This window comes from Pagrus major, chromosome 14 (genome assembly GCF_040436345.1).
Source record: "Pagrus major chromosome 14, Pma_NU_1.0".
In the NCBI taxonomy this organism is placed as follows: Eukaryota; Metazoa; Chordata; class Actinopteri; order Spariformes; family Sparidae; genus Pagrus; species Pagrus major.
The window spans coordinates 844,470-916,558 of NC_133228.1; the positions used below are offsets into that span (position 1 = coordinate 844,470).

At 39.2% G+C, this 72,089-nt stretch overlaps 2 protein-coding genes, 1 long non-coding RNA gene and 2 pseudogenes across 4 annotated transcripts in view; 1 reads left to right on the forward strand and 4 right to left on the reverse strand.

Moving 5' to 3' along the window:
* LOC141008045 (uncharacterized) overlaps positions 1-133 on the reverse strand; it is a 5,812-nt gene extending 5,679 nt beyond the window's left edge. For both annotated transcript variants that reach the window (XM_073480232.1, XM_073480231.1), the window contains exon 1: positions 1-133. This exon is cut by the window's left edge and continues 93 nt beyond it. In XM_073480232.1, the coding sequence (XP_073336333.1) occupies positions 1-118 (118 nt within the window). In that variant the 5' untranslated portion in view covers positions 119-133.
* Positions 134-23,127: 22,994 nt separating this feature from the next.
* LOC141008125 (uncharacterized) lies at positions 23,128-25,050 on the reverse strand. Its single transcript, XM_073480355.1, has 4 exons — positions 24,961-25,050; positions 23,964-24,129; positions 23,729-23,790; positions 23,128-23,439 (listed from the first exon to the last, which is right to left on the reverse strand). The coding sequence occupies exons 1-4, from the start codon at positions 25,048-25,050 to the stop codon at positions 23,128-23,130; spliced, it is 630 nt and encodes a 209-aa protein (XP_073336456.1).
* A 6,045-nt stretch (positions 25,051-31,095) lies between these two features.
* On the forward strand, positions 31,096-33,048 carry LOC141008130 (uncharacterized). Its single transcript, XR_012180056.1, has 2 exons — positions 31,096-31,160; positions 32,843-33,048. It is a non-coding gene; the product is annotated as an uncharacterized lncRNA (long non-coding RNA).
* Positions 33,049-58,866: 25,818 nt separating this feature from the next.
* Positions 58,867-59,354, reverse strand: LOC141008668 (toll-like receptor 6; annotated as a pseudogene).
* Positions 59,355-59,360: 6 nt separating this feature from the next.
* LOC141008669 (toll-like receptor 6) lies at positions 59,361-60,289 on the reverse strand (annotated as a pseudogene).
* Positions 60,290-72,089: the final 11,800 nt, after the last annotated feature.

The window sequence follows — 72,089 nt, forward strand, 5'->3', positions numbered from 1 at the left end:
CCGGCCGTTTTACTACCTGAACGAGCTGCTGTCTGTACTGAGGTGTCACAATGTCAGTACTTTCGACGTGAATTGTGTTGTCCCTAAAATAAAACATCCCGAACTTGAACTGCGCCATTGTAACTCAACTGCGACAACGCTTCCCTCAGCATCTACATTCAAGCAGGTTGCATTCGGGGGTAACCAATCAGCGGCAGCACAGCGCCACGAGTACTTCAGGGTCAATTTGAAAAATGTCCACCACATGCAAATTTTCAATTTTGACATTGAAAACTGTCTGTCAGACGCAGACTCTACGTTCTTGCAAAAAAAAAAAAAAAAGTAATTAAATAAATAAAAAAAAGTCTGTGTACACCGCATGGATATTAGGTACACCCATAGGGTACACCCAGAGCGATGGGTACACCGTAATGTACGGCCCCTCTCGGCCACCGTAGTAATGTCAATGCACGCATGCGCACGTATCAGTAATGTTATGATGACGTTTTATCCAGGACACTTCGCGCGCCCTCTGCACCAAAGATGCTCTGCACTTTATTTTAAACATGGATGTATTTTACCGGGCTTAAACTGTAAAACCGCTCGCAGACGACATGGCATCTAAAAGACATTACAAAGAATATCTGCTGAGTGAGTCGAGCCAACCTTCAAAGGCAACCAAATACAGACGGCTAGCAAATGAGAAAGAGGTATTTGAGCTTTCACATTTATTTTATTATCAACAACAGCAGTGATTATAGAATAAGATTAATAATTCTTAATTTTGACAGCAAGGACCTTCTTGTTCATTGCAGAATACTTTAAACTGCAGAGGGAATTACAAGAAATACCTAAGTGCATCCTGTACAACTAACAATAGAGAGGTCTTGAAAGAGGTAGACCATTTTTTTTTTCGTTCGCAACAATATGAATTGCAGATAGTGTTACATGCAAGTTGACATTGCAACTGCACTCCCCAGATTCCACTTTCAAAGAACGGTGAACGAACATATTCTCTGGAGGAATATCCAGGAGACAATCCCACAACTAACAAACAGGTAAAAACAGTGATCATGTATTTTATGTTTATTTATTCATTTATATATCCTTTTTTTTTTTTTTTTTTCCTTTTTGGCCCTAAAGCTTTTTGTAATGTTTATCATAGCCTAAATGTTTACAGTATCATAGTTAAATAAATCTATGTGCTGTCTCATGATCAGAATGTTCCCAATGAGGGCCTTGTTGCAGAGGGACCAAGTGGTCTAGAATGTTTGAGAGGAAAGCATCTTCTCAGTCCAATAAGAGAGCACCTGCTTCAGGACAGACCAAACAGAGATTCATCAGAGGTATTAAAATACCAGCAAATGAAATTGTTGATATTAATTGCTGCGTTATACTATATGTATAGTTTCTGTGTAGCCTAATTATCATTTCAATTAAATTAAACATGATGAAAATAATGATTGTCCTAGCCCCGCAGTGTATTTCCTTAAAATGAGACACAAACATGTATTATTGTCATTACTTGACTTGAGAATTCCATGTATTATATCTTCATTATATGCAGCCTGCTGGAGAGGGAGTCTCGAGAAAGACCCACCCAGTGCTAGAATTGCCACCCTCCACCTACTCACACTGCACTTTTCAATTTTGTGGGGATCAACAAGATATGCAAATCGGACCAGAAGCACAGGTACATAGTTACAAGTTACTAGTTTCATTTTTATGCTAAAAACAACCCCTTTAATCAATACAGAAAATGTGAAAAGAGTAGTTTTTATTTTTTTAATCGACGTCTTAAAATAGTAATATAGGCTACCGATAATAAACATGTATTGAAAGTGAACACCAGCAAGGCCTCATTTGGTCACAGAATTATAACTACATAACTATTTCAAAGTATGATTGCATTATTCATTCATGTTTAATTTACATTGTAATTCAAGCAAATTAGTAGTTCCACATGAGGCTAACAAAGTTCCAAGCAAGTGGCTGACTTACATTGGCACTTGATGGCTGTGACATATACCATACAGTTCTTCAGTATGTGAAGCTGTAGTTACCATTTTCCTGGATATTATCCATCTGTTTGATCTTCACTGCACATATAATGCAAATGTGGCTTAACCTGCATAATGTGACTTAAATCTGATGTTTTATTCCACCAATACAACAATTTTGTTTTTTATTAAGCGTTATTATTATGCAGTTTTGGCTTAATGTTTGAACTCACTGTCTTGATAGAAACAGATGCCCTGTGTTGCATCCACCCGAGGATTAGTGCTTTTCAGTATTCTTGTTTCTGATTTGTTAATAGAGTTCATTTGTTTTCTAGGTTTGGGCAATGAGCTACACATTTTGTATATTTACTGAATATAGGCACTACATTCATCCTTTCCCCTGAAATCACATCAGTTTTATATGAAGCTAGTGTGATTCCATTTGCATAACTCTCTGCTAACAACCCCAGAAGGCAACATGGTAGATTCTCTAAATGTAAAAACTACCAGATGACTTGTAGTAGTTACCACTTATCTTTTGGAGCACTAGTATTGTTTTATATCAAAACTATTAAAAAAAACTATGAAAGAAATGAAAATGAAAATATTTATGCTTCCATTTATATTTTGCCAGGACATGTTAGAGAAGCAACCAGGATGCAATGTGCCTGCTACTCCACCTGATCAGCAAGAGACACCAAACCAACAGGTTATTAACATGTATTATTGTACAGTATGTTTTTTTTCTGTAAATCTGTAAGCAATCTCTTTTAATGCAGATGAATGTAATAGTTTTCTATCTTGTCTTTTTTTATGTCTTCACAGGCAGAGACATTTTTGTTGGATGGAGATGATCCAGCGTATCCTGGAGCTCCACTGACAAAGGGACAAAGTTTAATCTTACTGATGTCTTATGTACTAAGGCACAATGTGACAGGTGTGGCACTGGAACATCTACTGAAGATTGTCAATGAACATTTCCCTGGAATGGTACCAGTAACCACATACCTTTTTCACAAAGCTTATGGACAATATGGAAATTATGTACCCCATTTTTACTGTCCAGCATGTGAAAACTACTTAGGGGTAAATAATAACAGTGAACTACAGTGTGGTGCTTGTAATGCAGTAACTGATTCAGAGAGCCGTCTCAAAAGTGGGTGTTTCTTTCTAGTGCTTAGTTTGGCTTCACAAATCAAAACATTGCTTGAACGAAACCAAAGTTTAAAAAAAGACTGGCAATGTGCAGATGTCATTTCAGATATACAGTGTGGAGAAGAGTACCAGAAACTCAAAGAATCAGGTGAATTAGGTGAGGATGACATAACTTTAATTTGGAACTGTGATGGAATTCCAGTTTTCAGGAGTTCAAAATATCAAATCTGGCCCATTCAGTGCCAGGTTATAGAACTCGAACCTAAAGAACGCAAGGCAAATATCTGTCTTCCTTGTCTCTGGTTTGGCGAGAAGAAGCCAAACTTCTTAACATTTTTGAAGCCGTTTGTTAATGAACTGCAAATTTTAGAACAAAATGGCATTAAATGGACGGACTCAGCAAATGTACAACATGTCTCCAAAGTGTATGCTCTGATATGCAGTTCAGATTCAGTTGCTCGCCCACTTCTAAGAAACACCAAACAGTTTAATGGCTTTTATGGATGTGATTTTTGTTACCATGTTGGTGGTGGTCCTTACACAAACAAAGGCCCAAAACCAAATCTTAGAACTGAAGCTAAGCATTTTGATCACGCAATGGCTGCAACACCAGACAGTCCTGTAATGGGAGTAAAAGGGCCTTCACCATTAATGAAACTCACAAAGTTTCAAATGATAAATGGATTTGTTCCAGAGTATCAGCATTGTGTCTGCCTTGGTGTGACAAGACAATTAGCAAAACTGTGGTTTGACTCAAGAAATCATGACAAAGAGTGGTACTTAGGAGCAAAATCAGAAAGCATTGACAAAGAGCTCATTGCAATTCAACCTCCTGTTGAGATAACAAGAGTACCACGATCTGTGGCAGACAGAAAATATTGGAAAGCGTCAGAGTGGAGGTCATTCCTGTTATTCTATGCCCTGCCTTTACTGAATGGGGTCTTACTAAAGAAGTTCTGGAACCACCTTTTTCTGTTTGTGTTCGCAATGCACATTCTTTTGGGAGAAAAGGTGAAACGGTGTGATATTGAAGTAGCCGAAAGAGCTCTCAAGAAGTTCTCACTGCAGTTTGAGAAGTTATATGGTGCCGCAAATATGACATTTAATGTCCATCTTCTGACACACCTTGCGGCCAGTGTTAGGAACTGGGGCCCTTTGTGGGCCACATCAACTTTTTCCTTCGAATCATTTAATGGCACTTTGTTACAGTACTTCCATGGGACAACACATGTTCCAGAGCAAGTAGTTAAAAGATTTCTTTGCTGGAGGAGTCTAACACAAAAAGCCGAAAAGTACATGGTAGATGCTAATGAAGGAGTGAAATGCATTTTTTCACATCTCCTAAACAGCAATGTATCAAGTTCTAATTCATCTAGCCTGAATGAAAATGTGAGGGTTTTTGGTAATCCCTGTCATCACAAACTGTAGAAAAACTTGCTATCAAAGACTTGCTAAGTGTTACAGTCGAACACTGTGTTTGTTATCACCGTTTCATTGTAAAAGGCGTACTGTATCATTCCAGCAGTAACAGAAGTCTAAAAAAAAGGATCAACTCAACAGTGTAGTTACAGGATGGAAAATTATGTAGAATTCTTTGCATGTCAGTATTCAGAGCAGGCGATTTGTCATTGCACTGTATATTGGTAAAGGAGCTTGCGAAGACTGATGGACAGCTCTGCAAGGATAGTCAACTGAACATTGCTTCCACTTTTATGTCTGAGGTGTCAGAATCTAGGAATATTTATGCGGTGCCCACTGACCTGTTCCACAGGAAATGTGTTTTGATCCATTCAAGAGACAAACAATATGTTGTTCCTCTACCAAATAATGTAGAGAGAGATTAAATAGTTACTGGGGAAGTTTGAGAAAAAATGCTGAAACCACTACCAAATTGTAAGAAATAGGGATGGGTGTGCCTTAAAACTAGTGGACAATGTCCAAAAATGGCAACTTCAGAGTATTAAATCTGTAAAAATGATAAGGCACATGGGCAAGCACACATAAAGACTGTGCTGTTAGTTATACTATAACAGTTGTGGTATAACAAAATACAAACAAAATCGTAGGGGTGAATACTTTTGCAAGGCACTGTACCTGGCCTTAAAATGTTGAACTTTAACAGACTGTTTTCATGCAAAATCAAAGACTTTCACAAGATTCATTTTTCTGTCAAGCAGCAAAGCAAATTTCCTGTTATCTACACATCTTAATATGTTCATAAGTGTAATGTGTTTTCTGATTGCTGTCAAATGTAAGTGAAACAATCCAAGCTTTGGAATAAGTACTTTCCATGTGATGATAAGAAATACACAAGGTTGTACTGTTTTTTATTAGAAATACGTGGTGAATACTACATTACATAAAAGCACATGGTCAATTGAAAGGTGCTCTGTTGTTGATGTTCATGTTTATTCAAAATTCACCATTAAATTTGTAGAATGGATGGATTTTTAAATATTGCATAAAAACAACGGTGGTGTTGAAGTAATCCAAATACTTTGTAACACTAATTGCTAACATTTCAAAATTGAAATAGAAAAGTAAGGATATTTTTTCAATTAGAAAAGGTATTGTTACATAACAGCATTGTTGCATTTTAAAAGGTTGAAGAGAAAAGGTCAGCTGCAGAAATGAACTGTTATTGTACATTCTTTTAAACCGATCTTAGCGCACTAAAAGAAATGGCTACATACTGATGAATTTGTTCTGGTTTATAATAGTGTACTTATGAAGAATACACTAATTTACCACTGAAGTAGTATTCAATTATTAATATACTTATTTTAAGTGCACTTTAACACTGCTGTGCTAACAATGATATGAAAAAAGTGTTATAAAAGTGAACTTATTGAAAGGTTGCTAAAAGTGCTCTAATAGTGTACTTATGAAGAATACACTAATTTACCACTGAAGTAGTACTCAATTATTAATACACTTATTTTAAGTGCACTTTAACACTGCTGTGCTAACAATGATATGAAAAAAAGTGTTATAAAAGTGAACTTATTGAAAGGTTGCTAAAAGTGCACTTCATAAAAGTATATGCAAATACACTGACAATAAACTTATATTTAACACATTCGAAGTACATAATAAATAAATATACTAATCAAACACTTATAAATATTTTAGTGGTAGTATATTTTATATGAATATACTTAATATGAATTTAAGTATTAGTACTAAATAGTGTACTTTATCTAAGTAAACTGAAGTACTACTGAGGAAATAATATATTTTTAATTAATACATTTATAATATATTTTTGGTTTACTTTATTTTAACACATAAAATCAAAATGTGCTAAAAATGTACTTTCAGAAAATTAAGTACATTTTTAGTACATTAAAGTATATTACTTTTTTACCTGGGTTAGTGGATCAGCATCCTCCAGAGCTGGTTTATTAAAGGGGGTGTGGGAAAGCATTTCAGTGGAAATGCCAGGGGGTGGGATTGGATTTTTTCTTGTTTTGGTTATCACTGTTCTGGTTGTTCTTGCGTTTTTTCTTTTCCCCTCCAGTGTGTGTTATATTTTTGTGTATGGTTTTGGCAGAATCAGCAACATTTATAACCTCATCAGGATATCAGAAGATGTTATCGATGGCAAAAAGCTATGTCTGTGAATAATTTCGAGATTAAGATCACTAGTTGGAATGTTAGGGGGCTTAGAAAATTGACTAAATTGAAACAAGTTATAAATAGGTTGAAACATCTCAGGTCTAAAATTGTTTTCTTACAAGAAACCCATTTGATGGCCTCTGACATACCTTGTCTGGAAAAAAGATGGCCAGGCCAAGTGATTTATTTTTCTTATAATAATTATGCTCGTGGTGTTGCTATCCTCATACACAAGTCGGTTCCATTTCAAATTACTCAAACTATTCAAGATCCAACTGGTAGATATGTGATTGCACAAGGAAACATTATGTCACGTAAAGTTAACCTAATTAATATTTATGGTCCTAACGAGGACATGCCGTCTTTCTTTGAAAAATTACTGTTGACTGTGTCCACCTTAGAAGGTCTCTATATTTTTGGGGGGGACTTTAACTGTACGTTAGATCCAGTAATGGATCGACTTACTGGGACTGATACCTCGCACGTACAGACAAGGAAAAAGCTGACTGAATTCATAAAAGATTTAAGACTAGTCGATGTATGGAGGAAAAAAAATCCAAACAAAAAAGAATTTTCCTGTCACTCTTCTACTTATAAAACATATTCATTATTATTCAGTATTGATTATTTCCTAATATCTGTTGAACTGCTTATTAATGTCACAAATTGCTGGTATGACAGCATAGTGATTAGTGATCATGCAGCTGCCTCAATGGAAATATGCTTAGGCATATTTGCTCAACATTCTCAGAGATGGAGGTTCCAGGTACATTGGTTACAAGATCCATCCTTTCTTAAATTCATAGGAGCCTGCATAGATAACTATTTCCTACTAAACACGGATGAAACAACTGCCAGTGTAAGGTGGGAAGCATTCAAAGCATATATAAGGGGAGAAATGATTAAATATACAAGCTCAAAGACTAAACAGTACAAAAAGGAAATACAAACATTGGAAAGACAGATTAAAACACTAGAATTAGATCTTTATGAGAATAATGATGAGGACAAACAGCAACAATTAACAGTAATGAGAGCGGAATGTAATAAACTAACAACTGACAAAGTTGCTAAAAACCTCTTATGGACCAAGCAAGCATACTATGATCAGGGTGAAAAGCCAAGCAAATTACTGGCTTGGCGGGTTAAGAAAATGCAAGCTGAAAGAACAATTAACAGTATAAAGACAATGTCAGGTGATTTAACAACAGACCCAATTGAAATTAATGCTACCTTCAGAAACTTTTATGAACTATTATACAAATCAGAATATGCAGGAGCTACACAACAACAAGCATTTTTCGATCAGCTACAGTTCCAGAGCTTATCTGAAGATGAAAAGGAAGCACTGGACGGGGCATTAACAGTTGAGGATCTTTATGACGCAATGAGCAGTATGAACAGTGGGAAAGCACCTGGTCCCGACGGGATACCGATAGAATTTTATAAGAAGTTTAAACAGAAACTTGCGCAACCTTTTATTAGATATGTTTAACGAATCATATAAAACAGGAACTCTTCCACCATCGTTAAGATTAGCTATGATAACTGTGATATTAAAACCTGACAAATCGCCAACCAGTTGTTCATCTTTCAGGCCCATTAGTTTAATGGGATGCGATACAAAAATAGTATGCAAAGCTCTCTCTAAAAGATTAGAACAATATCTTCCTCAATTGGTCAGCAATGATCAGAATGGTTTTGTATTACAACGGCAAGGCTTCCATAACATCAGGAGAGTTTTAAATGTACTGTTTGAGAAAAATAATGCCAAAGACACTGCAATGTTGTCAGTTGATGCTAGCCAAGCATTCGATAGAATAGAATGGAAATACCTTTTTGATCTGCTGCCTAGATATGGTCTAGGAGAAACATTTCTCAAATGGATTAAATTACTGTACACAAACCCAACAGCAGAAATATTGACTAATAATATAATTTCTAAACCTTTCAGTTTACAACGCTCAACCAGGCAAGGTTGCCCTTTGTCTCCTCTGCTTTTCACTTTAGCAATAGAACCTCTCATGATCGCAGTAAGGGCACGTAGGAATATATCCGGCATCAGGATTTGGGACATAGAGCATCATATAGCATTATATGCTGATGATATAATTTTTTTCTTAACGAACCTGAGGAATAGTATTCCAAATTTGATTACTTTACTCGAAAACTTTGGCGAGTTTTCTGGATACAGAATAAACAAATCTAAGTCAGTATTGTTATTTCTAAATGAAGAAGAAAGACGCAATCCCAAAATAAATACACCATTTATGGCCACGCAAGCTGGATTTAAATATCTGGGTATTAAGATTGCCCCAAAACTTGGCGACATTGTCCCTGTAAACTATAACCCTCTGGTAGACGAAGTGACAGAAAAGTTGGACCGGTGGTCTAAATTGCCGATATCAATGATTGGTCGTATAAATCTTATTAAAATGTCTATTATACCCAAATTTATATATCTTTTCCAAGCACTCCCGCTTCCATTACCAAGTAACTTCTATAAAAAAATTGATAGTATATTTAGCCAGTTCATTTGGAACAATAGAAAGGGTAGACTCCGGCTCAAGTTATTATTTTTACCCTATGAAAGGGGAGGACCTAGGGTCCCAAACCTGAAATGGTATTATTGGGCTACCCAATTAAGTTCTGCAATGTACTATTTTTCTTCATCCACACCACCTGCTTGGGTAAATATTGAACAAAAATCAGTGTCAGATCTGCCCATAAAGCAGTATTTATATTCCTCAGATATCAAGACACTGAAAAAACAGACAAGAAACCCTTTTGTAAAAAATACAATATCAGTATGGTATGCAGCACATAACTTTGTTGATGAAACAATAACTTTGTCACAATCTACTCCTATCTGGGGCAACAGACAATTCAAACCTGGTACATTGGATGGGGGATTCAAATTATGGGCAGAGAAAGGAATTGGGACGGTTTCGGACCTTTATTTTGAAGGTACCCTTCTCAGATTTGATCAACTTTGTCATAAGTACGGAGTTCCTCAAAAACATTTTTTCAAATATTTGCAATTAAGAAATTTTATAGCATCAAAATATAAGACATTCATGGCCACACCCCCACTATCGATTATTGAGGAAACGGTGATTAATAATTTGAATGGTAAAAAACACATATCTAGATTCTATAACCTTTTAGCGGAGTACTCAACAGAATCAGCATCGGATAAATTAAATGCTTGGAGAACAGAATTCAATTAACACAAGATTAAAATTGATTCAGTATAAGTGGTTAATGAGGGTTTATATAACCCCTGTAAAACTTCACCATATCTCCCCTAACATCCCTGATGTTTGTGTTAAATGTCTGACTGAAAGGGGAATGGGAATGCGCTAAGATTTTGGTATTTTGGGAAAATGTAGTTAAATGTTTATCATGGATGGTTAAGTGTAACATTCCTTTGACGTCAACAATCTGTATACTTGTAATATACCCCAAGGACTCCATCAGAACAACGAAGCAATTGAAAATGATTGACTTTGGACTTCTCCATGCAAGGAGAGTGATTGCACTTTATTGGAAAAATGTAGAACCACCATCAACTGGCAATATGGAAGAAGGAGTTGATGACTTGTCTTGGACTGGAGAGATTGACATACATTGTTAAAGGTAAACAAGAGCAATGAAACGGATAACACTGACTGAATAACAGGTTATGAAATTGATGTCACAGTTGGACAACCATAGCCAACTGTGGTGTCAGAGTGGATCAAACAGTGCAGCTTTGATGTCTCAGTGGATCGAACAGTACAGCTTTGGTGTCACAGTGGAACAAACAATGCAGCTTTGATGTCACAGTTGAACAATCATAACCAACTGTGATGTCAGAATGGATCAAACAGTGCAGCTTTGAGGTCTCAGTTAATCGAACAGTACAGCTTTGATGTCACAGTGGAACGACATAACCAACTGTGATGTCACAGTGGATCGAACAGTGCAGCTTTGATGTCACAGTGGAACATTCATAAACAACTGTGATGTCACAGTGGATCAAACAGTGCAGCTTTGATGTCACAGTGGATCGAACAGTACAGCTTTGATGTTACAGTTTATCAAACAGTGCAGCTTTGATGTCACAGTGAAACCACAAAACCCAATGTGATGTCACACTGGAACAATCATAACCAACTGTGATGTCAGAGTGGATCAAACAGTGCAGCTTTGATATCACAGTGGAACAACATGACCAACTATGATGTCACAGTGGACCAAACAGTGAAGCTTTGATGTCATAGTTGAACAACATAACCAACTGTGATGTCACGGTGGATCAAACAGTGCAGCTTTGATGTCGCACTGGATCGAACAGTACAGCTTTGGTGTCACAGTGGAACAAACAATGCAGCTTTGATGTCACAGTTGAACAATCATAACCAACTGTGATGTCAGAATGGATCAAACAGTGCAGCTTTGAGGTCTCAGTTAATCGAACAGTACAGCTTTGATGTCACAGTTGAACAATCATAACCAACTGTGATGTCAGAATGGATCAAACAGTGCAGCTTTGAGGTCTCAGTTAATCGAACAGTACAGCTTTGATGTCACAGTGGAACGACATAACCAACTGTGATGTCACAGTGGATCGAACAGTGCAGCTTTGATGTCACAGTGGAACATTCATAAACAACTGTGATGTCACAGTGGATCAAACAGTGCAGCTTTGATGTCACAGTGGATCGAACAGTACAGCTTTGATGTTACAGTTTATCGAACAGTGCAGCTTTGATGTCACAGTGAAACCACAAAACCCAATGTGATGTCACACTGGAACAATCATAACCAACTGTGATGTCAGAGTGGATCAAACAGTGCAGCTTTGATATCACAGTGGAACAACATGACCAACTATGATGTCACAGTGGACCAAACAGTGAAGCTTTGATGTCATAGTTGAACAACATAACCAACTGTGATGTCACGGTGGATCAAACAGTGCAGCTTTGATGTCGCACTGGATCGAACAGTACAGCTTTGGTGTCACAGTGGAACAAACAATGCAGCTTTGATGTCACAGTTGAACAATCATAACCAACTGTGATGTCAGAATGGATCAAACAGTGCAGCTTTGAGGTCTCAGTTAATCGAACAGTACAGCTTTGATGTCACAGTTGAACAATCATAACCAACTGTGATGTCAGAATGGATCAAACAGTGCAGCTTTGAGGTCTCAGTTAATCGAACAGTACAGCTTTGATGTCACAGTGGAACGACATAACCAACTGTGATGTCACAGTGGATCGAACAGTGCAGCTTTGATGTCACAGTGGAACATTCATAAACAACTGTGATGTCACAGTGGATCAAACAGTGCAGCTTTGATGTCAAAGTGGATCGAACAGTACAGCTTTGATGTTACAGTTTATCGAACAGTGCAGCTTTGATGTCACAGTGAAACCACAAAACCCAATGTGATGTCACACTGGAACAATCATAACCAACTGTGATGTCAGACTGGATCAAACAGTGCAGCTTTGATATCACAGTGGAACAACATGACCAACTATGATGTCACAGTGGACCAAACAGTGAAGCTTTGATGTCATAGTTGAACAACATAACCAACTGTGATGTCACGGTGGAACAATCACAACCAACTGTGATGTTACAGTGGATCAAACAGTGCAGCTTTGATGTCGCACTGGATCAACCGATGTAGCTTTGATGTCACAATGGAACAATCATAACCAACTGTGATGTCACAGTGGAACAATCATGAGTATATCAAACAATGCAGCTTTGATGTCATAGTGGAACAATCATAACCAACTGTGATGTTACAGTGGAACAATTAGTGCAGCTTTGATGTCACAGGGGAACATTCATAAACAACTGTGATGTCACAGTGGATCAAACAGTGCAGCTTTGATGTCCCAGTGGAACAATCATAACCAACTGTGATGTCAGAGTGGATCAAACAGTACAGCTTTGATGTCTCAGTGGATCGAACAGTACAGCTTTGATGTCACAGTGGAACGGCATAACCAACTGTGATGTCACAGTGGATCGAACATAACCAACTGTGATGTCATTGTAGAACAATTATAACCAACTGTGATATCACAGTGGATCGAACAGTGCAGCTTTGATGTCACAGTGGATGAACCGTACAGCTTTGATGTCACAGTGGAACAATCAGTGCAGTTTTGATGTCACAGTGGAACATTCATAAACAACTGTGATGTCACAGTGGATCAAACAGTGCAGCTTTGATGTCCCAGTGGAACAATCATAACCAACTGTGATGGCACAGTAAACCAAACAGTGCAGCTTTGATGTCACAGTTTATCGAACAGTGCAGCTTTGATGTCACAGTGAAACCACAAAACCCAATGTGATGTCACACTGGAACAATCATAACCAACTGTGATGTCAGACTGGATCAAACAGTGCAGCTTTGATATCACAGTGGAACAACATGACCAACTATGATGTCACAGTGGACCAAACAGTGAAGCTTTGATGTCATAGTTGAACAACATAACCAACTGTGATGTCACGGTGGAACAATCACAACCAACTGTGATGTTACAGTGGATCAAACAGTGCAGCTTTGATGTCGCACTGGATCAACCGATGTAGCTTTGATGTCACAATGGAACAATCATAACCAACTGTGATGTCACAGTGGAACAATCATGAGTATATCAAACAATGCAGCTTTGATGTCATAGTGGAACAATCATAACCAACTGTGATGTTACAGTGGAACAATCAGTGCAGCTTTGATGTCACAGGGGAACATTCATAAACAACTGTGATGTCACAGTGGATCAAACAGTGCAGCTTTGATGTCCCAGTGGAACAATCATAACCAACTGTGATGTCAGAGTGGATCAAACAGTACAGCTTTGATGTCTCAGTGGATCGAACAGTACAGCTTTGATGTCACAGTGGAACGGCATAACCAACTGTGATGTCACAGTGGAACAATCATAACCAACTGTGATGTCATTGTAGAACAATTATAACCAACTGTGATATCACAGTGGATCGAACAGTGCAGCTTTGATGTCACAGTGGATGAACTGTACAGCTTTGATGTCACAGTGGAACAATCAGTGCAGTTTTGATGTCACAGTGGAACATTCATAAACAACTGTGATGTCACAGTGGATCAAACAGTGCAGCTTTGATGTCCCAGTGGAACAATCATAACCAACTGTGATGGCACAGTAAACCAAACAGTGCAGCTTTGATGTCACAGTTGAACAATCATAACCAACTGTGATGTCAGAGTGGATCAAACAGTACAGCTTTGATGTCTCAGTGGATCGAACAGTACAGCTTTGATGTCACAGTGGAACGGCATAACCAACTGTGATGTCACAGTGGATCGAACAGTGCAGCTTTGATGTCACAGTGGATGAACAGTACAGCTTTGATGTCACGGTGGATCTAACAGTACAGCTTTGATGTCACAGTGGAACAAACAATGCAGCTTTGATGTCACAGTGGAACAATCATAACCAACTGTGATGTCATTGTAGAACAATTATAACCAACTGTGATATCACAGTGGATCGAACACTGCAGCTTTGATGTCACACTGGATGAACCGTACAGCTTTGATGTCACAGTGGAACAATCAGTGCAGCTTTGATGTCACAGTGGAACATTCATAACCAACTGTGATGTCACAGTGGCTCAAACGGTGCAGCTTTGATGTCACAGTGGAACAATCATAACCAACTGTGATGTCATTGTAGAAGAATTATAACTAACTGTGATATCACAGTGGATCGAACAGTGCAGCTTTGATGTCACACTGGATGAACCATACAGCTTTGATGTCACAGTGGAACAATCAGTGCAGCATTGATGTCACAGTTGAACATCCATAACCAACTGTGGTGTCAGAGTGGATCAAACAGTGCAGCTTTGACGTCTCAGTGGATCGAACAGTACAGCTTTGATGTCACAGTGAAACGACATAAGCAACTGTGATGTCACAGTGGATCGAACAGTGCAGCTTTGATGTCACAGTGGATCGCACAGTGCAGCTTTGATGTCACAGTGGATCGAACAGTGCAGCTTTGATGTCACAGTGAAACCACAAAACCCAATGTGATGTCACACTGGAACAATCATAACCAACTGTGACGTCAGAGTGGATCAAACAGTGCAGCTTTGATATCACAGTGGAACAACATGACCAACTATGATGTCACAGTGGACCAAACAGTGCAGCTTTGATGTCACAGTTGAACATCCATAACCAACTGTGGTGTTAGAGTGGATCAAACAGTGCAGCTTTGGTGTCTCAGTGGATCGAACAGTACAGCTTTGATGTCACAGTGAAACGACATAAGCAACTGTGATGTCACAGTGGATCGCACAGTGCAGCTTTGATGTCACAGTGGATCGAACAGTACAGCTTTGATGTCACAGTTTATCGAACAGTGCAGCTTTGATGTCACAGTGAAACCACAAAACCCAATGTGATGTCACACTGGAACAATCATAACCAACTATGACGTCAGAGTGGACCAAACAGTGCAGCTTTGATGTCACAGTTGAACAACATAACCAACTGTGATGTCACGGTGGAACAATCACAACCAACTGTGATGTTACAGTGGATCAAACAGTGCAGCTTTGATGTCGCACTGGATCGAACAGTACAGCTTTGATGTCACAGTGGAACAATCATAACCAACTGTGATGTCAGAGTGGATCAAACAGTGCAGTTTTGAGGTCTCAGTTAATCGAACAGTACAGCTTTGATGTCACAGTGGAACGACATAACCAACTGTGATGTCACAGTGGATCGAACAGTGCAGCTTTGATGTCACAGTGGAACATTCATAAACAACTGTGATGTCACAGTGGATCAAACAATGCAGCTTTGATGTCACCGTGGAACAATCATAACCAACTGTGATGTCACAGTGAAAGAAACTCAACCAACTGTGGTGTCACAGTGGATCGAACAGTGCAGCTTTGATGTGACAGTGGATTGAACAGTGCAGCTTTGATGTCATAGTTGAACAATCATAACCAACTGTGATGTCATTGTGGAACAATTATAACCAACTGTGATGTCACAGTGGATCGAACAGTGCAGCTTTGATGTCATAGTGGATCGAACAGTACAGCTTTGATGTCACAGTGGAACTACATAACCAACTGTGATGTCACAGTGGATCAAACAATGCAGCTTTGATGTCACAGTGGAACAACATAACCAACTGTGATGTCACAGTGGGTCAAACAATGCAGCTCTGATGTCACAGTGGAACAATCCTAACCAACCGTGAGGTCACAGTGGAACAATCATGACCAACTGAGATGTTAGTGGATCGAACAGTGCAGCTTTGATGTCACAGTGGATCCAACAGTGCAGCTTTGATGTCACTGTGAAACCACAAAACCCAATGTGATGTCACAGTGGAACAATAATAAGCAACTGTGAGGTCACAGTGGAACAATCATAACCAACTGAGATGCTACAGTGTCTTGAACAGTGCAGTTTTGTAGAAATACACATCACACAGTAGAAATAAACATCAAACAGTCAAAATATGCAGTACAAATACACATCATACAGTAGAAATACACTGTAGAAATGCACATCACACAGTAGAAATACACATTGCACACTAGAAATACACAGCACATAGTAGAAACATACAGTAGAAGTACACAGCACACAGTAGAAAAACAGTAGAAATAGACATCACAGTAGAAATACACAGTAGAAGAACACAGCACACAGTAGAAAACACAGTAGAAATAGACATCACACAGTAGAAATGCACTAGAAATACACATCACACAGTAGAAATAGACTAGAAATACACAGTACATAGTAGAAATACAATGCAGAAATACACATCGCACAGTAGAAATACACAGCACATAGTAGAAATATACTGTAGAAATACACATCACAATAGAAATACACATTAGAAATCCACAGTGCAGTACACATACAGTTGAAATACAGAGCACACAGTAGAAATATGCATCACACAGTAGAAATACACTGTAGATATACACAGAAGCAATACCCATCACAGTAGAAATGAAGGGAAAAAAATTAGAAATACACAGAACACAGTAGAAATACACAGTAAAAATACACATCACACAGTAGAAATACACAGTAAAAATACACATCACACAGTAGAAATACACAGTAGAAATACACAGCGCACAGTAGAAATGCACAGTAGAAATACACAGCGCACAGTAGAAATGCACAGTAGAAATACACAGCGCACAGTAGAAATGCACAGTAGAAATACACAGCGCACAGTAGAAATACACAGCACACAGCAGAAATACACTGTAGACAGAGCACACAGTAGAAATACACAACGGCAATACACATCACACAATAGAAATACACAGCACAAAGTATAAATATTACACATTAGAAATACACACAGTAGAAATACACATCACAGCAGAAATAGACTGTAGAAATACAGAGCACACAGTAGAAATACACTGTAGAAATACAAAGTAGCAATACACATCACACAGTAGAAATACACAACACACATTAGAAATACAAAGTAGAAATACAAATCACACGGTAGAAACACTCCGTATAAATACAGAGCAAAAAGTAGAAATACACAGCGGAAATACACAGCAAACAGCGGAAATACACATCACACAGCAGAAATACACATCACAGTAGAAACACAGTAGAAATGCACAGTGCATAGTAGAAATACACTGCAGAAATACAGAGCACACAGTAGAAATACACTGTAGAAATACAGAGCACACAGTAGAAATACACATCACAGTAGAAATACACAGCACATAGTAGAAAATACACAATAGATGAACACAGCACATAGAAAAAAACACAGTAGAAACAAAGTAAAAATCACACAGAATTACACAGCACATAGTAGAAATACACAGATCACAGCACACAGTAGAAATACACATCACAGTAGACATACACCGTAGAAATACACTTCACAGTAGAAATACACAAAGTAGAAATGCACAGTAGAAATGGACAGCACACTGTAGAAATAGACTGTAGAAATAAAGAGCACACATTAGAAATACAGATCACACAGTAGAAATACAATGTAGAAATACACAACACATTTAAAAAAAAATACACAGAACACAGAAGTACACAGGACACAGTAGAAAAACACAGTAGAAATAAACACGACAGTAGAAATGCACAGTAGAAATGGACAGCACACTGTAGAAATAGACTGTAGAAATAAAGAGCACACATTAGAAATACAGATCACACAGTAGAAATACAATGTAGAAATACACAACACATTAAAAAAAAATACACAGAACACAGAAATACACAGAAGTACACAGGACACAGTAGAAAAACACAGTAGAAATAAACACGACAGTAGAAATAAACACGACAGTAGAAACACAGAAATACACAGTAGAAACACAGAAATACACAGTAGAAACACAGAAATACACAGCACACTAGAAATGCACAGGAGAAATAAACAGCACACAGCAGAAATACACAGTAGAAATACAAAGCACACAGTAGAAATACACAGCACACTAGAAATGCACAGGAGAAATAAACAGCACACAGCAGAAATACACAGTAGAAATACAAAGCACACAGTAGAAATACACAGCAGAAATAAACAGCACACAGCAGAAATGCACATCAGAAATACACATCACACAGTAGAAATACATTGTAGAAATACTCATCACATAGAAATACACAGTAAAAATAAAGAGCACACAATACAAATACACTGTAAAAATACACAGTAGCAATACACATCGCACAGTAGAAATACATAGCACAAAGTAGAAATAAACAATAGAAATACACAGCACAGTAGAAATACACAGTAGAAATACAGGGCGCGAAGTATAAATACACCTAACACAGTAGAAAAACAGCAGAAATACACAGTGAATAATCACACAGTCGAAATATACAGCAGAAATACACAGCACACACTCGAAATACACAATAGAAATACAGAGCCGATAATAGAAATACAAAGTAGAAATACACGTCACAATAGAAAAACACAGTAGAAATACACAGCACACAGTACAAAAACAGTAGAAATACACATCACACAGTAGAAATACACTGTAGAAACACACAGCACACTGTAGAAATACAGAGCACACAATAGTAATACAAAGTAGAAATACACTGTAGAAATACACAGCACACAATAGTCATACACAGTAGAAATACACTGTAGAAATACACAGCACAGAGTAGAAATACACAACACAGGAGAAATACACAGAACACAGTAGAAAAACAGTAGAAATAAACATGACAGTTGAAATACTCAGTAGAAGCACACAGTAAAAATACAGTGGAAACACAACACAAAGTAGAAATACACAGCACACTGTAGAAATACAGAGCAGAAATACACGGTAGAAACACAGCAGAAATAGACAGCACACAGTAGAAATACACTTCATACATTCAAAATACACAGTCGAAACACACAACACAAAGTAGTAATACACAGCACACAGCAGAAATACACAACAGAAATACACAGCAGAAACAAAGTAGAAATAAACAGAACACAGTAGAAATACATAGTAGAAATACACAGCACAAAGTAGAAATACACAGAAATACACAACACGCAGTAGAAATACACAGAAACACGCAGCAAATATACACAGCACACTGTCGAAATACACATTGGAAATACACAGCACACAGTAGAAATACACAGTAGAAATACACAGAAATACACAGTAGAAATACACAGTAGAAACACAACACACATTCAAAATACACAGTAGAAACACACAACACAAAGTAGAAATACACAGCACACAGTAGAAATACACAACAGAAATAAATCACCACAAAATACACAGCAGAAACACAGTAAAAATACATAGAAATACACAGAAATACACAGCACACAGTAGAAATACACATTGGAAACACAGCAGAAATACACAGCAAACAGTAGAAACACACAGTAGAAACACACAGTAGAAAGACAGAGCACACAGTAGAAATACACAGCAAACAGTAGAAATACACAGTAGAAATACACAGCAGAAATACACAGCACACAGTAGAAATAAACAGCACACGGCAGAAACACACATCAGAAACACACAGTAGAAATACACAGCACACAGTTGAAATACACAGTAGAAATACACAGCATACAGTCGAAATACACACTCGAAATACATAGCACAGAGCAGAAATACACAGCAGAAACACAGTAGAAATACACAGCAGAAACACACAGTAGAAATATACAGAAGAAATACACAGTCGAAATAAACAGAACACAGTAGAAATACACAGCACACAGTAGAAATACACAGTAGAAATGCACAGCACACAGTCAAAATACACAGTAGAAATACACAGTACCCAGCAAAATCGTGAGTGTTAATTCAACTCACACAGTGTTAAATTTAACACTTTGAAATAAAGGAATAGCTGAATGTGGCTATCCTCTCTTGACTGTTGCCGGTTTGGGGAAACGAACCCACCATAGATGATCATTCAGAATCATGAGGAGCCAGTAGTTCAGGTTTAATTAAGTTCTTTATTGATGCTTGTGATTGAAAGCATAATAGGTGTGTGGTTTCTATAAAGGATATAAACAAATAATGATTACCAAATTCAGGCTGGAAACTTCCGCAGAAACTTCATAATTGTAAAAATATATTTCTCACTATAAACAAAGTGCTCGTTAGAAAACCACCGTGAATGCATCATAAGTGACAGTCAAACATAAATCATCAAACCCGTAGAGCACCCAGTGAACCAACATCCCATCATATGTGATCAAACAAACCCAACACCAGCTCCCATAATGTGTACAAACCTATAGCAAATATCACGTCAAGAACACCAATTCATGACATTACTCACATAGATAAGTACGCACACCGTGCTGAGGGACAAAAGGACTGGCTGTGTGGGAAAGGATTGACTATATTGGGGATGACAGGTGTGCTAATTAGGTGCACTGCAGGTTTCACTGGCCCATCCCCCGGAATGTACCATTGCTGTGGGGGAGTGTGATTATCTTTTGTACACACTTTTTCCGAGTTTATATAATTCTCACGGATTCTGAGTCAAAATGAAACTTTGGACAGTGTTAATATTTGAACTCTTTCTTAGTGTTCACTGTGAGTGTTAACTTTTAACATACAGTGTTATTTGATGGCACATTAAAGTGTATTTTTAACACTAAAATTGTGTTATTTCCTTTCACTAGTGTGTTAATTAACATTTATTGTTTTGTTTTACGATACATTAAAAGTGTAATTGTGTGTTTACTAGCCTAACATACATGTCACCAAATCTGAAAATTCTTGTAGTCACCTACAAGGCTACAGAAAGTTAACATACACAACACACACTCTTTACTGTTACATCATAAGTTCAAATGTGTTGACTAGCAACAGTGATCAAGTAATAAAATCATTCAAACAAACATTTTATCTTTTTTTAATTCAAAAAATAACTTACTTCCCAGCACCATAGGAATTAGCACAATAATAAGATCAGGCACAACTTAAACATTTACAAAGAAAATAATGGCACAATATATTGGCTCTCATCTCCACCATAAGCACTCTGTAAGTCGAAGGGCTTATAAATCACAAGACTGTCTGCTTTAACAACATCTTTGTTATTACTTTCAAATACTTTGTAAGCATGAAAATGTTCATTGAAATGGTCAACCACAAGCTTGTTCACAAGGAAGCAGATAACAGTGTCAACAACAATTATTTTTTCTATTCTGCAAAACACAGGCATTTCATGTTCAATCTCACTGCAAATTATTAATCCTGCCCTGTACTCTGTCCCACTGATTGTAACCCAGTTAGTTGCATGGATGTCTTGCGATACAGACTCAACATGCAAAGCTCGAGCCAACACATCACTATAGTCCTCATTGTCCACATTAATAGATTTCATAGGTCCATACTCAATACATTTTCAATGTGATGTCTCCCAATGACATGCAATAGACATTTGTGTGTTTTTGAAAATCCTGTGTTTTGCCACAAATATCATTCTCCACATATGTATTAGTGGTCCAATTTTTCGGATACAGGATGGATAGTGTATCATAAAGTGATGTTTCGGGATCAGGTTTCTATCGGGATACAGCTCTTTGAACAACTCATGATGTTCCATTATCAAATGCTTAAGAAGTACAGTCATGCCAAGTGTAACAGATGGAGAAAATATAATGTGAATTATCTGCAGTAAAAGCAACAGCAAAAACCAGTTTCGGTTTCCTTCTGGCACAATGTCACCAAAAAGCAGAGGAATGTTTCTTACAAGACAACAAGTCTGAATGGAATTGAGCCCTATATTATTGCCACTACTGTCCAAGTTAATCCTTGTAGGTCGATTTTTGTGCTCCACATACCCATAGTCAAAGGCATAAATTCTAGACAACAGATCAGGTTTCGATAAAACATTTTCCGAGAGATATTCCAACAGTAACTTCAGCTCATACTGAGCCACCCCTTCAAGAATGTCATGCATAATGTCCAAAGAAAACTTATGACAAACATGAAAGAACTGTAGGCTGTTAAGAGTCGAGTTTTTTTTTAAACCAAACACATAACTTCTGTGGGTCTGACTGCAACTCATTGCAGGGCATATCAAAAAGTTCCTTTCCACGCAAGATTATCTTGGGTTCATCCTCATTGTAAACATTCTGGGCATCATCTTTTTCTATCAAACATAAACGACAAAAATAACATCCACTGAAAGATTCTGTAAATCCCAGAATTGCATGCATCCTAGAACAACTGGATTTGTAAAGAATTCTGGTGTTTAGAGAACAATGGATGCGTCTTAGATACAAAGACTTTTGTGATGGAAGTTATTCTGTCAGGTCTTGATATACAAGTTTCCCCAAGCAGTTTACAAATATCAGCATTTCAGCACATTAATTTTATCGTTTCTAAAATTGGTATGTAAACAAATGTATCGTTCACTGGAACTTGATCATAAGTACCTGTTTGTTTATTTTGCCTTGTATCAAATCGAATTCCTAGAAATTTTTCTACTGGCTCCACAACACCCCATTTCTTGTTGAAATAATTCAATCTTGAAGCGCAAATATTTTCTGTATTTTCTTTGTTCCTTTGACCTGGTCCATTGTCCTCAAAACACTCAGACTCTGGGTTCAGAATCCTTCTCATGAGAACTAATTAAATGTTTTTTGAAACCGGAATATGTTGAAAACTGACACCTACAACGATCTTGTGCACAAACTAACTTAAACCTGGTGCTAGGATAACTGTGATCAAGTCTTAGATGAGAGATCAAGGACTGGCAGGGAACATGCACAGCTTGACAAATGAAACATTTAAACATTTAAGTGCTTTAGTTGAAGACTTTAGCACGAAACTCACGAACTCTGGGAGACTCATTTGTTGTTGCTACATCAATATTGAAAACTGTTTGCACGAAGGTGAAGAGCTGGCCCAGGTACTCATCGTATGACAGGTTGAACACGTAGTCGGATTTAAACAGTTCGTCAAATGCACCCAACGAGCTAGTGGCTTGGCAGGGGTTGAGCTGTTTGTCCACAACAATGTAGAAAGTGTCCATCCTGTTCCTGGTTCGACCAACAGCAAGGATGTATGGTTGTCTACCATCTCTTCTCCGAAGGTGTTCATCCAAGCTGCAGCATGACTAAAAAACAGAACGGTAACATCAACACCTTACACTATCAAGTTTTCAACTGCTCACTTGGGTCTGTACACCCGAAAAGTTGAGTTGTTAAACAAGCCATGACAAACTGTGCGCGCGTCTGTGTGTGTGTGTGTGTGTCCCAAAGAAGTCCTCGCTGTTGAGGAATTGTAGCCAACGTGAAGACGTTCAGTTTAGTTATTTTGTTTGACTATGCCTTTTCAAGTCATTTCAAATTGAGTTAATACATATAAAATACTGGCTAATTGGATAAAAAAAAAGACATGCATACCTTGTGAAAGTGCAACATTTTGTCCACTGCATCACTGGGGCTTATCTTGGTCCTCTTCCGTTGTGGGTGGCAGGAGATGGAGAAGGAGCAGCAGAGAAGCCATGTCACTGTCCCAGGCTATCAGGACGATAATGAGGTGAAACAAGCCATTAGTATCAAGTTGGAATGCACAAAGTAACCAGTACTTGCTGTTAGGAATAAAAATCAATCATGGCAATTAGCTTACTGGTGTCATCGTTCTCTGTCAGTTTCTCAGCAGCTTTTAGAAGTCGGCACAGCTCAATTGACTGAGTCAGGTGTCTGGCCTCATTGATAACCTTGGGCCTGAAAGTTGTGTCCAACTTCTCAAGCATCTTGGAGGCTGTTTCAGCTCCAAACAGCAGAAGGAAGTCTTGATTCAGCTGTTGATCACATAAGCATATAAATACACACAATTCAAAAAAGGTCAGAGTATTGTACTTGCATTCAAGCAACAAAACAATGAAGTGTAAATAAATGAAATGGACAACTTCACCAGCCCTTTGACATCTAAAAAACATGGAAATGTTTTACAGAACATCTGTGGTTCTCTGTGGGTCATGCACTAGGTCTTGGCGATATTGAAAGGTCATCTTCATCTTGTGAAACACACTTGCTTCATCATGAGAGTGAATGAGAAATGATATGGCCAATCTTCGGCGCTTTGGTCCTTGTGCTTGAGCCACTGTAGCTGTCTTGGCTGGTCTTTTTACCGTATTCCTGGACATGGTCTTAAGGCGCCATGCTAAATATCCAGTGCCTTTGTCTGCATCATAGAAGTGCTCCTGTTACGATATTTATAAAACATCATTACAAAAGTCTTATCATTCCTTGATTTTACAAAAAAATGTGGTAACAGTATTAATAAAAGGATAATCACTTTAAAGTAGGTTTGCCATTTTCTAATTCATGTGTAGTATCCTATTGCCCGAATTCATTCCGATTGCAAGACGAGGCATTTTCACTCATTTGATGTCATTTTGCATCCTAATGACAATCTTTATGGGAGAGTTGAACTTTTTGTAGCATACTCAAGTTTAAAATATTTTGTTAGACTTAGGTGGTGTCAATTATTTTTTACAATACAAGAATGTAGAAATGTCAACACTATTTTGATTAGTATCCGTGATGCATCAATCATTTTAACTAAAATCCCAAAACTATTGTCAGTAAAACTGGTGTGTTTTCTGGAAGTAATCATTTTTTAAACTTACATAGCCCTTTGGAGAAAAAGGATCCTTCAGTGAAGGAAAGAGTATTATAATTCCCAGGGCATACTTCTCCTTATGTTTACAGGAAGGCATCCTCCTTCCAACAACATTCCAAATCAGTTTATACTGCGTCAAACCCCAATAGATGTTATCTGATGATACTGCTCATATAAACAGGTCAAGACCATATTCTTAAAATACAAAAACATGGACTTCCGGTTATGGCAGCAGAGTGAACGGCAGCACGCTCTTGAGCTCTCCTGATATTTCATGATTATCACGTAACCTGTAGTGCTTTACAGCCGATTTTTCTACTTTTTATATATTGACGAACACCCAAGATGGTGACATAGACCAAAGTGCCAAATGCCACCTAAAAAAGAAAAATAACGGACTGAGGGAGGCTGCTACGGCTGGCGCTAACATGGCTAGCGCTAAGTCGTTGCAAGCTAACATCGACAGCTTCATGGACACGCAGCCTCCACCCTGGTTTCTGAGAGAGATGGAAAAAATGACAAACGTGATTCAGAACACATTTGCTGCCCGTCTTAACCAAGTGGACGCATCTATTGAGAAGCTGGAGGGAGGGCTGCAAGCACAGAGAGGATAGCCCAACTGGAGCAAAAATGCACTGAGCTCGAGCAGTCAGTCACCAGCCTGTGCAGAAGAAAAGGGATCTCATGCACGGTAACTCCAAAATAATGATATTCCCTGATCTATCTCCAACCTTGCACAAGAAGCGGATGGCTTTCAGCGCACTAAAAAGCCGGCTCTGCCAGGGCAACGTGAAGTACGGGATGTTTTATCCTGCAACTTTGAAAGTGGCTACCCACAGCGGGGCGACAAGAGCGTTTGACTCGGTGGATGCAGTAGAGAGATTTCTTCGCAGAGAATACCCGGACATGTTTTAATAAGATACCAATCTTGGATTATGAACAGACTGTTGAGTGAATATTGCCAACGGAAAACATACAAACGGAGCCCTGCATTTTCACCCTTTTCCCACTTCTCTTTGTATTACCGTCTGGTTATGCTCTGATACAGGAGAGACGAAACATAAGTGAGTAACTCAAAGACAGCGTTGCAGACTTTGAACTTGATTGAAAACCAGACTCATCTGTAACTGGCTCAGCTGAGGGGAGGACATTTGAAAATAACTTACCGGACCAAACACACAACTGAACAAACCCTGTCTAATAACACTTATCTGGTCAATCTGTTCAATCTCAGGGTCTCATCAGTGAGTAGGTGGGAATGTTTAAACTATAATGCACTCTTATGAGTATAAAGTTTGATGTCAGGGCCCACTGTATTTTTTTTCCATTTTTTCTTTTATGTTCTTGCTTTTCACCACTGATTGTTTGGGTTGAGTGAGACTCACAGAACTTTGGTTAAAAGGTAAAGAGGTCACTGATACTGAGTTATGGCAGTCAAAGTCCGTGTTTTTTCATATTTATCCCAGTATAGAAATTAGTAAGTAGGTGCAATGGGTTATGTTTACAATTCTAACAGAGAGCTGAGCTATTTCTGTATGTTCTATAATGCTACCTCAACATGACGGACGTCAGTTAGTTTTAGGGTTTACCTCTTTAGTTCGGGAAAAAGAGGTCAGGGTCCAGAGTTCGACAGAGGTTTATTTTCTTTTGCGGCTAATATCCGAGAACGTGTACCTTGTAATTATACAGAGAAAAGAGGGAAATATTCTGTTTATGCTTAGGACTATTTTATTATTTGTTGCAAGCTATACAAAGTGCATATAAGCCACCCCAATGAGCTATAGATGTCTGGTTTGGAATGTAAGACGGGTAAACAATTGTGTCAAAGGGAAACGTATTATAAGTTATCTGAAACAGCACAACATCGATATAGCCTTACTGCAGGAAACACATTTGACAGACAATGAACATGTTAACTGAAACAAGGGGGTTATAGTCACATATTTTTCTCATCATATACATCTCAGGCTAGAGGAGTGGCCATACTACTTCATAGAAATGTCCCATTTCAGGTGAATTCAGTCATTAAGGACCCTTTCGGAAGATTTGTGATAGTACAAGGGTTATTACACTTGGAACCCATAACACTGGTTAATGTTTATGGGCCTAACACAGATAATCCTCAATTTTTTGAGAAACTGTTCTTTACCTTATCTGACCTACACACAGAGGTCTACATGGGAGGAGACTTCAATTTTGTTTTGGATCCAATCCTTGATCGGTCTTCTCAGAAAACCAGCTCTCTAACACAGAGTGCTATATATTTAAAAGAAGAGATGCTAGGAGTGGGGCTCGTAGACATTTGGCGTACACTAAATAAAGATACTAGAGAATACTAATTTTATTCTCCTGTCCACAATAGTTATACCCGTATAGATTTATTTTTGATGCCCTCCTCTAAGATACACCAAGTCACTTCTTAGGACCTTATCAGACCACGCTGCTTCGTTAGTAACTATACCTGCATCCACACCAATTACCAGGTGCAACAGATGGAGATTTACCTCACATTTACTTTCACGATTCAGAATTTGTGAATATGATTAGCAGGGAAATTGACTTTCTTAAATGTAAATCAAAACACTGCAAACCCTAACATTGTATGGGATGCTATGAAAGCCTACCTCAGAGGTCAAATAATAGCTTACACCTCAAGTAAATGCAAAAAGTATATAACCAAAATCCAAGATCTTGAAAATAAGATTAAGAAACTAGAAAGACAACACGTACAGTCATGTGACAATATTCTTCAACAACTGAAATCAAAACAGCTGGAATATAACATGCTTAATACACATAATACAGAAAATGCTATAAAAAGAATGAAACATAGATATCATGAACAGGGAGACAAGGCAGGGAAGCTTTTAACTTGGCAGATAAAGAAAGAGACAAACATGGCAATATACACAATCCAAAAGGATGACACATTTACTAGTAATCCTAGAGAAATTATTGAGGCTTTCTTGAGTTATTACCAGTCATTGTATACATCTCAAGGATGTAACACTGAGTATACAGCATTTTTTGGATAAGCTCGTTCTCCCTACTCTGATGATAAGAAGGAGATAATAGAGGGCAGTATCGAGAAAGAGGAAGTGATAAAAGCTTTGACCTCACTTGCCTCAGGAAAATCACCAGGTCATGACGGATCTCCATGGAATTTTTCAAAGCATTTATTCCCAAACTGATAGAGCCCATGCTCTCAACGTTTAATTATGCCATAGAAACAGGTAGACTCCCAGAGTCGCTGGAGCAGGCACTGATTATTGTATTACCGAAACCAGGGAAGGATCCTAAACTCTGCAGCTCGTACAGGCCTATTTCAATCTTGCCCAGTGAATATAATTTTTTTTTAAAATTGAATATAAAAGTGACTTGAAAAAGTACTTCCTGACGTTATCAACATGGACCAAACAGGATTCATTCAGAATAGATCATCAAATGACAATGTACAATTATTCTTTAACATAATTTACAGCTCCAAGTCTGACCAAAACCCATGCGTTGCAGTATCACTCGATGCAGAAAAGGCGTTCGACCGTGTAGAGTGGCAGTACTTGTTTGAGACCATGGGAAGAATGAACATAGGTCCCAAATTCACCAACTTGGTCAAACTGCTTTACGAACACCCTACAGCACAAATACAAACTAACAAAGACATTTCGGCCAGATTTGTTCTATCACGCAGCACTAGACAAGGCTGTTGCCTTTCACCTCTATTATTTGCTATCACGATTGAACCACTAGCTACAGCTATAAGGTCTAACCCAGCCATTCATGGTATACAAATTGGTGACTGTACTCATACTTTGTCTCTATATGCGGACGATATATTGGTATACCTCTCAAGTCCAGATGAATCTATCCCAGCTCTTATGGACACACTGACTGAGAATATGGTAAAAATATTTGGCTATAAGATCAATATAAATAAAAGTGTTGTCATGCCCCTGAACGCCAAAGCTAAAGCTGACCCTCCTGATGAAATGTGTCCAAATTCAGGTGCTGCATCCTTCAAAGGGCGCATTTGAATGCCAATTACGTCACAACGCTGCACGAATGCTGTCCAAATTCGAAGGCTCCTTCAAATGCAGCCCACAAATGCAGCCTTCTTTTCCCTCTTTTCGGAGGACGTACCGCTACTATCCTTCGCAGCCTCCCATATCCCAAGATTCTTTGCGCACCGCTGCTCAGTCCCGAAAAAGAAGAGGGAAAGCAAGAAAAATGGCGACATCAAGTGGTATTGATGTCACCCAAAGTATTGGGTTTATACTCCGTTTTTACTCATTTGAACATCCAACGCCAGATATGTTAAACTTCAGGGGACTTCGAAAACCTCCAAATTTTAACTTTCAGTTAAAATACGTGACGCTGGTAATGCATTAGCATACGGCATAAATTAGCATTATGCCGTTGGAAGTAAAGCCTTAAAAGCCTTCACTTTCAAAATGTTAGATGTTCAGAAAACCATAAAATCCATTCAGTCAACTCTCTTTCGCGGTCCTGGGCGGAAAAAATCGTGACGTAAGGGTAAGGGCGGGAACATCTGCTGACGCAACCAGGAAATACTCCGAAGGCTAGACCGTCCAATTTAACAACGGTTGACCGTTGTTAAATTGGACGGTTAACAATTTAACAACGGTTGACCCGGCCTTCGAAGGCCGGGTCAACCGTTGTTAAATTGGCCAGGTCTAGCCTTCGGCTTAAATTGGCAAGGCCAGGTCCTTCGAAGGATGCAGCCCCTGAATTTGGACACAGCTTATGTTTCAATGGAGCCCTAATCACATTACCTATCTTGGACTTAAAATTCCAATTGAAGAGCATAATTCATTCTCCCTTAACTATACACCATTACTAAAAAGACAAAAGAGGACTGTAAGAGATGGAATGATTTACCTTTGCCTTTAATCGGGTGTATTAATTGCATAAAAATGAATGTAATACCAAAATACTTGTATCTTTTCCAGATGTTACCAATTCCGGTCCCGAAGCAATTTTTTAAACAACTCAACCTTTGCATCACATAGTTTATATGGAGAAACAAACCACCCAGGATAAAGATGACAATATTGCAAAACCCTCTAGAAAAAGGTGGACTGAAAGTCCCCAATTTTGAGCGTTTCTATTGGGCAGCACAAATTAGATCAATATGGGTCTGGCAAACAGTGCAAGCCCATTCACCTAAGTGGAAACATATTGAACAGAACCATTTAACAGAGTTGAAACTGGAATCAGTTCCATATATCAGCTCGCTTATGTAACAGTTGGATATTTACTTTGATATAATTTCACCAAAATATTCAGTTATTATTTTATTTTTCACACAGTTAAGGTTTTTCTCTTCTGCCTGTCTGTTTTGGGGAGTTCTGTGTGTGTGTATGTAGGGGAGGGGCTATGACGGGGAGTTATGAGGTTCTGCGCCTGCGCCTTCTGGTCAGAGTCTGACTGGAACATGTCTGCAGGTAGGATGTGTGGAAGCTTCTCTCCCACTAAAAGTACAAAAAGTGTTGTTTTATGAGACTGTTGCTTAACAAGTCCGGTGCGGTTCATGTCGGGATGTTGTGGGTAGTGTTTTCAGCCGTTAACCGCATTGTGTGTATGTAAAAAGTGACTCCGAAGCGGTCTGTGAATATCGCTAGTTATCGTTAGCTTGTGCTAATGTTTACATTACATGCTTCATTAGCCGAGAGCCGATTCACGGTGTTTTTGTTTTGTGTGTGTGACTCTTTTCATTTCTCCTTGGCAGTGTCGACAACCTCCTCATGTACACCGCTCAAGTCTCTCCTGTTTATGTTTATTTTGTGACAGGTATGGAGATGGTTAATTATGTTTATTAGAGGTCCACTGGTTAATAAGTGGGGATGCTATTTATATGTGAATGAATGAGGGTTCTGTGAGAATAACTGAAGTTATTTCAGTTAATTTATTTATTTTTATTTAAGTTAATTTATAATATTCTGGAGATTATATTTTTCTTTTTTACATATTATTTTCTGTTGCTTTGAGAAAGAACATTATTATTTTATGTGAATGAGAGTCTGACTGGAACATGTCTGCAGTGTCGACAACCTCCTCATGTACACCGCTCAAGTCTCTCCTGTTTATGTTTATTTTGTGACAGACCGAGTACAGTGAGTGTCAGAACCCTCCAGCCCGTTTCCCTGGTCATTCTCGCACAACACATCGCAGAGTGAAGACAAAGAGGTTTCTAAATGGGTTACACTTAGCTCTCTTTTGGTTACAACAACAAACCCAGTTATTGTCCATACTTATAAGATATGGCAGCAAATTCGGAAGAAAACGGGCTGTATTCAACCTATTTATGACAAATACCCTTTCCACTCCAATCCCTCTTTACCTAAAGCCCTTAGAGATAGTATTACAAACCTATGGTTTACAAAAGGTATTACAACTTTTGGGAATTTGTTCAAAGATGGAACCCTTCAGACTTTTGAAGAGCTCTCATCTCAGTATGGACTACCCCACACCCATTTTTTCAAATACCTCCAGGTTAGGCACTTTTTTATCCCCGAACAGGGTGGCCATCTTCAACCATTAAAAGAGCAGCCTCTAGATAAACTTGTGCGTAGTAAACAGGGAGTGAGGGGGTTTATATCCTACTCTTACTCAGGAATTTCTCAGATTATAGGTTGGGAAGAGATAAGAGTGAAATGTAAATGGGAAGAAGACCTGGAGTGTAACTTTGAAGAATGGGGTTGGGAACCATTGTGTACTAGTAGTCAGTGTTTTTCTTTTAACTCTAGACATAAAATTACACAATACAATCTTATTCATAGAACATTCTATACCCCTGACAGATTACATAAAATAAAGTCTCAGTACTCCCAGTTTTGCCCAAGATGCAAATCGGGAATAGGAACGTTGGTACACGTTTTGGACTTGCCCTTGTCTTAATTCATATTGGGTGTCTATACTCAAAGTGCTTAATGATACTACAGGACTAACCATCCCCGCAGAGCCAAGAGTAATTCTCCTGGGTGACACATCTATGATGAAAGTCAATAAAAAACAACTCAAATTGAATAAGCATCAAATTAGCATCATGCATACCAAGTGAAAAGATTATGTATAATTTGAAAGGTAAACCTGGAGAGTTCCAAAAGATCTGGGGTGGTTTTCTAACATATGTGGACACGGAGTCCACAATACTCTCCTTATATTTAAACAATGTCATGTGATTGTTAAACATGCTTATTCAACATTTGGTGCCGTTTCTAGCTTTATTTTTATTTGTTTTAATGTTCTTTTCTAGCTCTCCCTGCTATTTAATCCCTCTCTGCAACAGTTTTGTTTTAGGCTATTTTTGTTTATGTTTGTTTGTTTTTTGATATACTGAAGGCTTGTATTTATTCTTACTTATTTGACTTGGTACACGCTCTGTAGAAATGTATGGTCGGACCTGTAGGGGTGGGTTGAGTGGTACAACATATTGTTGTACTTTCATTCAGCTCTAGGGTTGTTATGTTAAAAAAAGTTTTACCATCTATTTGTGTAAAAGAAAATAGAAAAAGTTTTCAGTGTACAAATCAGTCTTTCAGGATAAAATCATTTTAACAATATACCACAAGATTAAGAGTAAAAGTTAAAATCACTGATTCAGGAGGGTTTCTCACACACAAAAATGGATCAGCAATTTCAGCAAAAAAATCTAACCAATTGTTTAACTGATTATGCAAGTGCAATATGATTTGTGATGAAACAATGTTGTTTCTTATCTGCCTTAGATTACTAAGTACAGAGCTATTAGCCAAACCCAATCATTCTAAATGTCACAAATACTCTGATGAGAAACTCATTTAGTTTGACACTTTATGATGGTCAACAATGTAAATTACATCTGCTGCCCTTGACTACCTCTTTTGCAGCCTCTGACTCAGAAACCTCTGTGGTAGGCCTGGGTATGACTTCAGAGCTGGACGTACGCCTGCCTATGGGAATCCCATATTCTATTCGACTGGAGTGGTCATTGTCACTTGAAGAAAGTGATGTCTTCGTAACCGTGAGGGAGGATGGTGTTGAATGATCTAAAATGAGAGAAGTCTAAAAGAAATAAAACGTAACTGTGACATGCCTGAAATGTAGCATTTGGTGGTTCCCCAGACACTGGTTAAAAATCACACCTGATCCCACATTTTCAAACTGTTTTGCAATTAGATACAGATCTTTCTTTTAAATATATTTTTCTATAATCTACTTTGTTATAGTAGTCAAGGCAGAGACACGAGATCTCAACTGAAGCAAAGAATACAGTTAGATTATAAAGGATTACACTTAATTTTAAAACACAGCTATTGTCAAGAAATTAAATAGTATAATCATAGACTTATGCCAGCAGTTTTTTTCATACCCCACTGATTTTTGAAGTTCCTACTAGTTCTCTCCAGATTGGCTGAAAGAGGGTGTAGGATACCAGAAAATGTCTTTTCTGTTTACTGCAGAGTGGAGGACCCATGTTTCTGACAAAACACTCTGAGCTAGTGATGGCTGTCACAATGTATACCACAATGCTAACACTTTTTGGGGGGATAGATGCAATTACTTACACCACCTTTAAACTGCACTTTAAGGATGACTGATCAAACTTTTCTCTTTAACATCTCTGAAACTACATAATGCTTTGTGCAGTAACCGCAGCGTCAGAATGTTGCATTTTGGTCATTACCAACATCAGTGTGTACAATACAAAAAGCTTTTTTTTTTTGCAAATTGATACCCAAATTGAAAACCAAAAGTGCCATCCTAAATACATAAATCCTTGTATTTATTGTTGTGAGGGCAACTATGGGATGGCTACTCACCTTGAGCGATGAAATCCAAAAAGGTGAACCCTGACAGTAATCTGATGTACTTCTTGGTATTCTGGTACTTCACCTTGAGCAACATTGCCACATCTTTAGACTGCACCTTGTAGAACAAGTGGAGAAATGTGGCTGTTAAACTTCATCAGATGCAAGGAATTATTTTTTTAGACTAAGATGGAACCAATGTGGTCCCTGTAGGAAAGTGATGCAACGAACGGCACTCAAGCAGAAAAAACTGAGTCTCTTCTATGAATTGTAACGTTTTTTAACGTCCAGACAGGAGCAGGCGGCGAGATGTCCGCTGCATAATTTCTGCATCCTGCTAGTGATGTTACGTTCACGAACAATCCAATTCTTTTGAACAGCTCTTTGGTATGAACGAGGGGAACCGATTTATTTGAGAGCCGTTTATTTAACCTCTTATCTTGAATAGCCACTTGAATAGCCATTCGTGGCTATTCATCATCTTTGCATTGACTATGTAAAAAATAAATAAATTAAAGGGCTCTTGGAAAGGAACGGAGCCTAAGATCTCCCTTCAAAGAGCCGTAAATCCCATCACTTCTGCCTGTTGCATGCGCCTTGCCTTGCCTGGTTCAAACAGTATATTTTCAGTGAGTATATCATGGACAATGTGTAGTTGTGAATTACTATAAACGGGTGATGTCCGTGCCTGATTAAACAGAAATTGTCTGAAAAGGGCTACAATTTCACTACGACGACAACGCCACCACCACCCCTCCCCCATATTGATGCGCAGATTTAAATTTGACAAAACACTCACCATCATTTGACTAAAAAAACGTTAATTCATCCACCACTGGTCACCTTAGTACATTTAAACACATTTATTTTAGCTTAACACTTGATATTTGACCGGATAAATAAGTTGCCACTCAATTACTTTGTTTTAAGCAACCATTTGTGGCCAGCAAACGTGAACGTAATTAACAGCTTGTCTCAACCAGGTCAATGACAATTCAGTCGCTTCACACCCCATGATATGTTAACATGACTTCATACAGCGATTACCATCCCGTAGAAGTAAATATATTCGGTTCTTACCTTATTTAAGCCGTATAATCCACACAGGTTCTTTGCCGTCTTCTCCTTTTACCAACGGACGTGAGTGAAAAAGGCATCCAAACCGGATGTTGTGATCAACTCCGCCAGGTGTGAATGTAACTCAGTCACAGGTGTTAACGTTTAACTTGCTTGATTGACAACGCTCGCAGACAGATTGCGAATTATACAATGACAATTGGGGGGGTCAACATTTTTTCCACGGTGTAAAGGGAACTCAGTGCAGCGCAGGCGCATGTTTCAGTTAACAGAAGTCTTACAATCCGTATAGTATCTTGTTTGTTCAACTAAATGTCTGCAGTCTGTAGATGATGATAAACCAAATTTTACACCATTTACAGTTCATGGGGCACATAATGTACCACACAAACAACTTTTGCAGTCAGCAGTCACCAGCAAAGTATTGTAGATCCAAACTGCCAGCAACTGCCAGTGGCCAACACTTTAATATAAGTCCTAGCTTATTAGTTGAGAACAATAGGAGTCGTGCATTTTATCAGTTTCTAAAATTAGTATTTGCCTGAATATCTGATATGATGGCAATACATCTTTGTAGTCTCCTTTCCAACTCACCTTGTTACTACTTGGTCCTGCCTGCTCACTCTCATCCTGTCCTCCTTCTGCCTGCTCTCTGTCCTCCTGTCCTCTTTCTGCTTGCTTACTGTCCTCCCTCTGCCTGCTCACTCACAATATCTCCCTCTGTCTCCTTAATACAACAGCACATACATGTAAAATTCACCATTATTCATGCTATAATGCTCAGTATTAATCCTACATAACAACCACAGAAAATACAGGCTGCATTATTAAGTCCTAAGTTTCAACTTACTGTTTTTTTGGCACCAAAATAGTGCCTGATATCTCCTCCTTTCCTCTTGCTCATGTTGGCTCTGTAAATGAAATAATCTGATCTAATCTGAGTTCAATAAAGTAGTCATACATTTGAACTAATACAACTACTACAATTAATCAGCTTTCAGTACACATGGATTTTAATTGTTCAACAACCCAAATAGATTAAAATCCTGCATACCTGAGTGAAAACTACTGCAAGGGGTTGCCTATTTTAAAAGCTAATATCAAAAACACCACTCAAAAGACTATTAAAATGAAACAATATTATACAATAGTTTAATATAATATGATGTGCTACGCTAATACACAAATAAATACACAAATAACACTACAAACACGCAAACATCCGTATTATATTTCTCCTGTCAATTCAAATTAATGTTGTTTCCGAAAGGGGGCAACTGTCAAACCTGGCAACGCAGCACGCTGTAGGCATTGTTTACATCTTGACCGCAATGCACGCCTGCAGGTTACTACAGCTCCGCTAACCAGAGTGACATGCACAGGGCACAAAGCTAACATTTAATAACATGTAAGCTAACATTCACAGAATGACATTTAACATTTAAATGGAAAGCCATAGACGCACGTTAGCATTTGTCTGTAGACACCTGACCCAATATAATTCTGAAACTCTGAAAGTGAGAAACTTAAGTGTAATAAACTAGTTAGATAGCTACTTACATTCATCTACAGCACTCACTGAAATGGCGTGAAGTTTTTTTTTTTCGTGCACGTGCCGACTTGGATGTGAGCCAGTGACAGGCAGACAGACAATGAAATGGTATAGTCTGCTTTAGGGATGTCTGACATTTTACTACAAGCATCCTGGCATGAATATGGAATATACTGTGTATTGTAATATTTATGATTACGGATGAAAAATATAAATGTTTCAACCCCCCCAATCTGTTATTTGTACCTCTTTTAGGGGGGATGAAGTCGTAATTGGGGATGTCAAACCCCCCCGTAATTCACACTATGGACGTGGGTAACGTCAATAAAGTCAAAGTCAAATCTCAAACTATATTATCACATTCCCAAAGTTTCAAATATATATATATATATATATATATATATATATATATATATATATATATATATATATATATATATATATATACATACATATATATATATATATTTATGTATATATATATATATACATATATATATATATATTTATGTATATATATAGATAGATAGATAGATAGATAGATAGATAGATAGATAGATAGATAAATGCATATATATTGTTGTTTTATAATTTTTGTTTATAGTGTCATCAATAACCACAGGTTATATTGTTTATCCATCAGTAAACCCTATCATTTCATTTTGGTCACCTATTTGGCTTTAATAGGGTTTTAGTAACTGGGGGTTACACACATTACACAGTAGTAATACACAGTAGAAATACAGAGCACAAAGTAGAAATAAACAATAGAAATACACAACACACAGTAGAAACAGACTGTAGAAATACAGAACACATATTAGAAATACACATCACACAGTAGAAATACACTGTAGAAATACACAGCACATAGTATAAATACACAGTAGAAGTACACAGCAAACAGTAGAAAAACACAGTAGAAATACACAGCACACAGTCGAAAAACAGTAGAAATACAGAGCACACAATAGAAATACACAGTAGAAATACACAGCACACAGTACAACTACACTAGAAATACAGAGCACACAGTAGACATACACATTAGAAATGCACATCACACAGTAGAAATACACTAGAAATACCCAGCAGAAATACACAGCACACAATAGAAATACACAGTAGAAATACACACCACAGTAGAAATACACAGAAGAAATACACAGTACATAGTACTATACTCTGTAGAAATACACATCACACAGTAGAAATACACTGTAGAAATACACATCACACAGTAAAAATGCACTGTAGAAATACAGAGCACGCAGTAGAAATACACAGTACATAGTACAATACAGTGTAGAAATACACATCACAGATGTAACCCTTTAAAGGTGAAGAACAGTAATGGACTACTGGATGTATTCATTTCTAATGGCCAGTGGGGTCAGAAGTTCTATGTTCGACTACGGAGCCCAGGATTTACCAAACAATACACCAGGAATGACTCAGACACAGTAATACTTTCTTTGGGAAACAACAACTCTTCCCCTTTAATACAGGATGGGAAGGATAAGTCAAACACATGAAAATGTACACTATAATACAATTCTGCAGGCGCCGTATCTCCAGTTCCCCTCTGGGCTGTAGCTCGCCATCAACGTCTCGATCCAAGCTCCAACATCCAGGTAGGTCAAAGATTCAAAGAGGTCCAACAAAAAACCTGACCAATGCGTTTTCTTCATGAGGGAGACGTCAGGTCTCTCCAGCTGCACTCTCACACGTCCAGGGCTCCACAGGGATTCTCTCAGTGAGTTTTTAATCAGCTTTATCAAATTTTATTTAATCTTCTTGACGAGGTAGGTATCGTGCTTGACACGGGAGTTGCTCTTTTTCTCCTCCCAGCAGCTCAAGAGGAAGTGACCTCTCACCTCGAGCAGATCAACAAACCAGGCTTCTTCCTGATTGGCTAACAGCTCGTTTCCCACCCATCTCTTTCAAAATAAACTTCTTATTTATTTCTTTTATCACTGTTCAATGAATTTTTAGCCAAGTATCTGTTTTTTAATCTTTAATATATTTCATGAATTGATTTTTTAATATGAATTTATCTCTTTTTTTTACTACAGATATCTTGGGTTTTAACATGCATTTTACTGTTTGTTTTTTTTTAATAGAGACTTTTAACCTTGGTTACACAGAGTAGAAATACACAGCACATAGTAGAAATATACAGTAGAAGTACACAGCACACAGTAGAAAAACAATAGAAATAGAGATCACACAGTCGAAATACACAGTAGAAAGACACAGCACACAGTTGAAATACACAGTAGAAATACAGAGCACAATGTAGAAATAGACATTACACAGTAGAAATACAAAGTAGAAATACATCATCACAATAGAAATACACATTAGAAATACACAGCACAGTACAAATACACTAGGAATACACGGCACACAGTAGAAATACACATCACACAGTAGAAATACACTGTAGATATACACAGAAGCAATACACATCACACAGTAGACCCACTGGGCAGGTGAGTAAGAACAATAAAAAGATAAAAATTGTCAACTTACATAGCAGACCAAACATCCATAAACATTTGCGTATATACACCCGCTCACACATCACAAACACTCAGGTATAAAACATATTTCATATCAAAAGGAAATAGAAACATACAGTTATTAAAATACTTCATACTTTGACAAAGTTAAAAATAATTTAGGCTTGAGATTAATGCTGACATGACTGGTTTCTTAGGATCCATTTTTTGACTTCCCGGGAAAAAACGTGAAGTCTGTACAGAGTTTCAGATTAGTTGGGAGATTGTTCCATGATTTAACAGATTTAAAAGAAAAAGCAGATTGGGCAAAGGCAGAGCTACGCTTAGGGATGTTACAATCTCCACTTGAGACAGATCTTGAAGCTCTGACTGAGTGTTCAGAACGGAGTTTAACAAAGATTTTCAATGGGGGAGGAGCAACATTATGGATTATTTTGTACACTAAACGGACATCAGAATACATCATTAAATTATCGAAGCTAAGCATTTTATATTTGTTAAGTATTTCACAGTGATGATACTGTCGCGATTTTCTGTTTAAGATTTTCAGGGCTTGCTTGTGGAGTGACCTGATGGGTTTCAAGACAGATGTACTTGCCTGAGACCAACAGGACATACAATAATTATAATGAGACAAAATCATGGCATTGAAATAAGTTTTAGAGGCTTCAACTGTTAATGAATTCCTGATATTTCTAAAGTTTGATAAGTTATAAGATTGTTAAGATTTGATTTGTTGTTTGATAAGATTGATAAGTTCTAGTTGAATGTTGTTATGTTTGTTTATGTTCATGTTTACGTCTATGTACATTGTGTGCGAAGAAAAACCAAGTCAAATTCCTTGTTTGTGTTTCACATACTTGGCCAATAAAGCTGATTCTGATTCTGGTTATATTTCAATGTGTGGCTCATTTTTTTGATATGGCTTTTGAATGTGAGAGTGGGATCTAATATCACACCCAGGTATTTGAACTCAGTAACATTTTTTATTATTTCTCCATTGACATAAATATTTGGGAAAAAAATCCGCACACACTGAGAGCGGCCGAGTAGATAGGACTGGATCCAATTTAATACATTAACTGAAAGTTTAAATGATGACAGCTTTAAAAAAAAAAGCACTGAATGATTAACTGTATCAAATGCCTTTCGTAGATCTAGAAATAAGGCACCCACCACCCCTCCTTTATCAAGGCTGCTTTTAATGACTTCAAGGAAGTAGCAACATGCAGCTTCAGTAGAATGGTTTGCTCTAAACCCAAACTGCATAGGATGCAGTAGGTTTTCTTTATTGAAATGAGCTACCAGTTGGTCCAGACAGTAGAAGTACACCGCACATAATAGAAATACACAGTAGAAATACACAGCACACAGTAGACAAACACAGCAGAAATACACAGTAGAAATGAACATCACACAGTAGAAATACACAGTAGAAATGAACATCACACAATAGAAATACACTGCACAAATACACAGTAGCAATACACATCACACAGTAGAAATACACAGCACACAGTAGAAATAGACTAGAAATACACATCACACAGTAGAAATACAAATCACACGGTAGGAATACACATCACGCAGTAGAAATACACAGTAGAAACACACAGCACACAGTCGAAATACACAGTAGAAATACACATCATGCAGTAGAAATACACAGTAGAAACACACAGTAGAAATACACATCACGCAGTAGAATTACACAGTAGAAATACACAGCACACAGTTGAAACACACAGTAGACACTACAAATACACAGTTGAAATACACATCACACAGTAGAAATACACAGCACACAGTGGAAATAAACAGTAGAAATACACGTCACAGTAGAAATACACAGTACACAGTAAAAATACACAGTAGAAATACACATCAAACAGTAGAAATATACATCACACAGTAGAAATACATTGCAGAAATACAGAGCACACAGTAAAAATACACATAACAGTAGAAATACACAGTAGAATTGCACATCACACAGTAGAAATATACAGTAGAAATACAGAGCACACCATAGAAATACAGAGTAGAAATGCACTGTAGAAATACACATCACACAGTAGAAACACACAGTGGAAATACAGAGCACACCATAGAAATACAGAGTAGAAATACACAGTACATAGTAGAAATGCACTGTAGAAATACACATCACACAGTAGAAATACACAGCAGAAATACACCACACACAGTAGAAATACACAGTAGAAATGCACAGCACACAGCAGAAATACACACCAGAAATACGGAGTAGAAATACACAGCACACAGTAGAAGTACACAGTAGAAATACACAGTAGAAACACACAGCAGAGATACGGAGTAAAAATACACAGCACACAGTAGAAGTACACAGTAGAAATACACAGTAGAAACACACAGCACACAGTAGAAGTACACAGTAGAAATACACAGCATGCAGCAGAAATACACAGTACACACCAGAAATACACACCAGAAATATGGAGTAGAAATACACAGCACACAGTAGACAGCAGAAATTCACAGTAAAAATACACAGCACACAGTAGAAGTACACAGTAGAAATACACAGCACGCAGCAGAAATACACAGTAGAAATATACAGCAGACAGTAGAAATACACAGTAGAAATACACATCACACAGTAGAAATACACAGTAGAAATACACAATAGAAATAAACAGTAGAAACACAGCAGAAATAGACAGCAGAAATACAAAGTAGAAATACACAGTACACAGCAGAAATACACACCAGAAATATGGAGTAGAAATACACAGCACACAGTTGAAGTACACAGTAGAAATACACAGCAGACAGTAGAAATACACAGTAGAAATACACAATAGAAATACACAGTAGAAACACACAGCAGAAATAGACAGCAGAAATACACAGTAGAAATACACATCACACAGTCGAATTACACAGTAGAAATACACAGTACACAGCAGAAATACACAGCAGAAATACGGAGTAGAAATACACACCAGAAATACACAGCACACAGTTGAAGTACGCAGTAGAAATACACAGTAGCAACACATAGCAGAAATAGACAGCAGAAATACACGGTAGAAATACACAGCACACAGTAGGAATACACAGTAGAAATACACAGCACAGAGTAGAAATACACAGTAGAAATATAAAGCACACAGTAGAAATACACAGTTGAAATACACAATAGACATACACAGTAGAAACACACAGCAGAAATAGACAGCAGAAATACACAGTAGAAATACACATCACACAGTAGAAATACACAGTTGAAATACACAATAGACATACACAGTAGAAACACACAGCAGAAATAGACAGCAGAAATACACAGTAGAAATATAAAGCACACAGTAGAAATACACAGTTGAAATACACAATAGACATACACAGTAGAAACACACATCAGAAATAGACAGCAGAAATACACAGTAGAAATACACAATAGATATACACAGAAACACACAGCAGAAAGAGACAGCAGAAATACACAGTAGAAATACACATCACACAATCGAATTACACAGTAGAAATACACAGTACACAGCAGAAAGACACAGCAGAAATACAGAGTAGAAATATACAGCAGAAATACACAGCACACAGTAGAAATACACAGTAGAAACACATAGCAGAAATAGACAGCAGAAATACACAGTAGGAATACACAGTACAGAGTAGAAATACACAGTAGAAATATAAACAACACAGTAGAGATACACAGAAGTACACAGTAGAAATACACAGTAGAAACACGCAGCAGAAATAGACAGCAGAAATACACAGTAGAAGTACACAGTAGAAATACACAGCATGCAGCAGAAACACACAGCAGAAATACACAGTACATACCAGAAATACACACCAGAAATACGGAGTAGAAATACACAGCACACAGTAGACAGCAGAAATTCACAGTAGAAATACACAGCAGACGGTAGAAGTACACAGTAGAAATATGCAGCACGCAGCAGAAATACACAGCAGAAATACACAATAGCAATGCACATCACACAGTAGAAATACATAGTAGACAGACACAGCACACAGTAGAAATACACAGCAGAATTACACAGCACACAGTAAAAATACACAGTAGAAATACACAATAGAAATAAACAGTAGAAACACACAGCAGAAATACACAGTAGAAATACACAGCACACAGTAGGAATACACAGTAGAAATACACAGTAGAAATACACAGCACAGAGTAGAAATACACAGTAGAAATATAAAGCACACAGTAGAAATACACAGTTGAAATACACAATAGGCATACACAGTAGAAACACACAGCAGAAATACACAATAGAAATACACAGTAGAAACACACAGCAGAAATAAACAGCAGAAATACACAGTAGAAATACACATCACACAGTCGAATTACACAGTAGAAATACACAGTACACAGCAGAAATACACAGCAGAAGTACACAGTAGAAATACACAGTAGAAACACAGAGTACACACCAGAAATACACACCAGAAATACACAGCACACAGTAGACAGCAGAAATTCACAGTAGAAATACACAGCACACAGTAGAAGTACACAGTAGAAATACACAGCATGCAGCAGAAATACACAGTACTAATACACAGCAGACAGTAGAAATACACAGTAGAAATACACATCACACAGTAGAAATACACAATAGCGATACACATCACACAGTAGAAATACATAGTAGAAAGACACAGCACACAGTAGAAATACACAGCAGAATTAAACAGCACACAGTAGAAATACACAGTAGAAACACATAGCAGAAATAGACAGCAGAAATACACAGTAGGAATACACAGTAGAAATACACAGTACAGAGTAGAAATACACAGTAGAAATATAAAGCACACAGTACAACTACACAGTTGAAATACACAATAGACATACACAGTAGAAACACACAGCAGAAATAGACAGCAGAAATACACTGTAGAAATACACATCACACAGTAGAAATACACTGTAGAATACAGAGCACACAATAGAAATACACTGCACAAATACACAGTAGCAATACACATCACACAGTAGAAATACACAGCAGACAGTAGAAATAGACTAGAAATACACAGCACACAGTCGAAATACACAGTAGAAATACACATCACGCAGTAGAAATACACAGTAGAAACACACAGCACACAGTCGAAATACACAGTAGAAATACACATCATGCAGTAGAATTACACAGTAGAAATACACAGCACACAGTTGAAACACACAGTAGACACTAGAAATACACAGTTGAAATACACATCACACAGTAGAAATACACAGTAGAAATACACAGCACACAGTGGAAATAAACAGTGGAAATACACGTCACAGTAGAAATACACTGCAGAAATACAGAGCACACAGTAAAAATACACAGTAGAAATACAGAGCACACGATAGAAATACAGAGTAGAAATACACAGTTCATAGTAGAAATGCACTGTAGAAATACACATCACACAGTAGAAACACACAGTGGAAATACAGAGCACACCATAGAAATACACAATAGAAATACACAGCAGACAGTAGAAATTCACAGTAGAAACACACATCACACAGTAGAAATACACAGTAGAAATGCACAGCACACAGCAGAAATACACCGCAGAAATACACACCTGAAATACACACCAGAAATACGGAGTAGAAATACACAGCACACAGTAGAAGTACACAGTAGAAATACACAGTAGAAACACACAGCAGAAATACACAGCACAAGGTAAAATACACAGCACACAGTAGAAGTACACAGTAGAAATACACAGCATGCAGCAGAAATACACAGCAGAAATACACAGTACACACCAGAAATACACACCAGAAATACACAGCACACAGTAGACAGCAGAAATTCACAGTAGAAATACACAGCACACAGTAGAAGTACACAGTAGAAATACACAGCATGCAGCAGAAATACACAGTACTAATACACAGCAGACAGTAGAAATACACAGTAGAAATACACATCACACAGTAGAAATACACAATAGCGATACACATCACACAGTAGAAATACATAGTAGAAAGACACAGCACACAGTAGAAATACACAGCAGAATTAAACAGCACACAGTAGAAATACACAATAGAAATAAACAGTAGAAACACACAGCAGAAATACAAAGTAGAAATACACAGTACACAGCAGAAATACACACCAGAAATACGGAGTAGAAATACACAGCACACAGTAGAAGTACACAGTAGAAATACATAGCAGACAGTAGAAATACACAGTAGAAATACACATCAAACAGTAGAAATACACAATAGCAATACACATCACACAGTAGAAATACATAGTAGAGAGACACAGCACACAGTAGAAATACACAGCAGAATTACACAGCACACAGTAGAAATACACAGTAGAAATACACAATAGAAATAAACAAGTAGAAACACACAGCAGACATAGACAGCAGAAATACAAAGTAGAAATACACAGTACACAGCAAAAACACACACCAGAAATACGGAGTAGAAATACACAGTTGAAATACACAGTAGAAATACACAGCAAACAGTAGAAATACAAAGTAGAAATACACAGTTTAAACACACAGTAGAAATACACAGCACACAGCAGAAATACACAGTAGAAATACACAATAGCAATACACATGACAGTAGAAATACACAGCAGAAACACACAGCACACAGTAGAAATACGGAGAACTACACAGCACATAGTAGAAATACACAGCAGAAATACACAGCACACAGTAGAAATACACAGTAGAAACGCACATCACACAGTAGAAATACACAGTAGAAATACACAGCACACGGTAGAAATACACAGTAGAAATATACAGCAGACATCACACAGTAGAAATACACAGCACACAGTAGAAGTACACAGTAGAAATACACAGCATGCAGCAGAAATACACGGTAGAAATACACAGTAGAAATACACAGCACACAGTTGAAATACACAGTAGAAATACACAGCAGACAATAGAAATACACAATAGAAATACACATCACACAGTAGAAATACACAATAGAAATACACATCACACAGTAGAAATACACAGTAGAAAGACAAAGCACACAGTAGAAATACACAGTAGACATACACAGCACACAGTAGAAATACACAGCACACAGCAGAAATACACAGCAGAAATACACAATAGCAATACACATTACACAGTAGAAATAAACAGTAGAAACACACAGCACACAGTAGAAATATACAGTAGAAATACACAGCGCATAGTAGAAATACACAGTAGAAATAAACAGTAGAAACACACAGCACACAGTGGAAATACACAGTAGACAGTAATTCTCTAAAATGTAATATAACTACCTTTTGCTTTTAAAAGACATACTACATATCAGCTGCTGTTGGGAGGGATGTGGTTGTGGTGTCCATGATGCTCGGCGTGGTCCTACTTCATCACATCTTGTGATGTTTTCACAATGAGGTCCACATGAGTCACTGTCTATCGAGGACAATTTAAGTTAGCTAAAAAAAAATTACATAGACAAAATAATTTCATGTTGATTTGAAAACCTGCTACCTACCTTTGTCTGTGTTACTGTGAAGCCCTTGTTGATGCAGAGAGGCTCCAACTGGTGAGGGCTGATGCTGTACAGATTTTTCAGTTGTTCGGAGTCCTGAGGCTTTAAAAATATGTATATATTATTCAGTACAAGCATTATATTTCAGATTACAACTGTAAAACAAAATACATTTCCTTGACTTCATATTTACCAAATACTGCTTGTCCAACTTCATTTAGAGCAATGTCGTGCAGAGAATGTGACTCATGTCCTCTCTGTAGCTGAAGTTTTTCAGTTGTGTTGCTGTTTCAATGATGTTCCAGGTTTCTCATCATAAAAATGTGTGTTGACGGTGCCATGTTATTGAGCAGGTAGTTGTTTTTTTGCAGAGTTGAAAACAGCTGATCAGTCACCTGGCTATTCAAAGATCCCTGAAGTTCTGGGACAAGGTTGATCCTCCTTAACACCTTCTTTGGATCTTTGGTGTTGGCCTCATGGAATTTATCGTACAAGACATAATGGTCTGAAGAACCAGTACATGGATGCCCATCTTCGTCAGGATTTTGTAACTTTTCAGTCAGCCATGGCAGAGAAGTGCTGAGTTTTTTCTGCTGAGCTGCTTTGACGTGGTCTTCGGTTGGTGTAGCCAGTCTCCCTTCATGTGGCTTGAAAGGCAGTGTGGTTGGGACATGGAGGTTAACATGAGTTGCCAAACCCTGAACGAAATCGTAAAGGGAAACATTTGGCAGGTGTTTCCAGGACTGAAGATCAGCAAAATCCCTTGGAGACGCTGACCTCAGGTTAAACTTTATACTGTAGACAACACCATGAGGGCACAGAATCACTGACCAGCCACCTTTAAAGGAAAGGTTCGTAAATGCAAGTACCAAATCTAAAATTGTTTTTTTGAGCTGTGTGTGAACTTACCAGATGCTCCCCAGATTTTCTGGAATATCTTGTCATATGTATGCCTGGTCTTCATCTCGTCTCTTAGTCTCATAATAAGATCCATCCGTGATCCCTTTGAATCCAAATTGCAGGCCTTGCACAGCTTGCGCACTGTCGAAACCTTTTGAAAAACAGAAAATAAGACATTAAGTAAAACATCAATGCACAATACAACTCAAATATACAAACAAACAATAACTGTACCTTTTGCTTTATGAACTCATCCACAAGATGGTCCTCTGAAACCGTGCTCAGTTCAACTTCAGTGGAAGACTTTGAAGAGGCAACTTTTTCAAATTCTGTGTTTAACACAGTCTCCGTGTATTCTTCCCAATCCATGGGCCCCAGTGCTCAAAACTAGGATGTACAGCAAAGCTGTTCTTTGCACGGCCTAGTAAAAATACACCAAACACGTGATTAATAGTATGGTTAAGTGCACTGCAACATTAAATAAAAGGTAATTACTAATATGGAGAAATTTGAGAGCATATAAGTACTTGGGGAAAAGCCACGGGAAATCATCTCCAGGTGAACAGAATCCCAGAACTCTTCAATGTTAACTTCACCAGTCAAGTTCTCAGTGATCTCTTTTATGTCACTCACTGAAAGAAAAAAATAGCAATTTACTCTCTCTCTCTCTCTCTCTCTCTCTCTCTCTCTCTCTCTCTCTCTCCATGACAATTCCATTGTACTAACCTGTAAGTTGAGTCTCAACTTGGTTCAATAGGTTCAATATGACATAGTCATCAAAGTTGTGAAGACTGTCCTGCCATTCCTGGTATCGTTACATTATATGCCACTGTGGACATCGCCGGAAATAGGTTGATACATCTAGTGAAAAATAAAAAATTAAACATTTTAAAGTCATAGAAAGCTTGCACAAAAAAAATTTCACCCACTGTTTTATACTTGCTGTAAACTTGCAATGTGACAATAACATTGATTTTTAATAATGAACACTGTCACATTCAGAAATAGCAAACTTTCATAATATGAGGTGAGACATTAATAACTTATGTTCAATTACACCACCGATTGTGATTATCCTGGCATTTCTGGAGATTATTGTTGACTTCTCAAGATGTACTGACCCTGGACAGATGGTGCAAATGGTCTCTGTTGGATGCAACTCTGTGATATAATTTGTCAGTGCCTTTGGTTTCACAAGGTCAGGTGTCAGGTCTGGTAGGTTGGCAGGAAGCTTTTTATGTCTATAGATGTACTGAACAAGTTGCTTCAAGTTTTCAGCCGATGGTGGATAGACACTGTCTTGGTGCTGTTGAGATGGACTTGTGCTGGCAATCTCTGTTCTGAACACATCTGGGTTGGTTTGAAATAGACGCCATTAACTTATGTTTTTGTGGACACATGACATTCTTGGTTTGGCACAAGGACAATGCCAGGTGTTAGCTGGTGAATTATATGTCACCCTCCCAAGGCGACTATAGTGGTGTAAAGTCGGCTCATAGACTGAAAAGCAAGTTGCTTGGGGGTTTCTTGAAATGACACTTCCACACAGAGAGGGACATGAGCCTTCTGGGCATTTTGTTGCCTTTCACACAGGTTGCCTTTTTAGCCTCACCAAAGAATTTTAAGTCCACCATTTCAGATAGGACTTCTTCTTTAAGCCATTCTTCTGTAGCTATTTCCTTGCAATACTCCAGTGAGCGGATGTGTTAACACTGGCTAAATGTCAAACCACTTCGAATTGCCATCAAACGATACTGCCTGCATTCCTCAAGCTCACACTGCACCTTATGTACATAGCCCCAGGTTTTTTTTTGAACATGTATAGGAACAGAAAAGCCGTGACTTGCTTTTTGGACTGCCGATATCTCATTCGTTGCATCCACACAGACACTCTTTAATTTGTCAGTCATCGTGGTGTACTTTATTTTATTGTGTTTTCTCTGGATATGTTTGGCCAAGTTCTTTTTATGGCAGTTAAGTTTGCAATGAGGGCATTGCACCCTTTTCCGGGTTATTGTTGAAGTTTTAGTCTCCTGGGCAGTAGGGACTAGAGATGGGATTTATGGCTCTTTGAGGGGAGCCGGATCTTGGTGAGCCGTTCCCTTCAAAGAGCCGTTCAAAAAACTGGCTCATTTGACTGATTTTTATATTTATTAAGTTTTAAGAAGCCAGCCTGGTGGTAACTCATTTTATCTTGATATTAGATTATCCCACCAGTTTCTGAGTTTGAATTATTCTGAAATATTGATTATCACGACACATAACAGACTGACTGTCCTCCTCCTAATTAAGACCGCTGCAGCTGCTCTGCTCTCCGAGGCAGGGGCAGTCACGTGTTTCTGTTTTTTTTTTTTACGCAAAGGCAGTGTGCACAACTCAGGCGGCATCATGCTACATTTGCATATCTAATAAGCACCGTGCAGCTGGGCTGCACTCCTCCCCATGTAACTTTTTTTTCCCTCCTGTTCTCTGTCCCACTCAGGGGAGGAGCAAAGGAGGAGCTTTTGTGTGCATCTGCGTGAAACACACAGTGATATAAAAAAAAAAAAAAAGAACGGTTCCCAGCTGCGACTCAGTTCCCATTGTTCATGTTAACGAGCCGTTCAAAAGAATCGGTTCTTTCGTGAACGTCACAACACTAGTAGGGACCAAAGACATGTCAGCTGAACTTGACACCAGTGGCGAGGAGGCTACAGTTGTAGCCGAATCAGGTTTAAAATGGACGTGTATCTGCTGAGGAGGGGATGGCAGAAGGTTTAGTTAACTGTCCCGAGGGAACAGCAAGCGCATTTGTATCTTGTTGGGGAGGAGGAACAGTCAATCCTGCAGAGGAGGAGACGTGTGGAATGGTGGATGGTGGAAGCAGGCTGAGAGGGTGTAGCAGATGTGTCTGATGGTCTAGGGTCTGGCTCGCATTGAGCAGCAGCTGAGGATGTTGTGGCACCTTGGCAAGTCTTCAGGTGTCCCTCCATGTCTGTCCTTCTAATAATGCTTCTTTCACACATAGGGCAATGAAAATGTCCTCCACTCACTCCGGCAGTTCAAAAAGATTTGCAGATTTTAAAGAGCAAGTCAAGAAAAAAAAGTTTAAATTAACCAATGACTAACAAGACACAAGAACACACACAGACACACAAAGATACATACCTTTGAATGTGATGGCGTTTTTGATGTGTACATCAAGGTGCCGCTGAAGCTTGGCAGGCAGGCTGAGCTTATATTTAGGGCAAAGGGGGCAGTGGAACAACTTACAACAAGTTGTGCAGCGTTCCTCTGTATGCCTTCCATCTGCCTGAATAATTGAGTGATGTATCTACATATCACAGAAAAACTGATGTTAAGCTCATAGTATATACATTTCATTTTAAATAAGATTAACATTATCTTATACGGCCTTTACACGCTGGGTGAAAACTACTTATTTCAGTAAACCGAGCGGCCTGCATTTGGATGACATCAACAACATCTTAAGACCTATGCCTGTGCTAAACTCTTAACTAAAAAAGTTGAACAAAGCTGAACACACAGTTATATATAAACAGTTAGCTTACGTTACCCGCAGAAAAAAAGCCAATGCTACCATAAAACTTTAGGAGCTAACGCTAGCCACCGTTGACGTAACTAACTTTAAAATAACAAACAGCCCATCCACATTTGTAACATTCAGTAATTTGCGTGCTTTAGATTTACACATATTGTTAACGATGTATATTAAAACAGCAAACATATGCAAGACCCGTGCATTCAGAACTTTTTTTGGATAAATAAAATCAGTCACTTACTGTTGTCACTACGGTAATAAAAAGCCGAAAATACCCGAGTCCTTGGGGAGACGCTAAAAAAGTTTGTTTTTTCCGGTCCTGAGACTGGAGCCGGTCTGAGACTGGAGGCTGCACCGGAAGCGACCCCACACTGGAGGTCTGCAGCCAGACCCCTCTCCTTTGAACTGGGTATTCTCATTTAGGCTATTTTATTGCCGGCTATTTTATTTTATTTGGGCCCCAAATGTTTTGAATGTGTCTGTGAATGCATTTGACATTGTGAGTTGTAAAACATTTGATAAGACCATTGAAAGAAACATTTAACCAGTGAGTTCATTTTTTCTAAGTAAATAACTCTTTTTTTATAAAACAGGTGTGGTTATTGACTACTTTTGATAGTTTAAGTTAAGAAAAAGAGTAATTTCTGTTTTAAGAGTTTAAAGGGTGAAAGTGTTTAAAAAGAGCAAAAGTAATCTCAAAGACATTTAAGTTAATGGTACAGTAAGAATTCATACTTAAATAGTGACTTAAAAGGAAGAAAGTATTGCATTTAAAAGTGAATGATTACACACACATTAGGTTAATATTGTTAGGTTTATTAGGAAACCCCAAGCTATTTTTGATATTTTAAAGAACACAGGTTAGCCACCTCTCACGATAGCCAAACACGCTAGAGAGGCGCTACACACCTCTTCAGACATGGCCCAGAGTTCACAAGTGTGAACTGCTCTCTCAGGACCTCGGACCCCAGGGTTTGTGTAGATGCTAATCTACATGCCTGTCTGCTAACTTAAGCCTTTTTCACACAGCGATTCTGCATAATCACCGCAACGAAGGCTCGCCTTTGTGCCGCCTTTGTTTGTAACCTCTGAAGCAGCTGCTCCGGTGTTTCATTTCATACAGCATGCCAGTGTTGCGGAACCAAAAGAGGCGTGACAGTACACATCAAAAGGTTGAGATCTGTGTTTCCTCTGGTTTCCACATGTTAATCTAAACATGTATCTGCCAACTGTTTATAATCATATGGATGCAGTTAATGTGTTGAGATTGACATCCTGACCCACCATGCATTGTGGAAAGTGACAAAGTTACGTTTTTTGCTCTAAATTACGTAATTACATAACTGACATCAGTAACCAGTGGACCCTGTCTAACTCTCACTTGCGAGGAGGGATGCTGTTGACTGGGGGAAAGTTAACTTGAAGGTTGAAATGTGGGACATTTCTCTTTTATTTGATGAGTAAAGGATCTGTTAACTGTCAGACTGTGAACACCATCAGACCAATACACTCCTGTCCCACGCTGCCAACTTTTCCATTCACACAGACGCCGTCTCTCCTCTGTTGCAGCTCTGTTACTACCTACGGTGGCGGATCAGAGGTGAAACGAAACTGCCCCCCCATTCCACTGTAATTTTCACACAGGCGGTGCAGCAGAATATCGGTGCAAGATTCCCACCTTGAAAAGGCAGTGTGAATGGGGCTAATGTCTCTGTCTGTGCCAGCGTGTGTGTCAGAGTGACAGACAGGAAGTGAGAGCCCTGCCCCCTGCACAGAACAGGCTCTGACACAGAGATCTCTGATCAGGATTTGGAGTGGAAATCCTCAGCAGAACCGATAATGTTGGACCTGATCGATCCTACGGTCTTTCTAAATTTACCGCGGGGCCTGTTTAATACCGGGTTCGGTACCCATCCCTATTGATTTACAGAGTTTCCTGATGAACAGATGGCTTTAGTATTTGCTTAAGTAACCGCTAACAGCAGCTAACTGTGCCAGGTTCCAAGAGAACACGGCCAGTGTAGAGACCAAACACAAACTCTGAGGCCAACTGTGGCCAGTTTGACAAAAGTGAATCCAGTACAGAGGTGTTTTACAGAGTTTAGCTGCTGTTGGACAATTACTGCACGCTTATTCAGTCATACAGCTCTTTTTAGTTAGCTGTCCTATTTGCTGTCAGGAGCCAATCCCTGCAAGAAAACGACCTTGGTACTGTATTCCTTGTCATCAAAGCCGTTGATGGTCTCGGATACTTCTGTGTCTGGCACGCCATCTTAACAGTCTGTATTCCATGTTCACTGGAAGCTTACAGTTAGGTAGAGTCGGTTACTTTGACATGTAGCTGCATAGGAGTTGTAATTTATATTCAGCACTGATGCAATTGGCTACTATAGACGCAATTGGCTACTATAAACGCCAATCAATATCCTCAACAAGTCCATCCCTACCTGGCGGTTTTTAAAGGAAATCTGTAAATATTTAGACACAAATAACACTCCACCTTCACCTTCATGATGAGACTTTAAAGCCACAAGTTATTCTAGAAGAATTTTTTGTTATATTTTTGGAAAATCTCTTAACATCCCAACAGCAATCAATAAATCAATTTCCTGTATTGTGACAACACTACTGTCTTTCTACGTATGGGCCTGCCTGCCCACACTCTACCATTTGCACTCATCGGGTATGACTGTAGTCTCCCACAGAGCTAGGTGGATGTATTGCTAAAGTTATTGGTTAGTGGCACAAGAGTGGCAGAGAGAACTTCAAACTTGTAGTGTTCAGACCCAACTGACGCTGAGTCAAGTGACATCTCTTCAGACCTTCATTTCTGACTTCACACAGCTCCTTCTGGAGACACTAGGCTTTATACATCTTTTTTCACATGTGCATTAGTACTTCCCAACACACAGAATCACAGTGATGTGTAATGTATGATGGAGTTCTCTATAACTACAGACACACTCAGAGTTAAGTTGTTCTCATTTGCATATTTTACTGTTTCAGCAGTACAATGTCTTCATATTTTTACTTTGTCAAGTCTTGAATGCAGGACTTGTCTTTGAGTATTTTCATAGCATTCTGCAAGCGTTACAACAACGTGGCTTCATACTAAAAGAGTGCGGGTACTAGGCTGAAGGGCAGACCAGCCTAGAGAGTTTATAAAGAGTTTATTTAGCTGAAGAAGTAGGATAATTTTCTCAAAACATAAAGGAACACTTCATCCTGACCACATAATGCCTCCAAAATGACCATTTAACCCAAAATGCACTTTGGTTATCACATGTTAGCGACACCTGTTAGCAACACCTGTCAAAGTCTGATAGGTGTTGCCAGAAGCACATTTTGTCACGATGATCCACACACACACACCCACAAGGTGAAAACAGTACCAGCCACATGTGTCACAGTCGGTAATTAAAGGCTACCTATGCCAATTTTCCACATTAAAGTGTGTTTACAGGAGTACTATTGCATATGTGACAAAAGTAGTATAAAAGTATAATAAATTGCCTCCAGTGATGTCACTCAGTTGCCAAATTTAATTCTGGGTAATCTAGGCACCAGGCTTGGAAAGGGGAGAAAAATGCATAGAATGAAAAAGGCGATATCTCTGGTTGTGTTTGGGTTGTGTTTCCAAGCAGAATGACATAACTGTAGGCAATTTATCAGATTGCATGCAGCTTCCTCTGGAGCCACAAAAGTACCCCCCAAGACCTTTAAAACACATGTTAATGTGGAAAATTGGTGGAGTTACCCTTTAGGAAGTGTAAAACCACATCAGAATCCCTGTGATAGGCCACCACTGTGTGTCTCTAATGCTAATTTGTGGACAGCTAGCTGTTTGAGAATTTTTTCAGGTATCAACAGCTGTGGCAGACAAATACACTCTTCCCACGTGGGAAATCGTGGTGACAACTTTTAGCACTTCATATTAGTCTACTTATTCAGTCCGAAGCAGTGGTGTTTGTTTTGGTGATAAAGTCAAAAGTTGCACAAAACCTTTGCACAACTCCATCCAAAAAAAAAGCTAACCTTACATGCTTGGAGGAGAACAGAACTAAGAGTTTTCACAAGGCTGTATATTCTATATATTCTCTATATATATCAGAGTAGATCTGAAACAGCATGAGCTGACTGAATGCTTCAAATAAGTTGTGGGTAAATTAAATGGGTTATGTAATGTTTATAAACCTGTGTTTAGTGCCCTCTTGAAGGTGCAATATTTAAGAATTGTCCACCTGTCAAATTCATACTCATATACAATATGCATGCTCATATACAATTAGGGGGCAGCATTTAACTGGATTAACCACTAACCGCTGCTACCTGTAGCTGCAGTTAGCTAGCCATCCAGACTAGGAGTTCGAGGAACTGGGCAGGTGTTGGTGTTTTACAAATGTAGCACAGGAGCTTTGGGATGGGCAGGGGTTAGCTGGTTAGCATGCTAACTTCAGTAGATATCTCTGCAACACAATACAGAGATGTTATATTATCAAAACTGTTATTTCTTCACATTCTGTGGATAATTTCAGTCAACTTTTGGATTGTTTTAACAACACTTCTTACATACTTATTACACCTTTTACTTATATATAAATAGTCAAGTAACATAACATTTCTTATCTAATTGTCACATACTTTCTATTATAAGCAGTACTGTTTGAGAGTTGAACCTGCAGCTTTGTTGTAAAAAAAACAACACGGCACAACAACAACTTTGTTGTCAGTAATGTGCCAAGTGAAGTGAAACGCTGCCAGGCTAAGCTAAGCATCCATGCTAACTGGCTTGGCTGCTGCTGTCTTTCTTGCATGACTTAGGCTGGGGGTAGACAGCCTTTTCCTGTGCTCTGCTGTAAAATGTAATATAGGGTGACCAGACGTCCCTGTACAGAAGAGAATTAGGGCCAGGGGTTGAAAAAAAAATGAGAGGAGGATATTGGATATGCACTATCAAAATGATAGTAAAAGATTCTATAAATACAATGTTATTTTTGATTAGAGTAGAGTAGTAAAAGTACATCTATCATAAGTAGATGTACCTCTGATACAGTGATTTCATATGAACAGTAAAAAAGACAAATTTGGTCTGTGGTGAGTGTCATAACAAACACTAGATGGAGACATTTGCTCAAATTACACACAAACACAAGGTTATAAACAGAACAAATTATATATAGTATCTCTGCTGGGAAATGTCATGTCGAATTTTAAAATATTTGACAATGATATGTATTTGTAACTGTCACTTGTAAAATGTGGTTACAGTAGTTTTTTCTGTTAAGGCTCAATGCCAAAATATTTACAACTGTGATTAGCCTATGAGAGACCTTATTGATCTGTGATTAAATGACATTTAACTTTAACTTGTTTCTTTTGCTTCATCTGTTGTATGAAACCTTTAATTAAAGATACCTTTAATTCAGTTTTAAACATCTGAATTGTGAACGTTATATATCTCATTTATTTATTTATGTATTTTTTGTAAAGTACCATTAGGCCACGTATATGAAAGTAATTAATTTCAAATAATCACAAATTTGCTCCCTGGGGATCAATAAAGGATTTTTGTATCTTACAATTCTTCTTGACATCTTAGTCTGAGTTATGACTTGTTTGAGTTACTGCTTAGAAAATATATGCTTTTACTTTATCAAATTTCTTCAGAGAAGTACCTAACAAGAGCTTGTCCAGGCACATCTTGTTTTGGAGAAGTAAATAGTTGAGGTGTATCTATAAAACATGTTGAATTATCATTTTAAATAAAACAACTGATACAACCCTGGCAGTGGATATTAAAAACAGTGTCTGTAATATTCCTGTCATATCATGCTCTAGATTGTTCTTGTGCACAGGAGAAGATAAAATGATGCAATGCAGGGAACAGTTGTTAATCAACCAAAATAACTTCCTTGATGATGAAACAGAAACAACTATTGCCTCAATCCAAACTGATCAATACTGTTTCACAACACTAGTATCCACACAATCACAGTCATGTATTGTACAGTAGATTTGTGTTGTCATCATGCAACTAATTACAACAGAATTGTGCATATCTCTCAGTATATGTGGTCAATCAGATGGCTATGATAGTAATCACACAAATAAACTAGTGAAATCAAGAGTTAATGTCCAACCTTAATACTGTTTTGGTACAGACCAAAATGTGTTCATAGCATAATTTTAAACTGTCAACCAACAAAATGTGGCAATGTTTGTACGATCAGATGTGTAATCTTATTTATTTATTCTTCTGAATTAGATTTTTGAAAAGTTGCCAATTTCTGAATATTAGCAGCTAACAGCTGCTGGTGTTGAGACAATTGAAATTTGGGTTGTTTCATGTTAAATCATCATTGTTACTGGTAAGATTGTCATTGTGACTGTTCAAATATCCAAGTCTATATTATTGTACAGTACTCATATGCCTGTATGTACATTGAAAACAGAACTGACTGTTGTCATTTTTCTTGTCCATACTGACAGCAGACAGATTCCCTCATATCCCTCATGCAAGTGATGGAGAACAAAATCAGTAAACTTCGTTCGGTGCATAAATGTATTTCAAAATTCATCTGAAGCAACTATGAGTGTTTAGAAGTTTGAGTCTGACAAGTCAATTAGGTGTCTTCCAAAGTTACAGTCTTTTTAGTACCAAATTCCTAGTTCTCTGCTACAGCTCAGCAAGGACTGTGTAAGCACAAAAAGGCATTTCATACGAAGAAAAAAAAAACTTTGGAAATTACCAGCATTATTTTTCGGAGACTGGCTTCAGCTTAGCTTCAGCTGAACTGGGGAATGCACACAACAAGGACTTTGTCTTCCATCACTTAGGGAGAGATCTCAACAGGGCCAGTATGAACAGGATGAACAAGTGCAGCGACAAAAAACTGTTTCAGTGCACATATGGGCATGGGAGTATTGGGAATATAGACTTAAAAAATGGGAACTTCTTCTTTGAGCGCTTACATTTGGTCTGTATCCAGAGGGTCCGTGTATCATCTGATCATTCAATTATTCCATTTAATCTGGCAAACGAAAAACGAAAAAACAAGTCAATATTTCGTTTTTCCGTTTTTCTGTATGCACCAAACATTGAAAACTGGTGTTTGTTTTCCTATTTTCAGCCCAAAACGGAAAATATAATAAACAAGGAAACCAAAACGAAATTATAAATCTAATTTACATTTTCCGTTATTGTTATACCATTTCCCACGGTACATTTCTGCTGTGTGGCCACGCTTTGTGCATGCACAATGTATAGTCGCTCGGTATCCATGGTGAGCAACAACACACCGGTCTGAGCGCCAAAAGTCCCACAGTCCAGTCTATTGACTGTGTACAGTCTGGGCCGTAAAGTATACCCCCACAGCCCCTGCGAGGCGGGGGGGCCCCGCATCCCATATGGGCCCCGCCCCCGCCTGTAAAACAACTATCTTTTTTTTGGCCCACTCAAGGATAGTCGCGGGGGTGGTCCAGTCCCAGTAGACCACTGGAGTCCCACGTTCTAATGGCCTCACTCGAGCCATACATGTCTCTAATTAATGACATGTTTATGAATGGAGTGACATATCATGTGATCTCAGAAAAGTTGCGAGAAATGGGTGTCCAGCGGGGAAGCTCTGAAATCACACAGAGGCTGTGGCCTCAACAGCCAAGCGAAAAGAGCTTAACACACAGCCCAAAACACAGTCACCGTCTCGCAGTGAGGGCAGAGAGCAGACGCCACACTCCTCAAAATCCCCACGAAGCTGCACACAAACAGCACGGCCGACACGCATACAAATCACCGCTCGGTACCAACAACCGGAGCACGCCAGACAGAGCCCTCGCCAGGTGAACGCCAGGCAACAGTGTGCACACCAGTGAAAGCATGACCAATTAAGCAGGTGGCACCACTGCGCAATCAGGCCCAGGTGATACTAACTGAGAGTGGAGGTGGAGCAGCACTCAATCTGCCACATTCTGTTCATCCTTTGGCCACTCAAGGTAAGTCTGCTGCCTCAGTAAACATCTAAGTCTCATAAACTTCTTGGGCAGTCAGCTGGAGTAGGCTCCAGTAACATGAAGACTAAAGGGTCCTGCTAGGCACTGATGGCTCTGTGCTGGGCAGAGAAGAGCTCGTAGTTGCACCATTTGCTTTGGACAAAATGTTTGGAGAGGACAAACAGTGTCTCCACACAGTTGATAATGTTATCTATGATCCAGTCACCAGTGGTGAAGTCACACTCATGAATACAGAGGGAAATCCCGAATCCTTCCAGAGAGGGCACCAGCTGGCTGTCCGCCCAGCCTGAGTCCTGATGACTGTATGAGATGAAGGCATGATAACTAAATGATAAATTGTTCAACGTGTTAGAGTGTTTCTTTCCTCTCCTCTTCACTCTGATCCACACCCATAACATATTTGTATACTACACTCCATCACATTTATAGGAAACCAGTCAGCTGGTCAGGTGAGTAGGCCAAGAGCAGTCCCCGTCCAAGTGGATGGAGTTAAAGCTGAGGTCAGGTGACTCTAATGTCTTCATTTGATGCATCAATGAGCTGTTAATCCAAATGTTTTCCATGGTGAGATTCCTCACAACTGGCATTGATCTCAGGTTCTGAAAAGGGTTCCAAGTCAAACTGCAGTTGTCTGGAAAAACAGTGATGAATCCCCATGATGTTGCTCCTGATATATTCAAGTCCACAAGGAGGTTCTCAAACATGCCGAAATACTTACAAAAAATGCAAAAAGGGAAATTTTTTGGAGTGACTTAAGTTTCACAAGAGCACAAAAGAATCATACTTTTGCCAGTGACGTCCTGCTCCCCAAAATGAGATGATGCAGAGAAATGTTTATCAGTGGATCAAAGTCATTGTAGTTGACTGACAAAGCAGCTGTGCTACCCAATGAAAGCACATCCAGACTGGTCAGGTTTTGAAATGATGCTGGAATTTGATAGCTGCTGTATAGATTGTAAGCCAAATCAAGGATTCCCAGCTGTTTCAGTGTAATGTCAGGGATAAAATGTTGGTAGTTGTAAGTTATATTGAGAACTTTGAGTGCTGGTGTGTGAATGAACATGCTGGGAGAAAGCTCCTGCAGGTCACAGTAAGTTACCTTCAGGCAACACAGCTGGGACAGTCCGGAAAACTGACTTCCATTCAGTCTTTGGATGGAGTTGTGAGAAATATCCAAATATTGAGTGTCGTTGGGAAGATTTGGGGGAATTTCTGTTAGATTTTGACAGGAGATGTCTTTCATTCGTCGCCTCGATGTGACACACAGTTTAAATCTCTTTTCATCTTCCACAGCCATGCAGTTCTGTTTCATCAGGGACACAATGGCGATAGTCCCAACCAGAAATGCCAAGTATGTGCTGAAACACGAAAGTCAATTAAATAAATAAGTCAAGTAGAGGACAAACAGTGTCTCCACACAGTTGATAATGTTATCTATGATCCAGTCACCAGTGGTGAAGTCACACTCATGAATGCAGAGGGAAATCCTGAATCCTTCCAGAGAGGGCACCAGCTGGCTGTCCACCCAGCCTGAGTCCTGATGACTGTATGAGATGAAGGCATGATAACTAAATTATAAATTGTTTAACATGTTAGAGTGTTTATTTCCTCTCCTCTTCACTCTGATCCACATCCATAACATCTTTGTATACTACACTCCGACTGCAAGGAACCTGGGCGTAATCCTCAACGATGGACTATCCTGCACCCCAACGTCACTGCTGTGGCCCGATCCTGCAGATTTGCCCTCTACAACATCCGCAGGATCCGGTCTTTCCCCACAAAGGACATAACGCAAATCCTAGTCCAAGCGCTGGTCATCTCCCGCCTGGACTACTGCAACTCGCTCTTGGCTGGATTCCCAGCCTCTGCGACAAAACCGTTGCAGCGTATCCAGAACGCTGCAGCACGCCTTGTTTTCAATCTACCCAAATTCTCCACTCGCTTCCTGTTGCAGCCCGTATCCGATTCAAGACGATGGTGCTGGCCTTCAAGGCCATCAACGGAACTGCACCCATCTACCTCCAAACACTGGTCAGACCACATGCCCCAGCGCGAGCACTTCGCTGAGAGCAAACAAAGGTCGCTCAGTGAAGTCACGACTCTTCTCTGTTCTGGCACCTCATTGGTGGAACGAACTCCCAACCAATGTCAGGACAGCAGAGTCACTCGTCATCTTCCGCAAAAGACTAAAGACTCACTTGTTCAGACTTTCACCTCGACCTCGCATAGCATCCCAAACGGCCTTCATGTGGGTTGCTAGGTCTAGGTGAGTCCAGGTGCGAATGGTTGTTAAGTTGTCTGGGGAGAGAACTCAGGAGCTATGAAGACAATTAAATATGATATGATGCCCCAACTCAAGCACGTTAACCTTACTTTAACAAAAGAATGCAAACTGATTGCATTAAACAAACCAAGCAAAGTGGAATAGAATTTCTATTTCAAATAACTAAATAATTTTAAGTTAAATACACTGTCTGTGAATTCCAAACAACACATTTATTTAAGTTGGGCTGCTAACTGATGTGACAACTTAGAACTTTTCAGTTGCATTTACTTGAACACCAATCCAATTTACTTGTTAAAAAAATGCAAACAGATTTCCTTAAAAAGTGTTACTTGTGTAACTTAAGTGCCTGAACATCCTTTATACATTCATAAAAAAAAAGGTTTCATCCTCTTATAATAAGCACACTTTAATTGTTTTTTTTTTCCACTTTTAATTTAAAAGGGAATTTCACTAAATGACATGCTTTGTTTTAAGCTATGTCCAGATCATATTCAGTTACACACATTCACATCCTGAAGTGCTAGAGTCTTGCTCAAGGGCACCTCCATGCTGGTGATGAGGGAGAGGAAAGTGCTACCTTGTTCTGGCAGATTTATCCTGCTGGTCCAAGGGATTGAAACGGCAACCTTCGAGAGCTGTTGATGTTGCTGTGAGGTGGAAGCCACGTGAACACTTATTAAGAGTAGTGCAGTGCCGGATTATCTAGTAATGTGAAAAGTTTACAGATCCAGTTCTAAGCCTCCTGAACTGCTCACAGACTCATCAGAGTCGCCCCAATAGTATCAAACATGTTTGATACTTACAATTTAAAATCTAAATAAACTGCATCAGCACTCTAGCAAAAGTTCAGACAGGAAGACTACTCTTTCGCATACTCAGTCCTTAGTTTATTTCTCACACCATCCCATCATTCACTCCTCTCTCTCATGCTCACATATAATTGCCTGTCATTATCTGGGGCCTCACATCAGTCAGGCATATCTATCCAAAAACACACGACGCACTTTCACTGTTATCCTATCATCTTGCTGCTGTCTTTTTAAAATATGATTGTCTCCTGCTTTTAGTTCATTCATGCTGCAGTTTTGCAGGCACCCTCCACCTCCCCATCACCGTCCAGTCTTCGCAGACTGACAAGCTTCATCAGCTTCTTAATTTGATCAGTCGACCTGTCTCAGAAGAGTCATCAACCACCACCACCAGTGTCTGGACTCCATGGGGGGATTCTTCTTGCTGCTGCTGCTCAGGGCAGACGCACTTTGATTACGAAATCTCCCTGTAGAGTATAAGCACCAAAGACTTTCTGAGAAGACTCCCTGTCACACATCATCTGCTGTAATATATCACATATCATCTGCTGGAATATATCACACATCATCTGCTGGAATATATCACACATCATCTGCTGGAATTTATCACACATCATCTGCTGTAATATATCACACATCATCTGCTATAATATATCACACATCATCTGCTGTAATATATCACACATCATCTGCTGTAATGTATCACATATCATCTGCTGTAATGTATCACACATCATCTGCTGTAATAAATCACACATCATCTGCTGTAATATATCACATGTCATCTGCTGTAATATACCACACATCATCTGCTGTAATATATCACATATCATCTGCTGTAATAAACATTGTCTTTACCTTATTCACTAGTCTCTCTTGACTGAAATCTGAACCAATGGTAAACATTCTAGCCTTGAGGCTAACGTTCAGAGGTGGGTAGTAACAAGTTACATTTACTCCATTACATATACTTGAGTAACTTTTTGCGGTAAATATTACTTTTTGGAGTAATTTTAATGCAGCATACTTTCATTCTTACTTGAGTGGTAAAATCTTTACTTTTACTTTTACATTTGGATACAATGGCGCTACTATTGGCGCTACTTTTATTTTTTTATATTATGTGTTCATGCACATTCTATTAAGAGACAGGTGGTCAGCTGGTCCCAGGTCTGCTGGTGCTCTGTTATCGATCCTACCATGAGCATCAAGACCCATCCATTTTCTAAAATTGCTAGTTCTACCCCCCCATGTTGAAAACACGTCAGTCGATCCACTCAGTGCTCCTCAGAGTGCTGCATTTATGCCTCATTAGCTATTAAATCCATTCCAGTTGCTTATTACCCTTATTAAATTAGTGGATATCCATTCCACGTTTTCACTGCTACCTTGCACTGAAGTAGATTTATGCAGACACTGTTATTATGGCTCCCACTCATCTTCTCGCAAGACCTGCCCTACTCCACCTCTGACTGGTTGGCTTTGTTGGTTGCATTCTCTATGCTTGACTCAAACTGTTAACTCACACACAGTAGCTATGGTAATGTCTGTTCTCTGTGGTTTATAAGCAGTAATTGTGTGGGTAAACACACTGCCCCTCTTCCGGTCTTCTGCTGGTTCTCTCGGGGTCACTCATCCCCCGGAATGTCTCTGCAGACGGGCTGCTGCCTAGCTGCTCTGTCATCGCTCTGCCACCCAGCCTGTCCGCTTTACCTAAGAAGCCTACATAAATTGCAGCTACGACAGCAAGTTGTGGTGGTCAGTTTACCGGGGCAACTACAGCTCACAGTCCACTGCATCAGCGCCACTGCTGGCTTTTCGTTTTAAACAACCATAAGAAAAACAGAAGCACAACCCATTCACACCAGATAGCCACTGAACATTCAGTTAGGAAATAATTACGTGTCATTTACGCTGACAGAGATTTTTGTGACCCTGGTTGTCCACTGGACAAGAGGGAAGGAGATCAGTGGGCCCTTTTTGTTATATTCAAATATGTGATCCGGGGCACTTCCTCTGGATGAAATAGTGAAATGTAGGCCTACCAATTTTTCTCATGCTTCTATAATCAGTAAATAATAAGTAACGAAGTGATCACACCTGTATTTAATATACAATGATGAAACATAACAGGCACAGCATTATCTCCTCATTCAACTGACACATCTGTACTGAAATTGATTGAACTTTAAGGACACTGTAACATGTGGACACTCTTCATATTTACTTTTTGGCACAACAGACACGGTCAATTATATACAATATTAGCTGATTAATTTGCCAAATCATAATATAAAATAGGAGACAACAGCAAGAAACTTTTTTATAATAGTGTATAATAATTTGTTATTGTGTCACAAATAAATACAGGTGTCTGTCTGCTTCTTTACCTGATGAAGACCATCTGTGGTTGAAATAATTTCTGTCAGATCCACAACAAATAAGACTTGAGCAGAGGACAGGAGTGTACCAGCATTTTTCATCTTTTTTTTTTTTTTTTTTTTAAGTTACTCAATATTCTAGTAACTTTTTTAGTTAGTACCTTTGTACTATTACTTTGTAGTCATTTTGATGACTACTTTTACTTATACTTGAGTTCTTCTACTTTACTTCCTTGGGTCCTCACACTGCATGAAAAGTGGGATTTTCGTCCCCGTAAACGCTCGGAAATCTCCCTAATTTTCGGCAGTTAACGACAATTTACAGCCTGTGAACATCGCGTTCGTCTGTGCCACATAATAGGCTCGTTCGAGATGAGCCAGGCCTGCGCATAATCGATCACCGGCGACCACCGCACAATGCATGCCGGTTAGCTTTGTGTCCGTCTTGATCCCGACTTGCTCTGACGTCATGCACGCGCCGGTGTCGTGCCAAAAAGTGATTGTCTGCCAGAATCTGACTTCCGGCCGCGGGAGCGCGCACAGCAGCTCGTTGAGCGGTAGCGCAAAACCGTCTGCTTTTCTCTGGATTAAACAGTCATAATATGCAGAAACACACAACTGCATTATAATGTAGGCCTAATTATAGCTTCGAAAGCTTAACGTTTATCACGTAACGGCAATTACGTGATAGACATGTCTCTGTGCTTGGTATGTCTGATGACTTTGTGTAGCCCTGTCTTTGGAAATTAGACTGTAATGAATATGATTAAGGCTATTGGTGGGTTTTCAATAAAGATATGATAACTTTTGCAACGATCCTCGTGACTGCATTGTTTTTTATCTGATCTGGGCCCTTCATAGTATTTGCTTCCCATGTTTGGATGTGTTTTGCAGTTTTCAATCAGTTTTCACCTGTCAAAAACTGATTGAAGGCATAGTATAGTTACTGAGAGGTGATTTCTGCCTAAATATGACTTGATCTCATTCATAAGCTTCATAATATAAACACTAGAGCTCACAGGACAGCTTGAAATTCTTTTAAAGGACCATTACAACAGAAGATGTGCATTTTCACCTGCCAAAAGCTGATTGAAGGCCTAATACAGTTAATGAAAGGTGATTTCTGTCTAAATATGACTTGATCTCATTCATAAGCTTCATAATATAAACACTAGAGCTCACAGGACAACTTGGAATTCTTTTAAAGAACCATTACAACAGAAAATGTGCATTTTCACCTGCCAAAAATTGATTGAAGGCCAAATACAGTTACTCAAAGGTGATTTCTGTCTAAATATGACTTGATCTCACTCATAAGCTTCATAATATAAACACTAGAGCTCACAGGACAACTTGGAATTCTTTTAAAGGACCATTACAACACAAAACGGGCTTTTTGACCTGCCAAAAATTGATTGAAGGCCAAATACAGTTAATGAAAGGTGTTTTCTGCCTAAATATGACTTGATCTCATTGGAGGCTGTCTTCTTCTCCCCCTTTTTTTTTTTTTGGTTTTTGTTTTTTTTTGGGGGGGGGGGGTTCAACTATATACAAACCTATCTAACATTGGATAATAGATACTGCATATTTACTGTGAATTACACTTCACAGTTGCAACTGCACAGAGCTGTACACATGAGACCCAATTTGTAGCACTTGCACCTGACACAACAGCCAGATTTACAACCACATTTGGTGAGCTGCTCGCATGCCTTGGCTATTGGAGAGTTGGCTGTCCAGAAGACCTGCCATTCCTCACCAACCTTTTGCCATCCCCAGTCTGCAGGGTCCTCTGCTTCTGGCTGACACTGGATTGCCTGGGCCCACACACAACCAGCCTGATAGGCAGCACGCCTGGTGTGTTGGAGTAGAGCTGCTCTGGTTGGTGGGATAGACTCATAGGGCCTCTGCTTTCTGGCAAACAAGTCAAGCCTGGCCTCATCCACAGTGGCAGCTGTGCTGGATCTGTCATACATGAGAATGACAAACTTCTCAAGCTACTCTATGTCACAGTCCTCCACTGTGGGAGGGTAAGTACCCAGTTTGGAGAATACAGGCAAGGCTTCTGGACATATGCCCCATGTCTGCCAAGCCGTTTTCTTCCCTTTGTTGCGGAAGGCAGACACGGTGTCACATCCTGTAAAGGCATGAAAGAAGAGCATGCCTTTGACCTTCTCCTGGCCAACATGCTGAAAAATATCATGCACACTAATCCAGCGCAGAGTCTGGCCTTGCCCAAATGCAAGCCACATATGCTGTAGGCCAGCCTCTTCGAGACCACCGAATACACTGAGTGCTAAGATCAGAACATCTGTGTCATTTGCCTTGATCATGATGGATTGGCTACCATGTTCAGTAGCATGTTTGGCGTGCACAAAGATGCGGCTGTCTGCTTCCTCGTGAGAGCATTTATCCAGTCCATCAAGACCAGTTGCATGAGTGCTGAGGACAGTAGGACCCTTTGTGACGATGATGGTATTTGGGGCAAGCATTTGTGTAACCTTGTCGGCAAGAAAGTGGTACAACTCTGTTTTGTTGTCATTGTGCCTCAGGAAGTTATGCCAGTTTGATGGCATGGTGTTCTTATTTGTTACCTTGCGTCTTCCCCCCTCGCCACGTTTTGACCTGGTCTCAGCTTTAAGGCTTGATGGGTTGTACACATCAAAGACCAGATGTGTCATTGCGAACTTGCTGGAGTACATGTAGATCACAGGTAGGAAGTCGAGAGCTGCATAGTCCTCAAAAGTCTTGGATCTTTTTGGTGGCAGGGCATGGACCAAAGCTGACCCATCTACAATGAGAACGTCTGCCTCAGGTTCCTTGTCAACTGGTGGGACATAATTCTCAAGGATAGAGGTCAGCTGAGACTTCTGGCAAGTATACAATTTTCCACCCTTGCTCAATGCCACAGGGAAGGACTGGTTCTCATGCTGAAAGAACTCCTGGAGGTCACACTCTCGGCTCTGACAAGAGATGAAAAGCTTTGAGAACAGCTGACAGTCCTCCTTGAGAAGTTTCTGCTTTGAGGGATCAGCAGAAGTAGAGTCCTGTCTGAAGAAATCAGATTTGTTCTTCTTGATTGGCTCATAGAAAAAGGACGGATTGTTTTCCAGGGCCTGTGAAAACTCCTGAAATTTTGCCTGACCTCTCTGCAAGTGAGACTGCAGAAGTTCTGCAGAGTCGGGGTGAGCAACATCTTTGGTGTCAAGTGAATACAGGTCTTTACTGTCTTCCTGAAATGGGTTGCCGAGGTCTTTTAGAGTTTGGGACAATTTATCAACCCTCTTTTTGAAGGTTTTCTGTGCCTGTGAAGTTTGCTCATGGTGGCTTCTGTGCTCACTGGCCTCTTTGGTTTGTGCCTCCATTTCATATTGGGACACCAAACGACTGACCTCAGGACCAGCTACCATCCATCTCCTAAGTGCGGCTGGGTCTTCAGTAAGCCCAATGGCACCACCATCACCCTTGATGATGGCATTTGCCTGCTCGTGAGCTTGATCAAGGGCAAGGGCAGAGAAATCCCTATTGGTTTTATGGACAACAAAGTTGCCATTCTGGAACTCTTTGGCCAGTTCTGGGTGTGTGTTCTCCAGAGTGAGCATGTCCCTGAGGTGGATAGGGAGCCACCGTGCATAGTGGGTGTTGTTATTGGCAAAGAAATATGGTAATAACTCACTCAGTGCCTGGCAATAGAGTGCAAAGTTGGCCTCACGAAAGGACCTGATGAGCATGAAGATGACTAGCTCCATAGAGAGCACCATGTGCCAGAACCGGAACTGTGGACTTTTCTCTTTGCGAATGTCACACCACTCCTCAAAGCTCAATGTGCCATCAGTGGTATCTGTTCCATTTGCACAGCTGTCATTATATGCAGATTTAAGGAGCTTGTAGAGACTGCAGCCTGTGACCTGATGCATTTGCCTCGTCCTGGTCACATTTGCAGCTGATAGGAAGGATTCAGCAGTGCCCGAGGATGCTACATCTGCCTCCACCAAAGCCCCAGTCCAACCACTGTTGCAGAGAAGTGTGCCCAGGGACTTCATGGCTGCCATCTCAATATGGAGACCACCAAACATAACAAGGTACTTGTCTTCCCCATATTGTTCAGGCCATTGCCACTGCACCTGCTTTGCCAGGGCATATATTGGCTGGTCAGCTGTGATAACAGGAACCTGGCCAGGGTTGAGATTTTCCACAACATCACGCACTTTATCCATCACATGCTTGACAGTAGCAATGGAATGAGCTTGGTCTCGTAGCAGAGGAAGTAATGCAGTAATGCTTACTTCAAACTCTGGACTTCTCTTCATTGATGCATGGTGTGCTGACCATGTCAGGTTCACAGCACCATCAATTTCCTCAGTCACCATCACCTTCTCAAGCCACTGGTACTCAAGTGTGATTTGGGTCCCAAAGTCATCTGAATGTGGCTTAGGTATCACACGTTTTGGTGGAAGGGGATTCTTTGTTTTAAAGGATGCGGGGCGGATATTTGTGAATGTGTCAGGCAGTTCTGGGACTGACTTGACTTTCTTTGGTCCAAAACAGATTTGCTGTCGCTCCTGCCCCCGGTTCTCCTTGGTGGGATGCTGGAACACAGAGATGCTTGTCCCATGGAATGATGATGTAGCAGTTGTTGCAGATGGGTTGTGATCAATGTTGTCCATCACTGCAGTGGTGAACAACCCTTTACGCAACACTGATGGGCAGACCACCCCCTCTTCAACGTACCTACTTACTGTAGCATCCCCCAACTGGGCTGAAATCTCCAGCACCCTGTCATACGAGATGCTGAGACCATGCTCATTCATCAATTCTACAAGGCTTCTCTTTCTTGTTTTTGCAAAGACAGATAGCCCCATGTAGATCGGAAATGGGGTTTCTCTGTCCTTGGAATGCCTTTGGAATGCAACTCCTTCTTTATATCGAGAGTAGCAGTTGTACTGTAGTAATTGGGAAATAGCCTGGTCTGACTTTGAAGCTCCAAATTCCAGCTGTGATTTAATATCTGCTCGGTGTTCAACCATACTGATGAACTGAAGAAGAAGGGGAGGTGTGGCATTTTGAATAGCACCTTCTGGAAATGTGCCATCGAAACTAGAATGATGATCTAGTATGGTTTTCCTTAAAATCTTTGCTGCTTTGGTAATAAGGAGTGCTTCTGAATATGCAGAAGACGGTGAAAGTGCTGTACCCAAATCCTTTTTGAACGTAAGCATCACTCTTCCTGTTTCCCCATCTCTTCCCATTTTATACGACTCAAGTTCTGGAATTTCTTCTAGCAATCTCTCTTTTAATCTTGTGGAGTTGACAGTTGGTGAGTCAACACCTAGTTGCTCCAGACGCTGTCGGTACATACGGCTCATATCTGCAAGGAGAAATTTGGTTGGACCTTCCGAATGGATGCTTGTTTCAACAATGTATGTGACTAGTTCAGAGAGAACTAGTGGGGAAATTTCCTTCTCATGCTTAGTAGCACTTGCACCTTCCCCAAGTTTTCTCAGGTGGGACCTTTCCCTGTTATAAAGATTAACTAGACAGGCAGCGTGGTACTTGAGCTCTTGGGCAATGGCATCTCCACCACCCAATTTGGCAAGAAGCTTGCCATCATTAAGTGTATGTGCACATTCGTGCAACCTTTGGTTCACCTTCATTGTCATAACCTGGCAGAGATCAGATGCAGGTGCTACTTTCTCACAGAAAATGCAGGCTTCAACATCACAGCTTTTCCGCCGCTGCTTTGTGCTAACATCCTCAGGCTCACTGCTGGGGCCAGCCGATCTGCGTTTCCTTGCCCGATCCAATTTGGTGTTGTTAAACAACAACCGGCAGCTCAAGTGATATTTAGCCTCATTTCGTCTTAAAGTAGCATCAATACCACCACCTTCATCCAGCCTTGCTGGATCCAGGATCAATGGCATTGCCTGCATCTGATGAAACAAAGGTATGTTTGTAGCAAGATTGGCATAGCCATCATTTTCAAGGGAGTAACGAGTTGAAGGTGCTGATAAGTTTTTGTTTGGTCTGTCTTTTTGACAAAGACAACATTTAGACCAATCAGTTTGTTTTCTTGTAAACATGGACTCTGCCATTTTGGGTTTGATTAAGGCCGAGGGGTTATCCTTTTACCACATTAATCAAATAACACATTCCTGTATGGGATACAACTAGGTTCCGTTTATTTTTGGGTAAACCTACACCTAGCCCGATCATTCATCCAGTGCCATTTAAGTCCCGTGTGATCTGTACACCATCCGGGTAACTGAAGCCCCGTTACCCTTGGCTCGGCTCTCCCACGCTGGCACACCCTGTCAATTCAGGTGCGGCTACCTAACTATACCTACTAACTATCAACCGTGATTAACTAGCTAATGGAATTGGGGCTGTTAGACAGCATTTGGGACACTAAACTAAATTATACTACAACTATACTACAGTCTAATAAAGCATAAGTTGTGACCACAGGTCATATATATGTATATACTGTAGATTAGCTGACACTGAACCCCATGCTGAGTTACACAGCAGTGATATCACCAGTGTGCCCTGGTTGTGTGCTGATATTCACTCTATTAAATCTGCAAGCTTGTACTGCATTAAATGTCTAAATGGTCCCATTGGATGGATACACCAAAAACATGTGCACGCAAATATTTTAATAGTCACTAAGATTGGATTACTTCAAGGCAATGGCAGCCATCTTGGACACCATCTTGGTTTTTGAATTTCATGTTATAACCCTAATGAAAATAACATATATTACACACATAACAACAATCAGTGTTACAAATTTCTCACTCACCCAATTCTATACAAGTATCTATATGCTGTATCTCGAGAACCGTAATTGATACAAACATGTACGAGGTACCAAAATGTCCGCACTACCCAACTTTATATTCAACCCCAATATATTTATGGGGCTTAAAATCAAGGCATTTTGAGTTATAAAGGAAAAAACACATTTTTGGGTGGACATCTTGGATTTTGGGGCCGCCATCTTGGAATTTTGCGTGGCTAATGTGATTTTCTTAAAGAGTGGGGTTTGAAGAGTATATGTATCAAATTTCATGCTTCTATCACAAACTGAACAATTATCTCCTTGTCTGCTCAGCTATTTAATCCAGAGAAAAGCAGACGGTTTTGCGCTACCGCTCAACGGGCTGCTGTGCGCGCTCCCGCGGCCGGAAGTCAGATTCTGGCAGACAATCACTTTTTGGCACGACAGGTGTCACGATAACCTCATGAGATCAAGGCATGGATGTATTATAATAGATCCATGGATCAAGGCGGCCGCAGTTTTTAGAGCCAGGCGACCACTGTTTGGGCATGCCGTCCTAAGACAGTGGTCCAAGTGGCACTACACTGCATTATGATCAGAAGAATTTAAAAAAGGACATTTACCTCTCTGGAAAAAGGTCACGACACTGAGGTCTCAATTAACCTGCTCAGGTAGGCTACTGAAAGGAGAAACTTTAAGGAAGCCGCGAGTCAAAGCACTACCGCGGAGGGACGCCTCCTCCACGTGCGTTACAAACTTTTCTGCTTTGAATTGGAATACCGGAGTCAAGACTCATCACGCTGAAGGGTATGGACAAAGGAAACTTTATTAATACGATGCACTCCTATGCACGGAATCGCCTAATTGACCAACTTGAAGTTATGGACAATCTTATTGCCGAGGGA

Bases quoted from the DNA above. Each gene is read 5' to 3' on its own strand.
- LOC141008125 (XM_073480355.1), bottom strand. From the start codon at position 25,050: ATGCCTTCCTGTAAACATAAGGAGAAGTATGCCCTGGGAATTATAATA. The intron at 24,130-24,960 runs GTAAGTTTAAAA...TGTGATCAACAG, and splicing joins CTTTTTCTCCAAAGGGCTAT to CTGAATCAAGACTTCCTTCT. The intron at 23,440-23,728 runs GTATGCATGTCT...TCTGTTTTTTAG, and splicing joins AAATGTTGCACTTTCACAAG to TCATGCTGCAGCTTGGATGA.